Source organism: Oncorhynchus tshawytscha, linkage group LG09 (genome assembly GCF_018296145.1).
Source record: "Oncorhynchus tshawytscha isolate Ot180627B linkage group LG09, Otsh_v2.0, whole genome shotgun sequence".
Lineage (NCBI taxonomy): Eukaryota > Metazoa > Chordata > Actinopteri > Salmoniformes > Salmonidae > Oncorhynchus > Oncorhynchus tshawytscha.
The window spans coordinates 16,527,715-16,597,563 of NC_056437.1; the positions used below are offsets into that span (position 1 = coordinate 16,527,715).

The following is a 69,849-nucleotide window of genomic DNA, read 5'->3' on the forward strand; positions in this document are numbered from 1 at the left end:
GTCATCAGAAGTTTAATTTAGATTAAATTGAAACAATCAAAGCTTTCATTTCGCCTAAATAACATGTCTAATTGGCATAATTGTATCAGAGAAGATCTTGTTGATTGGTGATATTAGACAAAAAGCATGTTTGGTTTCTTATAAAGCCCAGCCCAGGCAGCGTTCCATGGGGATAGTCCCTAAAATCCATTCACCCCACGAGTTTGATGGGAGCTACAGCAGGAAAATAGAAATTGTAAGATTATAGACCTGTTTATGCCGTTTAGGTCCATTCTGTAACGAGGCAGTAGCAAAACGAGAGTGACCATCATTTGCCAATGTCTTCAAAAAAAATCGTGTCCCTCTTAGCAGAATTAAAGTTTATTAGCCTATGTATGCTAGTATGGTTTAAGGTTTAGGTCGACCTGAAGGTAGGCTACCGACCATTATTTAAATGAGTAACCATGACAACTGAGTCCTGATTGGCCACCCAGGCACAGGAATTAAAGGAGAGCGTCACCCAATCTGAATACGGACGTGCCTCGCGCCTGCACAGCCGGGCACAGTGATGCGAAACGTGTCCACGTGAGGTGAGCGAAGGCGAAGAAGTGGAACCTAAAAACAAAAGATGACAGAATAATAAAAGAAAGGGCTATTTACAACAACAACAAAATAATAACTTTGCTACAGCCCCATGCAACGTATTCTCTACAGCGTGGAAGAACAGGCTTTTCAGGTGACCATTTTTACGCAGCCCGTCAATGAAGAGGAATAGGTGCTTTTTAAATTCACCTTTCTATCTTCTGGATTCTGGATTGTGACAAGTGCCAGGACAGGACACGGGCGTCCAGAACCAGAAGTACCGAAAAGGAACTTCGGGGAGTGTTCACCTATAGCCTGCCTTTAAACGGTAGGGGATAGGGTCTTCTCACCGCCCACCCACCTGACGGAACATTCGCGTCTGCTTTGTCCCAAACCCCGGAGCCAAGACGTTGCTGCGCAGAGAGCCGTGTGGCCCCAGACCCAGCACCGGAGCCCGCGTGGGAAGGTCGGTCCTCGGTGTCCTCCAGACAGGCGGGATGATGGTCCACTGCGCCGGGTGCGACAGGCCCATCCTGGACCGGTTCCTGCTTAACGTGTTGGACCAAGCCTGGCACGCCAAATGCGTCCAGTGCTGCGAGTGCAACTGTAATCTGACAGAGAAGTGCTTCTCCCGGGATGGGAAGCTCTATTGTAAAATGGACTTTTTCAGGTAAGGATTCAGATTGGGGATTCAGGCGTAAAAACAGGGCTTGCCAAAAACTCAGTAAGGAGAATTATAATCATCCTGCTTCTGAAGATTGTCATTCTGGATTATGTTTTCTTGTTTTTTGTTCGCCAGTGGATTTGTTTAAAATCAAATGCTGAAATGGGATTTCATGTCACAATGCTAAAAATAGCTCTCGTTTAAGCGTCCCTCACATAATTAACCAGATATTATTATGCAGGCCTACACATTGTTTTGTGGAAATGGATATGGTTTACCAAGGCCTATTTCACATGATATATTTCACCTATAAGCGAGATAGCATACATATAAGTTACTTGAAATGTTTAAGAATGTCACTTCAAAATAATACTATTTATAGTCAATAGAAGTAATATTGCAGTCATGGCACATTGGCATCTTGGCATTTAGTGTCACATTGGTTTTGCAACAAAAATCATATAATTATTAGGCCAATAAATTAATCATAGTTATAGGTTCACTTTGAATACCACAATAATATTTAGCATTTTGACAGAACCATATAATAATGGCCTAATATGGCCACGTTATCACTCTTTGTCCGCATGACGTGTGTGTCCTTAAAGAAACAAAGTGTGTTTTCTGACAATACGAAGCATTAACTTAGTTAATAATTGTTATTATGACACCAATAATATCACTTGTATTTATAAATTCATATTATGGGAATATTCTGAATATTATGTGGGCTTGAATATTCACACTTCTCTTAAAACATTCATGCAGACATGACAGTTTAAATCTATTTCTAAATCAGCTACATTTTCCTCAAACTCGTACTCTCTGCTTCCACTTTTGTTTGTTCCAATATATTTTAAAACCTCCTCATTAGGCCTACCCCATCAGCTCAGTTCTTCAAAGTGTTCCATGTAATTCAGTGATAAGTATAGGCCCTTGTTTGTAGAATCATAGCAATTATTTATGTGTCAGCTTTTTCCCGTCTCCCCAAACAAATTGTTTAATGACATGTAAGGCCCAGTGTTTAAGCCTTTGTGACGGCATTGTTGCTCCCAAACGACCTTGACCATCATATTAGCCAGCTCCCATCAAGCAGTGGATTTAAATGGCCCAACCATTAGCCAGGAGAAACAGTAATCACCCTAACGTGGCCATTTGTTGTGTAAGTAGAGCGGTGGCCTGCACTCGCCGCACCGGAGGAGGCTGGCCCGGGCTGTGCGTGTAAAAGGCTACAGTGGAGCGATACTATTGCAAATTGATCGAGAGAGATTCCGTAGACTACATTAGTGTTCAAATAAAGGGGGCTTGCCTGAACCGCTCGTTCAGTCGTGCCCTCGTGCAACCGCTTCCCCAAATCCAAAACAACAGCCCCCCACTCACACCCTCAAACACACACTATCTCCAATACTCGTATTATAATTGAAATATTTTCAATTCCTGCAATTTTTTTCGTCCTGGAGGCGACTCCATATTGATGACAGAGATTACCAAATCAGCATGAGGCGCATGACGAGGTTTCTGGCTTGTGATGAGTTGGATTAGGCCTATTTATTTCACATCCGAGAGAGAAACACAAAATAAGGCTTCCCATTCTCCATCACTTTATGTAGGCCTACATTAGCATAACTTTTCTTCCAATGCAACACAGGCATGTTCAACCATTTACCTTGTCGAGTTATCCCTGGAAATGTTGAGACGTTGAATTATGCTATTGTATTCGTCTGTCTATCTAAATAATACAAGTCTATCCACCAAGGTTTTTGCATGTGAAGAGGGTGAATGTGGATTAACAGAGATTTTCACGGTAAAAACGTCCTATTCGGTTTAATCCTCGGATATCTCCGTGGTCACATTGTGCTGACTGTCACTAATGCGTTAACGTGGGTTTATTAATATAACAACTCCATAAAAAATGTGAAAATGAATGTTTTTCTATTCAATGTTGAAAGTCTGTCTAGCGCACATTGTAGGCTATTTCGTCTCAAGTAGGATGTTAGATTTGAACGAAAATTAGTTCGAAATAGGCTACCCTTTCTTCAATTATGGCAAAGATGTAATAGCCTGCTATAAAACAAATATATTAAGTATGTTATTTATTATTTATTAAGATGATGTTATTGTTATTACTATTGTTATTATTAGGCATATTATTATTATTATTATTATTAAAGGCTATCTGTTGTCATTGTTGAAACAGGCCTTTTATCTTGTTATGTAAAATATCTTTACGACAGATTTAGTTAGATTTCGTGGTTGCAATTATAAATTCAGGCTACTCACAAAAACATCTGCATTGCCCACAGTTGCATAATTCACTATAGGCCTATAATTTTCCTTTCTTTATTAAGACTCACGCTGGTTGAACGCCGCATACTTATTTCCAGTTAAAACTGTACAATTTCCCGCTCAAATTCAGGATGTTGTTAACTATTTTAGTCTCAGAGTGATTTTACATCAACATGCTTGTTGTCTCTGTCCTCTCGCTTTCTTTTCAGGAGGTTTGGGACGAAGTGCGCAGGATGCCTCCAAGGCATCTCTCCCAGTGATCTGGTGCGCAAGGCGCGCAGCAAGGTGTTCCATCTCAACTGCTTCACGTGCATGGTATGCAACAAGCAGCTGTCCACCGGCGAGGAACTCTATGTTATCGACGAAAATAAATTTGTTTGTAAAGAAGACTACCTGAGCTCAGGGGCGATCAAGGAAGTCAACTTGAATTCAGGTAATTATTGTTAAAGGCCCAGTGCAGTCAAAAACGTGATTTCCTGTGTTCCACACTATAACGTTGGAATACTATGAACTTGTGGAAAAGATTAGAATGCCCATTTAGTGGAAGAGCTGTTTGAAAATACATTTCAGCCTGTTTTGGTGGGATGGAGTTTTGGACTGCCTGGTGACATCACCAGGTGGTAAATGAGTTAATATACAAATAAGAAAGAGAGTTCTAAACCTCTCTGCCACTCAGACCACTCTCAGACATTCCTAGCAAAATTATTGCTTGAGAAGAATAGCTAAGAAGCTATTTTTGTTTCTTTTTTTTGGACCATTTTAATTTAAAATAATCAAAGTAAGATACCAACTTGTTACCCAGAGATGATTTGATTTGGAGATTTTTTTTAAACGGCTGCATTTGACCTTTAAGGGTTTCAAAAGTGAGTCTTCTTATATTACTACATGGATACAAACATATCAGTGTTCTGTTGGTCTTGGAAAATGTCTATAGGCCCACTGATGTCTGAAAATAAGAGACCGTTTTTCTTTGTTGATTTACTGATTGTTTCAACGTGGGATCTCACGTTACCATACACTGGTACACATCCAATCAAACCAAAACCATAGACTGCTTATGGTGGAAAATTAAACGACGTGTTCATGATATGAAATGCCACTACTGCTTGGATGTATTTGTTGGCATCCTGAAATGGGATAGCCTATATCACATATTTACAAATCCCACTGCAAACTAAAATGTATGAATTCGAAAATCTATTATGTTACTCTGCACCTTAAAAAAAGAAAAGTATCCAGAGGCATAACCTATATAGCCTCCGGCCGCGGTAGCCGAGTTGAGTCTACACACCACGGTCAGGAAATTCAGAACCATGGACAGGGTGGGTGTCTGAGCGTTAGCTCTGGCTCTGCATGATTTGGGGTAGGCTGTCGCCTGCGTCCAATCTCACCGCTGTTGAAGTAGTCTTATATATGGATACATATTTTTTATTCTATTCTGTTTGATTCTATTCTCTACTTTCCTATTTTAGCTGCAGTGTCGTATAGCACCTAACGTCACATGGTCAAACATGTGTAGGCCTATATGGAGAATTCGTCTGCAAATTACTTCTCCTCTAATTATCTCAAAACAAATATCTCTAAAATGTAATTATTTAAAGACGTTGCTATTGATAAGAGATTACGCCGATATGTTGGGTGTTTGGAACCAAAATGGATAGGCCTAAATCAACAACAACAACTGTCGGAATAGCGTATTGTGTTCGAGGAGTTGTCAGGCTCCCATCACTGGCACTCGATTTTGTCTTTAGATCAACAAGGTGACGGATAACATGTGTATCGTCGAAAGACGTGACATTGATTTTAACCCCTCGTTGCGTGTCTGTTGCTTCAAATATGAACAACATATGACGACTGACATTCTTGCTGGCTCAATGGGCCGCATATAGAGCATGTGTAGCCTAGTGTTTGATGATGTTCCCCAACAAAGCATCTCCGCGTCGCTGAATGCATCTGACCATATAGCTAAGGCTTATCAATGCTATAATTTCCTGTTTGATACATTTCTCAAACAGCCATCCCCTCGGACAATGACATGCTGTTATCGCGCGACGCAGCGGGTCCTTGGGGATCCGCTGTATAGGCAGCCTAGCTCCATTTTTGTTGTTTCACGTTACATGCATAATTTCTATTTCCATACGTCGATCCGCTTCAGGTCACACGCGGGCACGGTTGAGTTAAGTTGGTTACACCTGTTTTATTCGTGACTAGATTTAAACGGCTAAATCCAGGCATTTACTTGGTAAAGTGTATTTTTTGATGTAAAAGGCACTCAAATGGCTTCCATAGGCTATTTGTATTTTGTGAGGCGTCATTGTTCCACGTATTCTGGTTTATTTCTGATTAGACATACTACATAATTAATCTAGCAGCACACAGAAGGCCTTGTGATATCTCCGATTGAGACCTTTCCATTCTCTCTCGTTCCCCAGTGTCATCATGCACAGACAGAAGTTTATCGCCGGACCTCCAGGACCCGATGCAGGACGACACAAAAGAGACGGACAATTCCACATGCTCAGATAAGGACACGAACAATAACGAGAATGAGGAGCAGAGTTCGGGTACGAAGCGGCGAGGTCCGCGAACCACCATCAAAGCCAAGCAGCTGGAAACGCTGAAGGCTGCCTTCGTGGCCACGCCGAAACCCACCCGACACATCCGAGAACAGTTGGCCCAGGAGACGGGACTCAACATGCGGGTTATACAGGTAGAATGGTATTATATACTTCACTTGAGACTATACATTTTTGGTTAATAAAGAGCCTGGTTTTTATTTGGCCAAGTTAGAATTTCTACTCCTATATGGAATATGGGTGGATCTGTTGATTTCCCAGGTCCAGTGGAAAAAACGTTGTGTTTTTTTCTATTTGTGTTTGATGAGCACCGCTAGGTTTTGATAGACTACTGGTGTTGTAAGCAACGTGGGCCTGTCTGCTGTCTTCGACATTCTTGATGAATTAGAATAGATTGGATTTTAATTTTCCCTGAAATTAGAGCGAGATTTAATTGAAGACATAATTGACAAAGTGAGAGTGAGAAGAAGAAATGTCACAACAGGTTACTATGAGGTTATTATCTAGTCCAGACCCCCATAACTATGTGTAAAATTAAATAGGCCTACAACTGACCTACCTTTCTATGGAGTGAAAACACATTTGGAATAAAATATGAGAAAAATACATTTGAATGAAAACGTTGAAAACAAGACACATTCAAATGAAAGGCTGATTGACAAATCCATAGGATCGTCATAAGATCAACTCGAGAGTTATTGAACATCCCTCCCCGGGAAATAGGAATGGGGTCTAGAAACCACAATATTAATTCGAGATGTTTATAGCTTTTGTGATATTTTTGTAATATTTAGCTACACTATCATGCGATAAAATAACATAATTGAGATTGCTATTTCTTTCAAATAAGTTTTTAGTAATCACACATGGACAATTGGCTAGGCTATTTATCTTCTATTGTATATTGACTCCTGTTTGATAGTTTGGGTTCTTTAAAACAACACAGCAATTATGATTTGATTAATATGAATGAAAGATGGAAGACGTTTGTTTTTTAATAATATGACAGGAATATTATATTTTCTGTTGATTTCTTATTTATTCTTAAAGAAAGTATAATAACCAGATGGCATGCACTGTCAAAAGTGGGACAAGAGGCTTTGTATAAAAGACATAGGCAATCCAATATGTACATATTTAAATATGTATCTGTAGCCATAGGCATTTAAATGTTGGAAATATCATGCACTGTTAATGGTTTTAACAGCCAATAATTTAACAACAGTGTCATTACAAAAAAAGCCCACAGCACTGCACAGAAATACTGTGAACAGGTGATGCAGGAAGGTGTTATAGAGATATAGTAAAACAGTTTATTAACATCCCAACCAAGACAATGGAGACGTTTTAGGGAGCAGTAGTTCAGTTCAGTCAAGGAAGTGAAAATACTCCTTTATTTTCAATGAGGATTTTTCACTTCCTGAATTGACTGAAATGAAAACTGAATTGACCTCTGTTAGGGAGAGCTGATGTGAGATCATGATCACTGTGAGTGAGAGGGACATAACATTACTGTTTACGTCCTGGAAGTGGAAATGTGGAATTTATCATCTCTGCTGCCCAACACACTCAGGTCTCCAGGATTTTAGTCTTAACCTCTATAATTCTCCGTTCTTTTTGACACACATACGCACACGCATGAACAAACTCATGCACAGGCACACTGTCAAGCATGCACGCACACACACACGCACGGTCACACACTCACACTCACACACACATTCACACACACTCACACACACACACTCTCTCTCTCTCTCGCTCTCTCTCTCTCTCTCGCTCTCTCTCTCTCTCTCTCTCTCTCTCTGTCGGTGTCTGGGTTCAGACTGTGTTAGGGTGATTAGCACCGTCTCTGCCAGCTGAGATGTGGCTTTTTGTGCGCTTACAGTAATTATCACTGATTTCCCAGATTTACATATCGTACACCCCCCTCGCTCCTCTCTGTCCTCACTCATTTACTGCCAGACAGTCTCCTCTCTTCTCCTCTCCTCTTAGACCAGGCCATGCGTAGTGTAGTTTAGCACCTTCCCACTTTCATGTCTCCACAACACTGAATCCATCCCATTCATCTCTGATTAGCAACAACATAATGCACTGTGATATATAAAACCAAGATGGTGGCCAGTTTCATGGCCATCATCTTCCCCCTCATTTGCTGTGTAGTAACTGCCGATGCACCCTGAGCAGGGAGCCCTCTGGTGTGTGTGTGTGTGTGTGTGTGGTAATCCCTAAGAAATGCACTCTCAAGGGGAGTGAAAGCATTTCCATAAAAATGTACCCTACAGTTAGACAATTGTTCTCTGTAGGCAGGTGTCGTCTTTGCTGGGAAAAACATGGAGAGGAATGCCTAAGTGGTTTTAGGTGTTTTTGTGTGTGTTTTATTTGTTAATCTCCAACGCAGTGGGATTGTGCCTTTGGTGTAGCCTAGCTGGTGTTAACATGCATTATTATGCCGTGCCGATGCAGAGGCACAACAAGAAATGGGTTATGTTTTTAGAATGTGAAGCTCCATATGTTGGACATTTTTACATTTTTCTCTTCTCCATTGTTCCTGTACAAATACTTTATTTGACTCCATTCATGACTGTTTTTCATTTCTCTGCTTCCAAGTTGTGTTGGGTTGAGGCCTGCTGAGTTGTGTTGTATTGAGGCCTGCTGAGTTGTGTTGGGTTGAGGCCTGCGGAGTTGTGTTGTAAAAGGCCTGCTGAGTTGTGTTGTAATAAGGCCTGCTGAGTTGTGTTGTATTGAGGCCTGCTGAGTTGTGTTGTAATAAGGCCTGCTGAGTTGTGTTGTTGTAATGAGGCCTGCTGAGTTGTGTTGTAATAAGGCCTGCTGAGTTGTGTTGTAATAAGGCCTGCTGAGTTGTGTTGTAATAAGGCCTGCTGAGTTGTGTTGTAATAAGGCCTACTGAGTTGTGTTGTAATGGGGTCTGCTGAGTTGTGTTGTAATAAGGCCTGCTGAGTTGTGTTGTAATAAGGCCTGCTGAGTTGTGTTGTAATGAGGCCTGCTGAGTTGTGTTGTAATAAGGCCTGCTGAGTTGTGTTGTTGTAATGAGGCCTGCTGAGTTGTGTTGTAATAAGCCCTGCTGAGTTGTGTTGTTGTAATGAGGCCTGCTGAGTTGTGTTGTAATAAGGCCTGCTGAGTTGTGTTGTAATAAGGCCTGCTGAGTTGTGTTGTAATAAGGCCTGCTGAGTTGTGTTGTTGTAATGAGGCCTGCTGAGTTGTGTTGTAATAAGGCCTGCTGAGTTGTGTTGTAATAAGGCCTGCTGAGTTGTGTTGTAATAAGGCCTGCTGAGTTGTGTTTTAATAAGGCCTGCTGAGTTGTGTTGTAATAAGGCCTGCTGAGTTGTGTTGTAATGAGGTCTGCTGAGTTGTGTTGTTGTAATGAGGCCTGCTGAGTTGTGTTGTTGCAATGAGGCCTGCTGAGTTGTGTTGTTGTATTGAGGCCTGCTGAGTTGTGTTGTATTTAGGCCTGCTAAGTTGTGTTGTTGTATTTTGGCCTGCTGAGTTGTGTTGTTGTATTGAAGCCTGCTGAGTTGTGTTGTTGTATTGAGGCCTGCTGAGTTGTGTTGTTGCAATGAGGCCTGCTGAGTTGTGTTGTTGTATTGAGGCCTGCTGAGTTGTGTTGTATTTAGGCCTGCTAAGTTGTGTTGTTGTATTTTGGCCTGCTGAGTTGTGTTGTTGTATTGAAGCCGGTGGAGTTGTGTTGTTGCATTGAGGCCGGCTGAGTTGTGTTGTTGTACTGAGGCCTGCTGAGTTGTGTTGTATTTAGGCCTGCTGAGTTGTGTTGTTGTATTGAAGCCGGTGGAGTTGTGTTGTTGTATTGAGGTCTGCTGAGTTGTTTTGTTGCATTGAGGCCTGCTGAGTTGTGTTGTATTTAGGCCTGCTAAGTTGTGTTGTTGTATTTTGGCCTGCTGAGTTGTGTTGTTGTATTGAAGCCGGTGGAGTTGTGTTGTTGCATTGAGGCCGGCTGAGTTGTGTTGTTGTACTGAGGCCTGCTGAGTTGTGTTGTATTTAGGCCTGCTGAGTTGTGTTGTTGTATTGAAGCCGGTGGAGTTGTGTTGTTGTATTGAGGTCTGCTGAGTTGTGTTGTTGTATTGAGGTCTGCTGAGTTGTTTTGTTGTATTGAGGCCTGCTGAGTTGTGTTGTATTTAGGCCTGCTAAGTTGTGTTGTTGTATTTTGGCCTGCTGAGTTGTGTTGTTGTATTGAAGCCGGTGGAGTTGTGTTGTTGCATTGAGGCCGGCTGAGTTGTGTTGTTGTACTGAGGCCTGCTGAGTTGTGTTGTATTTAGGCCTGCTGAGTTGTGTTGTTGTATTGAAGCCGGTGGAGTTGTGTTGTTGTATTGAGGTCTGCTGAGTTGTTTTGTTGCATTGAGGCCTGCTGAGTTTTGTTGTTGTATTGAAGCCTGCTGAGTTGTGTTGTTGTATTGAGGTCTGCTGAGTTGTGTTGTTGCATTGAGGCCTGCTGAGTTGTGTTGTTGTATTGAGGCCTTCTGAGTTGTGTTGTTGTATTGAGGCCTGCTGAGTTGTGTTGTTTGATTGAGGACTGCTGTGTTGTGTTGCATTGAGGCCTGCTGAGTTGGGTTTTTGTATTGAGACCTGCTGAATTGTGTTGTATTGAGGCCTGCTGAGTTGTGTTGTTGTATTGAAGCTGGTAGAGTTGTGTTGTTGCATTGAGGCCTGCTGAGTTGTGTTGTTGTATTGATGCCTGCTGAGATGTGTTGTATTGAGGCCTGCTGAGTTGTGTTGTATTTAGGCCTGCTAAATTGTGTTGTTGTATTGAAGCTGGTGGAGTTGTGTTGTTGTATTGAGGCCTGCTGAGTTGTGTTGTTGCAGTGAGGCCTGCTGAGTTGTGTTGTATTTAGGCCTGCTAAGTTGTGTTGTTGTATTTAGGCCTGCTAAATTGTGTTGTTGTATTGAAGCCGGTGGAGTTGTGTTGTTGTATTGAGGCCTGCTGAGTTGTGTTGTTGTACTGAGGCCTGCTGAGTTGTGTTGTATTTAGGCCTGCTGAGTTGTGTTGTTGTATTGAAGCCGGTGGAGTTGTGTTGTTGTATTGAGGCATGCTGAGTTGTGTTGTTGTATTGAGGCCTGCTGAGTTGTGTTGTTGTATTGAAGCCGGTGGAGTTGTGTTGTTGTATTGAGGTCTGCTGAGTTGTGTTGTTGCATTGAGGCCTGCTGAGTTGTGTTGTTGTATTGATGCCTGCTGAGATGTGTTGTATTGAGGCCTGCTGAGTTGTGTTGTATTTAGGCCTGCTAAATCGTGTTGTTGTATTGAAGCTGGTGGAGTTGTGTTGTTGTATTGAGGCCTGCTGAGTTGTGTTGTTGCAGTGAGGCCTGCTGAGTTGTGTTGTATTTAGGCCTGCTAAGTTGTGTTGTTGTATTTAGGCCTGCTAAATTGTGTTGTTGTATTGAAGCCGGTGGAGTTGTGTTGTTGTATTGAGGCCTGCTGAGTTGTGTTGTTGTGCTGAGGCCTGCTGAGTTGTGTTGTATTTAGGCCTGCTGAGTTGTGTTGTTGTATTGAAGCCGGTGGAGTTGTGTTGTTGTATTGAGGTCTGCTGAGTTGTGTTGTTGCATTTGAGGCTTGCTGAGTTGTGTTGTTGTATTGAGGCCTTCTGAGTTGTGTTGTTGTATTGAGGCCCGCTGAGTTGTGTTGTTTGATTGAGGGCTGCTGTGTTGTGTTGCATTGAGGCCTGCTGAGTTGTGTTTTTGTATTGAGGCCTGCTGAATTGTGTTGTATTGAGGCCTAGTGAGTTGTGTTGTTGTACAGTGACCTGCTGAGGCACATGGAGAGAACCTATAGAAAATAGTGTGTGTGTTGTGTTTCTTTGTGTTATTGACTGATTCATTGATTTCATTGCATGATTAAAAAATATACTGACCGCCATATCACTGATTACTAAACAGCTCCAGTGTGATTTCTGGGTGTTGTGGGTGTGTGGCTGTGGCTCTTTAACACCTGCATCCTTGTTGGAACTGAACCTGCACTCTGCTTCTCACTCATATCCATATTCCCTAACGAGGAGAGGCTGAACATTTTTCTTTTAGGCACTTTTTAAAATTGTATTTATTTATTTCACCTTATTTAATCAGGTAGGCCAGTTGAGAACAAGTTCTCATTTACAACTGTGACCTGGCCAAGACAAAGCAAAGCAGTGCGACACAAACAACAACACAGAGTTACACATGGGATAAACAAAGTCAATACAGTCAATAACACAATAGAAAAATCTGTATACAGTGTGTGCAGATGAAGTAAGGAGGTAAGTCAATAAATGAGCCATAGTGGTGAAGTAATTACAATTTAGCAATTTACACTGGAGTGATAGATGTGCAGATGAGGTTGTGCAAGAAGAAATACTGGTGTGCAAAAGAGCAGAAAAACAAAAACAAATATGGGGATGAGGTAGGTAGCTGGTTGGATGGGCTATTTACTAGATGGGCTGTGTACAGCTGCAGCGATCGGTAAGCTGCTTTGAGAGCTGATGCTTAAAGATAGTGAGGGAGATATAAGTCTCCAACTTCAGTGATTTTTGCAATTCGTTCCAGTCATTGGCATCAGAGAACTGGAAGTGAAGGCGACCAAAGCAGGTGTTGGATTTGGGGATGACCAGTGAAATATACCTGCTGGAGCGCATGCTACAGGTGGGTGTTGCTCTGGTGACCAGTGAGCTGAGATAAGGCAGAGCTTTACCTAGCAAAGACTTATTTATAGATGACCTGGAGCCAGTGGGTTTGGCGACGAGTATGAAGCGAGGACCAGCCTACGAGAGCTTACAGGTCGCAGTGATGGGTAGTATATGGGGCTTTGGTGACAAAACGGATGGCACTGTGATAGACTGCATCTGATTTGCTGAGTAGTGTGTTTGAGGCTATTTTGTAAATGACATCGCCGAAGTCAAGGATCGGTAGGAAAGTCAGTTTTACAAGGGTATGTTTGGCAGCATGAGTGAAGGATGCTTTGTTGCGAAATGGGAAGCCGATTCTAGATTTAATTTTGGATTGGAGATGCTTAATATGACTCTGCAAGGAGAGTTTACAGTCTAACCAGACACCTAGGTATTTATAGTTGTCCACATATTCTAACACAGAACCGTCCAAAGTAGTGATGCTAGACGGGTGGGTGCGGGCAGCGATGGGTTGAAGAGCATGCATTTCATTTTACTAGCATTTAAGAGCAGTTGGAGGCCACGGAAGGAGTGTTGGAGACTACACATTTTCATCATGTGTCTGGGTTGGACAGTGTCCATGTTTGTTAGTTTACCTCCACCGCCTCCATCCCACTTTGTCCCTATTCCTCCCATTTCTCCAGTAATCTAACTTATATCTAAGTGGAGCCCTTTATTTCTATAGGTGATGTGCCTGAGAAAAGCTATTTTCTGGATTTGAATCTATTTGCTGTGTTGACACTGGTCTCAAGACAGCAAACAAAACAAAAAACTATCATTGCAGAATGTACATAAAATGAGCAATGCTACAGAATTAGAATTCCTGTATGAGAATAGCAAGCATAATTAAATAGCACTCCAAGTCTGTGGAAGGGACCATGTACAAATGGGCAAAACAACAAAAGTCTGAAATTAAGGTGGATTTAATTTGATGGTGATTTGATTTGATGATGATAGGAGTGGGCCTTGTCATTTTAACTTCCTTGTCATTTAGCTTCCTTGTCATTTTAACTACCTTGTCATTTTAACTACCTTGTCATTTAACTACCTTGTCATTTAACTACCTTGTCATTTTAACTTCCTTGTCATTTTAACTACCTTGTCATTTTAACTACCTTGTCATTTTAACTACCTTGTTATTTGAACTTCCTTGTCATTTTAACTACCTTGTCATTTTAACTTCCTTGTCATTTAACTACCTTGTCATTTTAACTACCTTGTCATTTAACTACCTTGTCATTTAACTACCTTGTCATTTTAACTTCCTTGTCATTTAACTACCTTGTCATTTTAACTACCTTGTCATTTTAACTACCTTGTCATTTAACTACCTTGTCATTTTAACTACCTTGTCATTTGAACTTCCTTGTCATTTTAACTACCTTGTCATTTTAACTTCCTTGTCATTTAACTACCTTGTCATTTTAACTACCTTGTCATTTTAACTTCCTTGTCATTTAATTACCTTGTCATTTTAACTTCCTTGTCATTTAACTACCTTGTATTTTTAACTACCTTGTCATTTTAACTTCCTTGTCATTTAATTACCTTGTCATTTTAACTTCCTTGTCATTTAAGTACCTTGTCATTTAAGTACCTTGTATGTCGTTTTTAATTTGTTTTTAATTCTCTGCAAAGTATATTGTAACGCTAATGTGAAATGGATTATGAATACATCTGGTGAAGCAATGGACTAGAAATAAAGTTAGATTTGATTCAACTTTGATTACGACATTCTGTGTGCTTGACACGCTTGTCTAAAATGCAGTATAAATAAAGTTTGTTCATTCCATGAAAATGATCTAAACTCAAAGAAAAATAGGTTAACTTAATTTGATCTGATAACAATCTTTGATATTTTTCTTGGTCCTAGTTGTGTAACTCTTTCCTCTCCGTCCTCATAGTTGTGCTGTCATTGGATAACTCACTGTCTCTTCCTCTTCGTCCTCATAGTTGTGCTGTCATTGGATAACTCACTGTCTCTTCCTCTTCGTCCTCATAGTTGTGCTGTCATTTGATAACTCACTGTCTCTTCCTCTTCGTCCTCATAGTTGTGCTGTCATTTGATAACTCACTGTCTCTTCCTCTTCGTCCTCATAGTTGTGCTGTCATTTGATAACTCACTGTCTCTTCCTCTTCGTCCTCATAGTTGTGCTGTCATTTGATAACTCACTGTCTCTTCCTCTTCGTCCTCATAGTTGTGCTGTCATTTGATAACTCACTGTCTCTTCCTCTTCGTCCTCATAGTTGTGCTGTCATTTGATAACTCACTGTCTCTTCCTCTTCGTCCTCATAGTTGTGCTGTCATTTGATAACTCACTGTCTCTTCCTCTTCGTCCTCATAGTTGTGTTGTCATTTGATAACTCACTGTCTCTTCCTCTTCGTCCTCATAGTTGTGCTGTCATTTGATAACTCACTGTCTCTTCCTCTTCGTCCTCATAGTTGTGCTGTCATTTGATAACTCACTGTCTCTTCCTCTTCGTCCTCATAGTTGTGCTGTCATTTGATAACTCACTGTCTCTTCCTCTTCGTCCTCATAGTTGTGCTGTCATTTGATAACTCACTGTCTCTTCCTCTTCGTCCTCATAGTTGTGCTGTCATTTGATAACTCACTGTCTCTTCCTCTTCGTCCTCATAGTTGTGCTGTCATTTGATAACTCACTGTCTCTTCCTCTTCGTCCTCATAGTTGTGCTGTCATTGGATAACTCACTGTCTCTTCCTCTTCGTCCTCATAGTTGTGATGTCATTTGATAACTCACTACCTTTTCCACTCCATACTCTAGGTGTGGTTCCAGAACCGTCGGTCTAAGGAGCGGAGGATGAAGCAGCTGAGTGCTCTGGGGGCCCGGCGGCATGCCTTCTTCAGAGGGCCCAGGAGGATGAGGTCCATGGGGGGACGACTGGAGGACCCAGACATACTGGGGCCTGGGGCCTACGGATACTACACAGGTAAAATACACTCCCTGTTTGAGTGGTAAAAACACTCACTGTTCATTGAATTACATCAGACATTACGATTCTGTCGGTTTGGTCTTCGTGTTGAGTAAGAATGGCACCACCTGTTGGAAGACAATGCTCACTGTTAGCTTACAAGTGATCCTTGGTGAAGATTTTAGTGATACACAACACACATTACCCCCAACATGGTTTTCGTCAGGAATGCCATTGCCCACCTCTGTGCTGTCCAGCTCTGGCTAAACTGTGGGGTGACAAGTGTGTTGAATGCTCATCAAGTGACCTACTGGAACAATGTAGAGGATTCTGAAATCTAGAAGTGAAAAAGAATGTTAAAATTAAGGCAGAACATTCTGGAATGGGCTGAAGTGAACAACCATAGAATGATTAAAAACAAGAGCATTTGTTAGTTAATTGTCAGTACAATGCTGAATTATTAGATTTTTTAATTGAATCTTTATTTAACTAGACGAGTCAGTTAAGAACAAATTCTTATTTAAAATGATAGCCTACCGGGGCACAGTGGGTTAACTGCCTAGTTCAGAACGACAGAGTTTTGCCTTGTCGGCACTGGGATTAAATCCAGCAACCTTTCAGGTACTGGTCCAATGCTCTAACCACTAAGCTACCTGCCTGCTGAAGAGAAATGAAGAAATGAGTCCTATACTGCAGGGGTTCCCAAACTCTTTCACTCAGGCCCCCCTTCCAGCATTGGGGAACATCCTGCGCCCCTCCTGCGCATGAGAGCACCATGTATATTTCTCTGGGCACAAGCACTGTTCATGACACAAACGGTTCACACCCCTCTTCTTGGCAAAGAGAAGATGTTGCAGGTTTAAAACTTCTTTCCTGCAATTCTACAAATCTTGTCATGGGGTGCAGATACACGTTTTCAGTTTTAAAGCAAATGTTCATGCAATTCTATACATTTTGCCATGTCTAATGTGTATTCATGTGACATTTGAGTGACTGAAACATTACAACAACATCTATGGGTTAAAAAAAACCTAGCTAAACAATGTTAGCTGACATGGCTGACGTAAATAGCTCTCTAAGGTCTGCAATGACTGACATGACAAGAGGAACTGATGATGCACTACCCAATTTAGAAATTGCACCTTGTAAAAAGCTGGACTGAGTTCCTTAAAAAAATATATAGAGAGAGTATATATATAGTATATATAAATATCTATATATACTGTATATAATAATAATAATAATTGGGGGGAAACCCGCACTCCCCCTGCTGACCTCTCACGCCCCCCACAGTTTGGGAACCACTGCTAAACTGGAACAGAGCAGCGTCCGTCCACTGTAATTACAAGGGAACCTTGAAGGATGGAACATGGAGGGAGGGAAGGGAGATGGGAGGAAGGGAAGGAGACAAAACCTTTATCCCCCTCTCCTAGCTCCCTCCATTCTCAGCATTCCTCTTTTCACGCCCTTTTGTGCCTTGGTGGAGCAGTGGCATCTGTATTAGTAGCACTACTCCCTCCATCCCCCAGTCTTCTACTGCTGCTGCTGTGTGTGTGTGTGTGTGTGTGTGTGTGTGTGTGTGTGTGTGTGTGTGTGTGTGTGTGTGTGTGTGTGTGTGTGTGTGTGTGTGTGTGTGTGTGTGTGTGTGTGTGTGTGTGTGTGTGTGTGTGTGTGTGTGCGTGCGTGTGTGTGCGTGCGTGTGTGTGTGCATGCATGCGTCCGTATGTGTGTGTTATTCTAACACCTCTCTCTCTCTCTGCCCCCCTTCTTCCCACGGCTGCTCCAGGTTCAGGTTGATTCTCAAGGTCTGACGTAGCTAGCAGGGTTCTGTTTGTGGGACTCAATAATTAGCTTGTTTATTCAGTTTGGAGCAAAAAAACAGGGTCATCATTGCATTGCTAGTGGATTTATTCTTTCCCTCATTATCACAGTTTGTAACATAAGGTGTGTTGCTGATGTCGTAATGTAAAGGAGAAACATTTCTCTGTCTTGTTAGAAACAAAGCATAATGAAATGCTGACTACATTTAACTGATCTTGACATAACGTGTGTGTGTATGCTAGATTGATGATTTAAGTTGGATTAGGTAGTAAAATCAACATCATATACTATACAGTACATTAAACAAGACGTTCATATATTTGATGTGTTTTGGTTCATTATTTGAGCTCCTTCCCTCTGTAATACTGACATAAAGAATACCCACTAAAAGATAAAGAGTATGGTGCCTAACTGAAATGTAGAGCGTGTGATTTTAATTTCCTTTTTAAAGTTTAGTCGCTTTGAATAATAAAGTAAGAAAAATTCTAAAGTCAACTCACAAAAGAATGAGTGGAAGCACTCAAAATTTTGGAAATATAGGAGATTAAAAAATACATTTTTTAAGTGCGTTTTCACTTTAACAGAAAGAGTGAACCAAACCATTCCCTAACCCATTTCGTCCCTTCACCTAGTACCAGGGTGAATTTAAGAAGTTTAGGCATGTTTTGCACTTTTACTTTTCAGCTATACCAGTGAACTAAACTGCTCCCTTCCCCTCCTTGAAATTTTATAATGTAACTTAGGCTACTAAATAATGCAATTATTTACAAAATCTTGAATCTTGATGTAGGTCCATTTTTAGAAGGCTGTTAGATTCAATGTCAGTGATTTTGAATGTTGCTATATCAATTGCTTCATCTGTGTGCTGCACAATTAATTTACTCTTTAGATTATTTGTTTTCTAATCAAATCGTCTCTCCCCTTACAGAGTACCAGGGCGACTACTACGGAGGGGGAAACTATGAATTCTTCCCCCACGGCCCTCCCTCCTCTCAGGCTCAGTCTCCAGCAGAATCCCCCTACATCCATGGAGGGGCCATGGAAGGCTCTGTGTCAGCCCACCACCCCTCTGACGACCAGAGGTTCACGGACATGATCTCCCACGCAGATACCCCCAGCCCAGAGCCCGGCCTGCCCAGCTCCCTGCATCCTGTCCCTGGTGAGGCATACGGAGGGGGACCCAGCCCACCATTCTCCCTGGCTAGTAACTCCAGCTACAGCGCCCCCATGTCCCACCCTGGACAGGAGATGGGAGAGACCACCGTCTGGTAGACTAGAGCCTGGGTCTGGGTCTGGGAAAGGGATGAGGGTTTCGTTGGGGGGAGGGTGAACTTCCCATTTTCGATTCAATCTACACGGGAGATGAATTTGAAGACATTATGAATAAGTAGTTATGAATTAAAAATGGTGTTTATGTATTTGTTAATGGGGATTTTTCTATTCACGGATTGGTATTTTTGAATTGACTTGCTGAATTGATGGAGTTGAAATGGAATTGTTCCCCCTGACTCTTATCCTTCACATGAAGGACTGAGGATGGAAGATGGGGTGGCTTTGCTGGACATATCTGAAGTTTGTTGTACTATTCGCTGCCCTATTCGGCCCCCGTTAGTAGAAATACACTCCCACCCACCTCTGGGAAAAATGAACTGGGATTGGAGAAAGAAAGACATTCAGCGGTTCCTCTTGCCCCAGTATCACCCCCCTTCCCCCTCCCACTAAGGACACGTGATATTGCAGAGAGAGATAAAGAAAGAATACAAGCCAAAAGGGACGCTTTATGTATTTTATTTTTTGGTTTCAAAACTGTCTTGGTTTTTTATTCTAGCCTACTGTTTCTTAAAGGCACAGTGTTGTAGGCCTAACTGGTCAGTTCCTCTTCTGCATAACAGATGTTTTACTGGTACATCAGTCTCCTATTGTAATATTGCTTCCAATACAAAGTTCAAATACAGACAAATACACTTGTTCAGTGTTTTAACTGTTTCTAAGCACAACCACCTTTAATTTTAGCTTCAACACCAACGAGATAAACGCTTCAGGGGGCTGTAGTGCAGAGCAGATATCTGCTTGATGACAGAGATGACAACAGTCAGTTTAGTGTGAAGGCAGGAGAGTCATTTGCGGTAGCCAGATAAACATGTTAGATACCAAAGACATTCTCATTGACAACACTTATGTGAACAACTCTACTGCAGCTTTCATAAAGGCCCATAGTGACATACATGAATTATTCTGGCATTCTATATAATATACACGCACATACATTCCTCACCATTTTGGTCATCAATTCTAGTGATGTGTTCCTGTTAGATGGTCTCACTGTTCTCGTATAGGATCTCTATATGGTTATTCAGAACACACACATGCATAAGCCGCGCATACACACACGCACACACCCACCCCTCTCTAATCAAGGTCCCCTCCACACACATATCCCTCATGCCCATCCAGGCACCCCTGTCAGTCCCTCTCTTTTCCTCTCCTTCTCCACTTCTCCTGATCTTCCCTTTGTTAGTGTCCCTTTAAAAAAAGCATGTTTTAATGGAAATGATTTTCAAAAGAACATTGAAGCCATAATGGAGAACGTCCTTCAGCAGCTGAGGTCTCCTTCTTCAATAGACAGAAAACTAAAGGAGGAGCCAGACAACATCTGTGACTTGCTGCCCGTCTGTCTGCCTGGCAGCCTGGTAACCATCGCCACCTAGTGGTTAGATAAGACAACTAAAGTGAAGGCTTTCCATCAGCCGAGTGTCAAATCAAATCAAATTGTATTTGTCACATGCACCGAATACAACAGGTACACCTTACAGGGAAATGCTTGCTTACAAGCACTTACCTAACATTGCAGTTTTAAGAAAATAGAGTTAAGAAAATATTTTCGAAATAAACTAAAGTAAAACATAAAAAATAAAGAAAGCACTACAATAAAATATCAATAATGAGGGTATATACAGGGGGTACCGGTATTGATTCAATGTGCGGGGGTACAGGTTAGTCAAGGAGTGTGTGTGATGTGTATGTGCCTTAGGACTAGGCTTCGGGATGAATATTTAGGCATGCAGGGACACACACAGTCACACACAGACAACACACACACACACATCCAAAATGAAGGATGACAAATTAGCCACAAAATGACAAGTACACTGTCTGGGCAAGCGACAAAGAAAATACCAACTGCATACACAGCATTTGAATTTTAAACAATGTCATGCATACTATCTGTTCCCTATGAGTTATTATTTCTATCCTATTATTGAAATAATAATATCGTTGGTCTCTGTGTGGGATCAAAACGAGGAGTACAGTGTTCACATTTATTGAGGTATATCTCCACAATGTAAATGAGAGAGAAAGAGAACGAGAAAGAGAGAGAGAGAGAGTGTGTGTGTGTGTGTGTGTGTGTGTGTGTGTGTGTGTGTGTGTGTGTGTGTGTGTGTGTGTGTGTGTGTGTGTGTGTGTGTGTGTGTGTGTGTGTGTGTGTGTGTGTGTGTGTGTGTGTGTGTGTGTGTGTGTGTGCAATCGAGCAGCTGAAGGAGAATGGGGGGTATTGTTTCAGTGTAAATAGTACTGATAACAAAACATCTCCTCTTGTACTACATTGGCTCTGGCTTTCTCAAACCTCTGTTTTATACAAGGAATGGAGTCCCCCAACCCATACTCAATGGTAGGAAGAAGACATTTGGGTAAGCAATAATAAAAGCTCAACCTTTTCCTTTATTACTACCACCTAGCCAATCATTTCAGATCAACACTAGTGCCTAGGGGGTAGGGGCTAGGGGGTAGTTTGTGGACGGGGCCTACTTCTCTTCCACCTGCTCAGGGTAAAATTTGTCCCTAAGGTACAGGTCTTGGATCAGCTTACCCTAACCTGAACCATTACAGGGAAAACCAGAAACTTGACTTTAGATCAACATCTAGAGGCTATTCCATCCCACTCCTAGTGGGGCACCAGCCTTATCCTCCTCCCTCTCTTTCACCCCTTCATCCCCTCCTCTGGCTGCATCCTTCTCTCCGTGGGCCCAGGTGGACTCAGGGTGGCTTAGGTCTGCAGTCATTTTCCCCCCGACTGGTTTTAATGTAAGGGGTAATGCGAGAGGAGACCGGCTCCGCACACACGCAGACGCACACCTCCCCCCTGCGGGAGTCTGGAGCAAGCCACTGTCTGCACACACGCACACACACACCACAGCGGGGGACGTGGTCCTCACCCACCGCTGGGTCATTACCAGCATCCCTCCGTCCCCTTTATTTATTCCTCCTTCACTCCTGTTTACTCCCCTGAGCTTCTCCTCTCCTCCGCCCAGAACAGAGGCCTGTATCACTCTATCTCTCGGAGAGAGTCAGGGAGAGAAAGAGTGAGAGAGCAAGAGAGAACTAGAGAAGAGAGGGAGAGAGAGAGCGAGAGAGAGAGAGAGAGAGAGAGGGAGGGAGCAAGAAGAGAAGGAAGCAGCTGATACTATAGGAGCAACAACACAAACAGTGCTGTATATAAACACACACAGGCCGGGGGCTCAGCGACTGACCTGCAGCTGCGTGGCAAGAAACACCTCAAATAATTTTCCACTTCTTTTCACCAAAACATCCCTTGTTTACCATGTGCGCTGTGCAAAAAACAACAACACTGGATCTTTTGTGATTTATTTCCTTGCTGTTGTGGGAGAGAGCAGAGTAGAGGAGGAGCCCTCGTGGAACTGCAATAAATCACCTGCTTGTTCCCCCCCAACTTTCCATCCCACCCATCCCCATTCTAGTGGAGGCTGGTGGGAGGAGCTACATGAGGACAGGCTCATTGTAATGGCTGGAATGGAATAGATGGAAATGAGTCAAACATGTGGTTTCCATATTTCTGATGTGTTTGATAACTTTCCAAATATTCCATTCCAGCCATTACAATGAGCCCCTCCTCCTACAGCTCCTCCCACAAGCCTCCTCTGCACCAGCCTCTTGTTGGTTCCCAGGCCCTAACCCCCCTCCCTTCCTCACATACTGATGGATGTACCCCTATCCTACTCCCCCTCGTCATTGCTGGCTGGGGCGGGGAAATCGTTTCAACCTATGAAGAAGACACATTAAGAGTCTAAGCCTGGTGGGGGGGTATTTGATTTGGAATTTTAAGGCCCATTTTAGGTATATTTAAAAAAATACATCTAAAAAATTATTTGTTTAAACATTTAATTTGGCCTTACTATTATTAGCCCATAGAAACACATTGAATAACAGATTCATACATGGAGCACTAAACTACTTCCATATATACTTCAATTAACCGTTTTAACTGTACCTGCTACCTACAGATGCTGCAACATCTCAGAGCATTTCCTATTATTCTGTACATTGCATAGATCTGAGACATGCCAAAGAGCCACACAGTGGAGGTGCCATAATACCCATAAAACCTAGCGGTCAAACAAGGAAATGGTTCCAATAGTTTTTCCACAATTAATTTTTCCAATGGGGGATTTTTAGAAACACTTCAAATAAGGTCTGTGTTTCGTACAGGCTCAGCCTGGCATGGCATTTTCATAACCATGTAAATAAAGTAGACATGCAAAACTAGAAATTCCTGCAAACTCCTGCACGTCATCTCTAGCTGACACCTTTGATAACAGTTATTGTGGCAATATAAAACTTGCACAAGACAGTTCACAGAATGTAGCCGATTTATTAATTTCTACATTTAGCTAACATTAGATAGTTAATCCAGAGATTCTTACCTTTGCCTCAATTCGTCAGTCTGGTCCAGATCATCATGGCATTTGTAGTCCTTTATGATAGCCACATTATCAGCTAATTAGTATGCGAATATATTGATAAAAGTCACCTTGTCCTAAAGAGATTTACAGTTATCAGAAAAGGGTAAGCCTACAAGAAACACAGCCCTTATTTTAAATGTTTCTTAAATTCCCTATGGGGTCAAATGTATGGTGGAAAAAAGATTGGAACCATTTCCCTGTTTGATCTCTAGGTTTTATGACTGTATGCGGTGAATTAACACCAGATATCTATCTCTAGTTTAAACAAACAGATTGTTATGGGGATTTTTAATTATGATAATTAGATTTCCGCAGGTGCGCGGACATCGACTCTAGGGGTCTTACACACACACACACTCTTATAAGAACTTGCACACAAGTGTCCCTGAAACACAAATACGTGTAAACAAACAAACACTACTTCCTTATACACAGACAAAATGTAGATTCAAAGCAATGGTCACTATAAAGTTGGATAAAAGGCAAATGCTACAGAACGTAGAATATAATTGTCATGTAAAATATGGAATCGTGTTGGCCACACATTGGGCCACATCATGTGCAATGTTCTGAATGTTTCATCTCATTGAATACATCCGAGAGCTACATAATATGCTTAGTGTGTGTGTGTGTAGGGGGTGTTTACATTTTGGATTATATTTTTTAAACCTTTATTTAATTAGGCAAGTCAATTAACAACAAATTCTTATTTACAATGAATGCCTAACCCGGCCAAACCCTAACCGAGATGACACTGGGCCAAATGTGCATCGCCCTGTGGGACTTCCAGTCACGGACGGTTGTGAATCAGCCTAGGATCAAACCAGGGTCTGTAGTGATGCCTCTAGCACTGAGCTGCTGTGCCGTAGACCGCTGCGCCACTCGGGATTTGGTGTAAGATTGCTGGCAGGCACACCCCATGTGCCTTCAGTTCCCCCTATAGGCCAAAGAAACATCTCAGTAAATGTTTGAGTCTGTCCCTGAGAGAAGACAATACATTGTCACATCACACCAGCCATTTAGGGAGAGACCATGTCACCACATACCTTACAAGCCCAACTCATTGAACAGACAATGTTGCACTGGCGAAAAGTCTTTATTGGAGTCAAATAGACAATGAACAGTACACATTTCAAACAGTAATAATCTTTGTCCTGTATACAAGATTCAAATGGAGAATGTCGGAACCAGGAACCTGAATAGATATATAAAGTGCATATAACATATCTATTCAGTATTTACAGATAGGGAGAGACAAAGGAAGAGGACAACTTTAGAATATCAGTGGTATGAATACGAAAATGATTGAATTTGAACCAATGCTATACGATGAGGCATTGTCCCAGAGAGGTGACCTGTACAGTGCTTCGTTCTGTCTCTTCCCAGCTGTAGCATCACAGTAGACCGAACATCACAAAGCCCACCACATTTTACTCACCATCTCCTGACACAGTAGACTGGTGGACAGAGAAAAGAACACGCAGTAGCTTGTAGAAGTGTTATTTGTATTTTGACAACATTTTGGGACAAGCATGTGCAGCATTAACAGCTGCCTCTTCACTCACTTTCTCCTCGTGGGTATCAGGCAGAATACAACCGCAGTCTGTTGTGTTGGACAAGAGAGGCAACAGAATTGGCTGTACTCTAGTAACTCCCGCTAAGCCAAAGGAAATTACAACAAAAGACCCAGTATTGTGTTGGATTTCAGCATGGTAGACAAAGAGGACCTCTATACAAGGTGTCCCCAAAAGTGGTATTTTTTTATGGTACTGTACTAAGAACTGTTTCTGTCAACCCTTATCCTCAACCCAACCATGATACACTAACATATCCCAATGGACTCTGGACCCAAAGAGGCACATCTCCCAGCCTTTTGGCAGGTTGAAAATCAGCACTGGTGACCTAGAGGTATGCATTAGAGGTCACACTGATTCTGACTTTCAGAAACAAGGTTCATCCTCTACTGATCTGACGTGGAAGCATATGAAAGGTGAAAGCAACATGGGGGACTAGGTTCATACCTTCACTAAAACAACTGTCGTATATTAATTTATCTTAATTCAACCGAGGAGGAGAGGAGATTAATTAGCCGTTAATGTAGATGAAGGAAAGAAGACGAGGAGAGGAAGCAACTTAAGACTTGTGAGGTGCCCCATCAGTCATCCCTCCTTCCTGTGGGGTCTAGTTGGTGGTAGTTGGGGTGACCTGTGAGGAGGAGCTGCTGCTTCCAGAGCTCTTGGTGGTCTTCTGCCCCCTGGTGGCGCTGGGCTGGCGTGGCACCCTCTGGCTGGAACCCTCTCTGCTCTTCTCCCCGTGGCCAGCACCCGTTTTACTACGCACTGCAAAAACAAAGAGACGGGTGAGAGGGATGGTTTGCAGTGTGTGTGTGTGTGTGTGTAGCTGTCATGCAAGGCAAAATGGCTGTGTTTGGGGTGGGATAAGAACATGCAGATGAGCATGTTCAGATGAGAGACCAATGAGACACTTATGAGAGCATGACAGACAGCAATGAAGATGGAACACTTTATTCAGTCTAGACTCTTCCTAAATCGCCCTATGGGGAAAATGTCCACCCCCTCAAGCAGGTGTATCAAATTCAAAACCATGCAGTCAAAAATGTTTTGTTAAATATAGCGCTGCATTCTACATGAGTAGAGAAAACACAAAAACAGCAAGATGAGGTTAACGAACAAACGCACATACACTCAGAGTCCAGTTTATTAGGTACACCTATTTAGTACCGGGTCGGACCCCTCTTTGTCTCCAGAACAGCCAGAATTCTTTGGGCCATGGAAATGTTGCTCAATTGGTATCAAGGGACCTAACATGTGCCAGGAAAAAATTCCCCACACCATTACACCACCGCCACCAGCCTGTACTGTTGACACCAGGCAGGATGGGGCCATGGACTCATGTTGCTTACGCCAAATCCTGACTCTGCCATCAGCATGACGCAACAGGAGCCAGGATTCGTCGGTCCAGGCAATGCTTTTCCACTCCTCAATTGTCCAGTGTTGGGGATCATATTCCCACTGGAGCCACTTTTTGTTTTAGCTGATAGGAGTGGAACCCAGTGTGGTCGTCTGCTGCAATAGCTCATCCGTGAAAGGACAGACATGTTTTGTGTTCCAAGATACCGTTCTGCACACCACTGTTGTACTGCTCTGTTATTTTCCTGTTTGTGGCCCACCTGTTAACTTGCACAACTCTTGACATTCTCCTTCGACTTCTCATTAACAAGCTGTTTTCACCCACAGGACTGCTGCTGATTGGATGTTTTTTGTTTGTTGCACTATTCTCAGTAAACCCTAGACTGTTGTGTGTGATACTTGAAACGGTGTGTCTGGCACTGACGATCATGCCACGCTCAAAGTCGCTGAGGTCACTCGTTTTAGCCATTTTAACATTCAATCGAACAGTAACTTTATATAGCAATCCACGGCCACGTGACTCCCTGTCTGTAGGAGCAACCCATTTTCATGAACAGGGCGGTGTACCTAATACACTGAGTATACCTGAGTCCACACGCACACACACTGTGAAGCTCCTACACACTCTACAAGTAAACTCAGTGCACAAGGTGAAGACATTGAAGTACTGCAGCCAGACGGGCAAAAAAAACAGAGAGGTTCAAGAGTTTCTGGAGAGAGATGGAGGGATAGAGGGAAGAAAATGAGTGAGTGAAAAGGGGACCTTGAGAGTGAGGAGAGGAGGTGTCGTAGACCATCTTAGAGTTGACCCTGGTGGGCCTGAGGCCAGCAGAGGAGGAGGTGGTAGAGGAGGTGAGGGGAGGTGCAGGGGGCTTAAAGCTTTTAGTGCCAGACACAACAGAGTCCTCTTCTTCAGCAGCGAGATAGATACGCACATAGAGTGTTTGTGCATATACACCACAAGTACACAGACACACACATAGAGAAGAATTGGAGAGGAGTTAGAGTGCAAACTGAAATATACAGGTAACATTGTAAAGTTAGTTTTTGACTGGAGGCCAATGTATCCTATTCTCTTCTCCATTCATTTATATTCAGCTGGCTGGCCAAGGCCACAGTGGAGTGAAGTGGAGAAGACAATAGCAGCAATGTGTTAGTTAGTGAGGGGAATAGGAGACATTGGAAGATTAGGTGTAGAGACTCTGGGGAAGTGAAAGGGGGGAATATCCTGTCTGAGCAGGATACAAGGGTTTAAGCAGAAGGCTGCAAAGCAAGCAAAGCAACAGAAAGATATTTATATTTTCTATTCCACCTAAATAATAAAAACAATAATTATCTGTCCTTACCCGACAGAAAGACACACAGGTATGGTTATGGTACGGTAAAGTCTCCCGTGGCTCTCCTTCCAAATCTTGTTGACTAAACTAGCGGAAGTCTGGAGAACTTTAGTATTGGTTTTTGCATTACAATGGGAGCGCTGGCATTCAACGCTCACATGTGATTGGCTTTGAGTAGAAATGACATTTCCCCTCAGGAGAGGTATTTCGCTGTGTCTCGCTTTTCCTACTTCGTCAGACAACGTTTTAGTAAGCTATACAACGTTAGTTTTGAATCTAGGTTGCAAGTCTGAACATTTTTCAGAAACACAACTTCTGTTTGGAACACCATCCACGCTAAAATATTTAATTGGTTTGATAAGTGGAAAACGTAACATTAGTTTCTATCTTGACTCCACCACATTCCACCCTTTTTTTTATCATCTTCATAAAGGGAGATTCCCAAGGATTTCTAACATAACTTCTGAGGCTATAGAAACATTAACGCTCTTCCCTGTCTGTCCCTACCCGAGAGACATGTACTGTTATGTAGAGGAAACAATGAGCTATATAGTCTGGCTGGGCTACCAATGAGAAAGCAGTATTGTTTTGCGGAACAGAAAACCACAACCCCTCTTTAGCTCTCTCACCACCTGATCCAGACCCTACTGACCTCTGGGTTCTGTAGGGGCTGTGGTGGTAGTGGTGGTGTTGGGGTAGGAGGCGGTGGAGGAGTCTCCCATGGAGGTGTCAGCTATCCTCTGGCCAGCACACATTGCCTTCAGGGTCTGGAACACAGCCAGTGGAGCCACGTTCATCTTCAACAGGTCCACAATGATCCTACAGGAGAAGACAAGTATTAAACTAAGAATACAGTGTACATGCTCTCTCTCTCTCTCTCACACACACACACACACACACACACACACACAAAATCAGTCAGTGTACTGGCCTGATCAATGCATTAGTCCGAGTCTAGGTCTGTCGTATAAAATGGGTTAAAAATACCAGATTAGAATAACACAGGGGATTGTGTGTTCAGATCAGAGGAAAAGGAGAGGATTGATGAGGAAAGGAAGCCAAGTTAGACTATTGAGATGCCCCCTCTCAGACGTACTTGAAGACCTCCTGGTCCATGGCGATGCCTGCGGCCTGCGTCAACTCAAATAGCTCACTCTCCTCGGCGTTGAGGATCTTCTTCTTCTTCATGGCATACTTGGTGACGTTGCCGCTGACCGTCACGCCCATGGCAGGGGAGTCTGGGGCCGTGGGGAGGGGCCCGGGGGCGGACTGCTGCTGAGAGTGAGACATGACGGGTCACTTCAGTCACCTGGGGGCCAAGAGAGAGGGATGAGATCAGTATGAAGGCATCTTATTAGCAATTCAATCAACAACAACAAAAATGTAATGCATTTTCTCCATTGTTTATATTTTTTTGATGAGTCCACTCATTGGTGGTATGTACATCTCTAGTACCATACAACATTTCAATGTAATTTTAGCAACTTCGTCAGCTAGCTAGCAATCTATGTTCGTTTAGCAAGAATTGTGAATGTGGCTACGAAACGTAGCTAACGTCGCTATCTAACTAACTTAGCCCTATACGGCGCCGTGCATCCACTCGTGGGAATGCGCGGCGTCCGCTTGCCAATACCTCAAATCTGATAACATTATTGCACATGAAAAAGCTTCTTACCTCAGCACTAAGTGTCGGTCGAGGTTATTGAATTAGTGTGGTACTTATTTAGGGGGAATGATCAGGCTGTTTGCCTGATGACGGTTGTCATTCGTGTTGTTCAAAACATAGGCGCGGAATAATTACGTCACAGTTTTAAAAAAAAGGAAAGTGCTTAAGTGTTGCAGAAAAACGCAAGAGGGCGTTAAATCTAAAAACCTCAGAACCGACGCGAACAGCTAACGGACTCTTCCATGTCCATATAAGGGGTCATGGATAGTGGCCAGTTTCATTGTAGCTTATATTTTTTGTATATATATATATAACTGAAACGTATTTTCGAATTCTTATTGATCCAACACAAAATAAGCACCAAAGTTACATTGTATAGTTCTATTTTGTCAAATTAAATTTATGGCCTACAGATTTTCGGCATATGCATTTTCGAATCCACACTAACTGTGTAAATGGTTTAGTCTTAGGTCTAGGATGGCTGCTGCTGTGGGTGTAAACAAGCAGGGGACCGCAGCAACGATGGATGTCTGTGTTCGGCACGTCAGGGGGGCCACAAGCAGCACCGTGAAGGTTGGTTGAATACTTGCACGTCTAAATAAACATATAAACAACGTTTGAAGACGATACGCCGTTTGCTCAAATTACCGACCAGGGCGCTCGGATCGGGGGAACTCTCAATTCTGCTGTTTTGCGGCCGGGCCGTAAACCCATTGTCAAACGATCGGCCTGAATTTTTTTGTGTGTGTCTGCGTAGACAATAGACATGCAATCCACAAGATTACAGCTAGAATCACCATCTGGGTTAAGTGCCGTGATCACAGCTTTTTGTATCAACCATGCAACTGCATCAGCTAACTCCACATAGCATGCTAACGTTAAGGCGCTAATCCGCTAGCTATAGCTGATACACAGTCTAACATTTGTTAACTTGCTACTTCTTTGGGTAGAACATTGTGTGCCATCTGAAAAGTCACTAGCTGGGTGCAGTTGATTCAGGAATCACCCTCAAAACAAATTTAACACCTTCATACAATTGTGCGGTTTTGCACGACAACTTCAATGAAATGGAGATTTCGCAGGCAGGCTAGTGTTGTCGCACTAGCTAGCTACGCACTTTAATAACAACCACCATGTGTAGTTCGCTGTGTGACTTTTCGTCAACACTACACTAACCAAATGAGTTCCATGAGTAGCCAGATGAATTTGCCTACAGGAAACATGACACAGACACCATCTCAGTCCATGCAGAAATAAGTCAATTTTGAATTGATATGCAATGACAAGGGGTCCATCTAAGTTAACTCAACCTATGTGTGTGGTTGAGCGACCTGTATGTGTGTTGTTGTCCCCAGGTGTTGGAGTGTGGGGTGTGTGAAGATGTCTTCTCTCTCCAGGGGGACAAGGTCCCCCGGCTGCTGCTCTGTGGTCACACAGTCTGTCATGACTGTCTGACCCGGCTGCCCTTGCATGGTAGAGCCATCCGCTGCCCCTTCGACAGACAGGTCACAGAGCTGGGTGAGTTCCTTAGGATTTAGTTTCTATACAGGCCTTTTGTGTTCCTGTGTCAGTGAGCGTGATGTAACATCCATCACAATATAAGGTCTAACGTCTCACTTGTTTACTTGTAAGCTTTTAGTCCATCGCCTCTGGGAAATGTGTGAATGATTTGATGATGAATGAATGCTTTTTATTGACTTTGTCTCCCAGGGGACTCTGGTGTGTGGGGTCTGAAGAAGAACTTTGCCCTGCTGGAGCTTCTGGAGAGGCTGCAGAATGGAGCGTCCAGCCAGTTGAGCATGGCAGAGGATGCCCTAACAGGCATGGGAGAGGTAGGCAGTAGTTATCCCCACCCTGGGTTCCCATCTGGAGGTAGGCAGTGGTTACCTCCTCCCTGGGTCCCCATCTGGAGGTAGGCAGTAGTTACCCCCACCCTGGGTGCCCATCTGGAGGTAGGCAGTAGTTACCCCCACCCTGGGTTCCCATCTGGAGGTAGGCAGTAGTTATCCCCACCATGGGACCCATCTGGAGGTAGGCAGTAGTTACCCCCACCCTGGGTTCCCATCTTTCATCTGCAATTATCTGAAAACACGGAAAGGATAGGTTAAAGCTATATGGGAATTGGCTTTGATCTGCCTAGTTCTTTAATATCCATCCATCCAATTCTAAAGGACACTTACTTAATGACAACGACACATGAAATGTAACACTATCGTATGTTCTCCCCTCCAGTCAATAATCCGCTGTGACGAGGACGAGAGCCACACGGCGTCTATGTACTGCACGGTGTGTGCCACCCACCTGTGTGCCGACTGCTCCCAGCTCACCCACTCCACCCGCACCCTGGCCAAGCACCGGCAGGTACCCCTGGCAGACAAGCCCCACGAGAAGACACTATGCCCGCAGCACCAGGTCCACGCCATCGAGTTCGTCTGTCAGGAGGAGCTCTGCCAGCCTGGGCCGCTCATGTGCTGCGTGTGCAAAGAGTACGGCAAGCACCAGGGACACAAGGTACGGAAGGCGGAGGAGGACGAGTCAGCTGGGAGTAGCCTCACTGGTTGCTGTATTTGTTTATTGAATGACTGACAGGCCAATCACTGAAGCAACGTTCCTAGCCGCACTAGAGACAACAAGCAAATCAGAATAGCTAAATGAATGGTCACTTGTCATTGTACTGGTTGGTTGTTCAGCTGGTGTGATTTAGAGCTGTGACGATCCCAGTATCGCAATATTTTGTCCATGGCAAAAATAGAAAGCAGACCAAACTCTTTGGTCCTTTAAAAACCTGCTGGATGTAAAATATTGTGTGCTATACTGTAGCTAAATAAATAAACGTGACTCTGGATGACAACATAATTATGTTTGTTTTCAACATTAGGGCTGTTTTCATAAAGAAGTTGAATACGCTTCGTGTTTTGTTTCCTTGCCACAATACTAATGAGGATTGTGTTAATTTCTCCTTGCTGATTGCTTCCTTCCTGTAGCATGCAGTTCTGGAGGCAGAAGCCAATCTGATCCGTGCGTCTATCCTGGACATGGCCCACTGTATCCGGACGTTCACAGAGGAGGTGTCGGAATATTCCAGGAAGCTGGTTGGGATCGTACAGCAGATTGAGGGAGGAGAACGGATAGTGGAGGATGGCATCGGCATGGCACACACCGAGCATGTAAGAACAGCTGGCTGTGGATAACAACTTTTTGCATACTAAACAACAGATTGACTTTAGATTTCAAAGTGGATAGATAGGCTATTCAAATGTAATTGAGGTATAATCGTTATGAAGCAGTTACTGTATTTACAAATTACGGTAGCTACATCTCAAAGTCCTGGGAAACATCATTGTATTTCCTTCCAAAAAGTCATAACATTGCTTATGGTTTATCATAGTGTATATTTCATGATGCGGTGTGTAATCTGCGTATTCCTGATGGACTGTCGTCTGTGTGTATTCCCCAGGTCCCAGGCACGGCAGAAAGCGCGCGGTCCTGCGTACGGGCCTACTTCGCCGACCTCCACGAGACGCTGTGCAGACAGGAGGAGATGGCGCTCAGTGTAGTGGACGCACATGTCAGGGAAAGGCTCATTTGGCTCCGGCAACAGCAGGAAGACATGACCATCCTACTGTCCCAGGTCTCCACAGCCTGCCTGCACTGCGAGAAGACACTGCAGCAGGTAGGAGCCAAATGGGCCACTGGTGGGGATAACCTCTCTAGAGCACACTGTAGGAATGTCATCTCTGCTTGCACTGGATGGTGCCCTCTTTTTCAATAAGAACCACTAAGGTCTTCCTAAGGACTTTTGTATGGTCTGAAATCAGATACTAAGTGATGTCTTCCCTGTCTCTCTGTAGGATGACTGCAGAGTGGTCCTGGCTAAGCAGGAGATCAACAGACTTTTGGAGACTCTGCAGAAACAGCAGCAGCAGTTCACTGAGCTGGCCGACCACATCCAGCTTGACGCCGGTATCCCCGTCACCTTCACCAAGGTACAGCACTCTGCTCTACTCTGTAGGACTACAGAACATCATACACTCCATTGAAAAACAATTAGTAACTTCATTTAGACTACATTGTTTTCTCTGTTCCAGGACAACCGGGTCCACATCGGCCCTAAGATGGAGATCCGGGTGGTGACCCTGGGACTGGATAGTGCAGGGAAAACCACCATCCTCTTCAAGCTGAAACAGGACGAGTTTATGCAGCCCATCCCTACCATAGGTAAACCCACAACAGTGTCAGTCATTAAAATTTACCTGAATTGAATAGCCACTAGCCACTCCTCCTTGTCATCTGTAGGCTTTAATGTGGAGACAGTGGAGTATAAGAATCTCAAGTTCACCATCTGGGACGTTGGTGGGAAACATAAGCTACGGCCTCTATGGAAGCACTATTACCTGAACACACAAGGTATCTGTTTACCTCTTTTTTTCATATTACCTGCTTCCCTAACATGTACTGTATACTAAACATTAGGAACACCTTCCTACTATTGAGTTGCCCTCAGAATTCAGAACAGCCTCAATTTGTCGGGGCATGGGCTCTACAAGGTGTCAACTGTTCCACAGGGATGCTGGCCCAGGTTGACTACGATGCTTCCCACAGTTGTTTCAAGTTGGCTGGGTGTCTTTTGGGTGACAGACAATTGATACACATGGGAAACCGTTGAGTGTGAAAAACCCAGCAGCGTTGCAGTTCTTACCACATTCAAAGGCACTTCCATTTTTTTGTTTTGCCCATTCACCCTCTGAATGACACATACAAACAATCCATGTCTCAATTCTCTCAAGGCTTAAAAATCCTTCTTTAACCTGTCTCCTCCCCTTCATCTAGACTGATTTAAAAGGTTACACCAGTAATCGATCACAGCTTTCACCTGGATTCACCTGGTCAGTCTCTCATGGAAAGAGCAGGTGTTCCTAATGTTTTGTACACTCATTGTATATCAATAACTATAACAAATGTACTGATTTTGAAAAGAGAATTGTAAAGTGTTATAAGGATGATTTGGGTGAAGAGACTTATTTTTTCTGTCTCCTTTCGCTCTTCAGCGGTGGTGTTTGTGATTGACAGCTGTCACAGGGATAGGCTGATGGAGGCCCACAGTGAACTGGCCAAACTTCTGACAGAGAAGGAGCTGAGAGACGCCCTGCTGCTCATCTTCGCCAACAAACAGGTACACACACACACACGACCCCTTGGTCCAAGAAACAGGTATACACACGCACATTGATTAATTAGCCCAGGGGGTTAGTGTCCGAGACTACTAGGTGAAAAATCTGTGTCTGAGCAAGGCACTTTTATACCTTTATTTAACTAGGCAAGTCAGTTAAGAACAAATTCTTATTTTCAATGACGGCCTAGGAACAGTGGGTTAACTGCCTTGTTCAGGGGCAGAACGACAGATTTTTACCTTGTCAGCTCGGGGATTCGATCTTGCAACCTTTTGGTTAGCAGTCCAACGCTCTAACCACTAGGCTACCTGCCGCCCCTGTAAGTAGCTCTGGATAAGTGTCTGTTAAATGACTCAAATGTTGATTGGCTGACGTGACCATTGACTCGTTTATCCTCACCTGCAGGATGTCCCTGGGGCTGTGTCGGTGGAGGAGATGACGGAGCTGCTGAGTCTCCATAAGCTGTGCTGTGGGAGGAGCTGGCACATCCAGGGATGTGACGCCCGCAGTGGCATGGGGCTCCACGAGGGCCTGGACTGGCTGTCCCGACAGCTGGTGGCTGCAGGTGTACTGGACGTGGCCTAGACCTCCCCTTGCTGCAGGTGTACTGGACGTGGCCTAGACCTCCCCTTGCTGCAGGTGTACTGGATGTGGCCTAGACCTCCCCTTGCTGCAGGTGTACTGGACGTGGCCTAGACCTCCCCTTGCTGCAGGTGTACTGGACGTGGCCTAGACCTCCCCTGATGACTGACTTCTGTTACCAAGTAAAACCCCTTACCATAGATCCAAGAACGATCTTCTTAAACCATCCACACCATAAAGACCTGTCCACCATAGACCTGCACCAGTCACATCTACCTAAACCTTTTACCTGATGATTGGCTTATGGTAGACCCAGTCCAACCCATACCCTAAAGACCAGTCCTACCAAAGTCTCATCCCATACCTTTCAGTTCTACCCTACATCCCATACCTTTCACCCCATACTAAGGCCCTAGCCCTACATCCCATACCTTTCACCCCATACTAAGGCCCTAGCCCTACATTTCACCCCATACTAAGGCCCTAATCTTTCACCCCATACCAAGGCCCTAGTCTAAGGCCTTAGCCCTACATCCTATAGCTGTTCTACCCTTCTCACCCCTAACCTGCAGATAAGCTTCTTACCCACAGCCAGTGAATCCATCATTAGTCGTAATGCTTTGTACTCTGCTCTATCCTGGGTATGCTAACAGGGCCAGGTTATAGGGATTCCCTCAAGCTTACTAAACTAACCTGCTTATAAGACTACACATTCCCATACTGCCTCAATGCAGATCAGATGAGATTCAGTTCATGGCGAAACTCCATGTTGTAGATTTTCTTCATTGGTACCAATGCACTTGACTTGTGATGATTTCATGTAATGCAGCATCAGGTCTTGAAATGACACCGGTAGTGGGCTGATTTCAGCTATTATTGACATTGGTTAAATAGTGCAGTTGAGTGGGTAGGGGATATTGTAGTAGCTGTGGTGGGAAATATCTGAAGTGTTATATGAATTTCGTGGAGTGTCTTGCATGCAGAATTCATTGGATGCACTTTTCTGCCGCTTCAATACATCTGGGTTGTGCTCATGAGGGTGCAACGATTGACTCATGTTGCAGATGTATAGACTAGACATGATTCCTTCATCTAATTGACAGAGGATGATCTACACACTATTTCTGAACGTTCCAGAATGTTGTGCCCTACAGAGTGTGATACTGGCTTCTTTTGAAACAAGGACCCCTGGTTTGAATTTTTTCATCACAACCTGTGATGGTCTTCTATTTTAGCCCATCTGTCTGGAGTGCTGATTGTTACATTCTACATTAATGTTACCCACATGTAGATGTGAAACCTAGTCGAAACATTAACCAAACACCTTTCAACTCCTGTTATTGTATGGAGGAACCATCCTTTGGTTTGAATTCACTTTCCTTATTGCTATGTAATGTTACAAATTCTATGTAGAAATAAAATGCATGTGTGAAGAGCCCTCTGTTAAAGCATCTCAGATTCTGACAGGAGTTTTTGAAACATTTAGAAGCACAGTGGACATCCACACGTTACTCGTGGATTTGATCATGGCTTTTGTAAATCATTGTGACGCTATTAAATAAACTGTCTGGATGTTGCTTTTTTAAAATGTAACCTTAACTGACTTGCCTAGTTAAGAACAAATTCTTATTTACAATGGACGGCCAAACCCGGATGACGCTGGGCCAATTGTGCGCCACCCTATGGGACTCCCAATCATGTCCGGATGTGATACAGCCTGGATTCGAACCAGGGACCGTAGTGAAGCCTCTTGCACTGAGATGCTGCGCCACTCAGGAGCTTATATGGTCCAACCCATTCAGAAAAGTTGCAGCTGGATAATAACTAAAATGATTCTATATGTTGCCAGTAACATGGACATTTCTATCTGAATGTTCTGTAATGAATGTTAAGACACTGGTTTATTCAAAGTACAGCTCTGTTGACAAACATGTTACTAAGCAACCAACAAATTCTTAATTTCTCACGTCCAAGATAGAAAAATGCAACAGGCGGCAAGATGCATTCTTGAATAATCCAACACTTTACTTTAAAAATGGAACGTAATAGTACACAACATATTGGTGAGATGGAAACATGATTACTTGATGGTGATGTTAATGATGCTGATGTCTTCGTAAGGTTTGTCTGTTTTAGGGTTGACTTTGAGGTTGGAGATCCGCTGAACCACCTCCATTCCTTTGGCACTCCTTCCAAACACGGTGTGTTTGTTGTCTAGCCAGGGCTGTAAAGACAAGTAGGGAGAGATGTTCACTTAGGTTTATTTGAACATCTTTGTACATAATGCAGAAATGTACAATACTTGACAAAACAGGGATAAAACGAGAAAGTAAAAGATCAGACTTCAGAGAGTGAAGAGTTACCGTGGGCACGACGGTGATGAAGAACTGTGATCCGTTGGTGCCGGGGCCTCCGTTGGCCATACTGAGTGTGTAGGGCCGGTCGTGTCTCAGCGTGGCATGGAACTCATCCTCAAACTCCCCTCCCCAGATACTCTCCCCTCCCATGCCCGTCCCTGTAGGGTCCCCTGTCTGGATCATGAAGCCCTGGGTGGAGAGGAAAGAGAACAGTCAAAACATAGTCTGTCACATCTTGTGATTCAGTTCCTACTACAAAGTCAAAACAATGAGCAGTGATTGAAATGTCCTACCTTGATGACGCGGTGGAATATGTGGCCATTGAAATAACCATTTCTGCTGTGAACACAGAAGTTCTCCACTGTTTTGGGACACCTGAGATACATAAAGTAGTCTATAAACATAAGTAAAATTGTCCAATAAAATATATCATAATTGCAAAACTGTATAGGTTCTGAGGAAAGTTAACAGACAGAACCCATGGCATTGTAAATGGAAAGGAAGCCCACTAAAACAACAGAGGGTGACCTACTCGACAGGGAACAGTTTGATGTGGATGTCTCCCATGGTGGTGTGGATGATAGCGCTGTCTGACACCCTCTTGGGCCCCTCTGCCTGGGTAGCAGCCATCACCTCCTCCTTAGACGGCTTCTCGTTGAACACGTCTCTGTCCGACTCGGCACTTTTAGTGTCCTCCGGCTCCCTCTTGGAGAACTACCAAGACAAAAGAAGGAATAGTTACAAAAATCCTGAGGAAATTATGTAATGCGGGTGAAAATATGGCAAAGAATGAAGCAATAAGGCACGAGGGGGTGTGGTATATGGCTGGTATAAGGGCTGTACTTATGCACAACGCATCGCAGAGTGCCTGGACACAGCCCGTGACCATATACCACAAACCCACGAGGAGCCGTATTGCTATTATAAACTGGTTACCAACGTAATTAAAGCAGTAAAAATAAATGTTTTGTCATACCCGTGGTATACAGTCTGATATACCACAGCTTTCAACCAATCAGCATTCAGGGCTTGAACCACCCAGTTTATAATAACAAATAAATAGCAGTACTTCAAGGGAGCAAAATGTAATAGACCATTTCTCTTTTGGACGGGCTACAATTGCCCTGCAGGGACAAATAAAGTTGATTACCATGTAGAAGCGGTTCTTCTTGAAAGCAGTACAGAAGATGGTGGGGTCTGGCATTGTGCTCTGCAGGGCCGGGTTGTCTGATGCCTTCATCTCGATGGTGGGAGCTGTATTGCATGCCTTGGCAACCCCCTGGAACAGGCTCAGCTTCACCACACGAATGTTCTCTAGCTTCCCCAGGATACGTACACACCTGAACACACATGGGTGGGAAATAAAAACATGTTAGACTAATGCTCTCGTCACTTTCACAAGACAAAGGGGTTTCATGAAAACATTGTTGGGGCAAGGGTTAGAGACAGTCCACAACCCTGGCCCTGGAGAGCAACAGTGTGTGCAAAATGTTGTTTCCATCCAGCCTTAAAACATCTGATTCAACTAATTAACTTATCATCAAGAGCTTGATAAGTTGAATGAGTGTTTTTTTTTGGTGCAAAAAGCCTGCTCTCCCTGTAGCTCTCCGTGGCTGACACCCACTGTGTTTTTAGAGGATATTACTGTCTTAAGTCCATTTTGACCATTTAAATGCTACCTGTTGGTCTCCACATTGATGACCTTGATGCCCAGCATGGTTCCGTAGAGGACAAAGTGACCCGTCTCATCAAAGATGATGTTGGTCAGCCTGATGCCATCCACTTTCTCCAGTTCCCTCTCCACCGCCATCCTCCGACCAAACTCCATGTCTGGCAGCTGTTGCTTCATTTGCTGCAGCTCTGTGAACTTCTACAGGATCAGGTCAGAGATGGGCCATGATGAGAGAAATTAGCACAGTTCAGATAAATGCACTGGGGAAATGTGGGAAACGGTGATAAATTATAACAAGATGTAGCACAGTTTATTAATAGCAATATGAAATAAAGTCCTGACTCTGAAAGTTGGAAACTTACCGATAACGACTCATCAAACACCCTCATCAGTTTTCCCGTCAGGAAGCGGAAGATCCTGACTTTCCTGTCGGTTGCGATGGTAGCCATCTTCTTCCCGTCGTGGGAGAAGGCCAGGCTGGTGGGGTAGGTTTTGTTTTTGGCAAACTCATAAAGGTCTGTGTCAGTCTTATACTGCCAGTCCACGTGCCTGGGGAATTTGAACTCGCTGGGGAGGCCGGTCCAATACTCCAGCATTCCAGCCTTGTCTGCGGAGACGATAACCCTGTATCTAGGGTTGAGGCGGATCTGGGACAGCGGAGAGGAGTGCATCTTGTCGAAGGTGTGGAGCTTCTCATTGCTTCCTCGTCCATCATAGACGAAGATCTTCCCAGTGGATTTCTCTGAGCAGGCCACGCAGCAGATGGCATCGCCTGGGTTGTAGATCCACTCACACTGGCCAGGGTGGAAACTACACAACACACAGAGCAGAGGAATGGCAGATCAACTAGGAATAAAATATGTGCTGTAGCTTTATAACTCGTATGGTGTTTTTGAAGTGGGAGAAGGGATATATTTTGGCTTTAAGAAAACAAGCTAAATTGCTAAACGTTTCACCTTTAAAAACAATAAGCAAAAGATGCAAACTCACCCCAGCTTCAGCATGTTGATCATGTCAAAGTTGACCACATCAAAGACTTTCATGGCCTGGTCGTCCCCAACAGAACAGAATAGAGCTCCATCAGCACTGACAGAAATACACTCTATAACTCCTGTAACACATAGAACAAGAATAACAGTGAATTTTAGCCTTGAAATTACATTTCAGTCTATCTAAAGCCCAGTCTGAGGTTGCATAAAGATACATGTTAATTCATACAGAGGCATTATTCGTACCAAGATGACTGCGGAAGTGTTTGACAAACTCTACCCCCTCATCTTCTTTCTTTTTCCAGAACTTCACATGGCCGTCCTGACTGGCTGTGATGATGAAATCTGTCCTGGAAATGAAAATAATACAAGAGTTTATGAGGCAGACTGATCACCATTGGTGTGTGTGTAACATTTGGCATCCAGGAAAACACAAATCAATGTACCAGGAAGTAAACAAATCAGCAAGTGAAAGTGTCTCATGCGGGACCAAGACCTGAACCACAGCCGCAGTCAAAATTGGCAATATCGTAAATATGAATGAAAACCCTAATTCAGGGTTATGCATAAGGTTACCAGTGTAGTTAAGGTTACTGCTAAGGTTAGGTTCAAAATCCGATGTTAAGAAGATCAATTGTAGACATAGGCAGGGTTTATGGCTTTGTGGCTGTGGTAATTAGTGATGACCGACAAAAGAACCATATACCTGTAGCTAGAAAACTGCAACAGCTAGTTATCGAACGTTTACAATACTTACTTGGAACAGACAATGTGCGTTATAACATCCCTATGCATGTAGCTCCTCTCGTACATGGCTGCCGATGGCAAGTTGTCCAAATACACACGTTCATACTCCAGCACTGTACGAAAACAAAACCACTATTGTTAGAAGCAATCACAATGAGAGCAACACGATTTCAGCTTTGTTCTGGGAAATTGTTTGAGCGCTAGGCACTCAGGCTAGCTTAATAGCGAGGAGCACAGAAGTTAGCACACATCCAGCAATGCAACATAGCTCGCTAGCTCAAATTGCTTTAACTCGCTGGTTAGCTTTTCCATCATAAACCTTTTCTCTTCTTGGTCTGTGTCGCTTCGCTTGGCATGGGTCCAACCCACTCCTCCTCTTCTCCAGCTTCTCCATCATCCTGATTTTCGTTTAGTTTTCGTTTCAGATCTGCGTTCTCTGTGGTGGCCGCCATATTTGCCGAATTCACTGTTTTCCCCTCGGTTTCCGTATCCGTTCACCGCGGGCTTGGAGAACAACTCAATAGCTTAATACCGCTCCCTGCAGTACAAACGTGGAATTAAAGTGCATGGCTCTGCATCTATCCTTTCTTTCATCTGCCTTTTCCATTCTGATAATTTACTTGAAAGATCAACACTTGGAAAATAAAAAGTTCAAACGGTTTGCTAATAAATCAGATAATCTACAAGCTTTCTATGTATAGAATACCTTTAATAACAAATTCCGTCAATAACAACAAAAATACTTTCAGCATTCACCAAAGTCAAACAAGTAACAGTAAATGTGGGTCCATTGTTTCATTTGTAGCAGAGGCTATATTGACCAGACCTTGAATCTGTGAAACGCGAGGGCCAGATACACTCAGTGTCTGCACCTATTACTTTCCATAGGACATAAATCATAGAACAAAATTTAAAATTAAAGTAAAAAAAAAAAACTCTAGAATATTTTATGGTAAAGTGTGTCTAAATACATTTCCATGTCTTAGTTTGATTCCTCTGTTAAATGACAGGTGCAAATACTCAGCAAATCTGTCCCTAAATGTTCCATCTTCTCAATCAGTGTCAGAGGACCTGCTAGAGCTGTCAGATGAGGAAGAATCATGTTTCTTCTTCTGCTTCTTCTTGTGACGTTCCTTCTTTTCCTTCTTGCCCTTTTTCTTGTGGCTTTTGTGTTTCTTTCTCTTCTTGCTCTCTTCTTCGTCACTTGATGAAAAGGACCTGCAAAAAATGACAACTTCCACAGTTATTAAACATACAACACCACTAATAATAGGCATAATTATTTATCACAGATACTGGAATTAGAAGACAATGTGACGTACCTCTTCCTTTCAGACTTTCTGTCTTTACTTTTCCTCCTCTTGTGTTTAATTTTCCTGGTGTCCTCCTGGGAACCTACAGCAATCAGGACAAATACACAAAACCATTCAGACAAAAAAAAAAACACTTGAATAAAAGTGAACGTAACACAGGTGATGAAGCCAAGACTAGGTCATATAACTGTGTATGTTATAACAGAGTAATACAGCAGTGCTAAGTCTTATAACATAACTATTGTTCTGTTGTTTGTGGAACAAGCTTCAAAATGTTCTTAAATGTGATGTTTTGGTGCCTCTAAGACAATTCAGAAAGCTGATTGAGGAGCTTATTACTGATGAATGTGTTTGTTTTTTTATGGCCGTGTTTTTCTTTCTGCTGGCATTTTGATGTGTGTATTTTCTGTAATTCAGGGCTTATCTGCAAAAGAGACCGTGGTCTCAGTACTGAGAAAATAAAGGTTAAATTAAAAATATATATTTTAAAAATTGTCTGTTGTACTGTATTGACCTTTTGAGTCTTTTCCTCCCCGGCCCAGCTTGTCATTAGGCAGATCCTCCTGCTCGTCCTCCGTACTCTCTTCGCTGCTTGTACTGCTCACGTCCAGGACAATGTCTTTCCGGGGGTCCACACGCACAAAGTTACGGCACTCGAACGTCAGGTGGCCCGCTGATGAAATGACAAGGGTAGAGAAGAGAGTAATGAAGGGAAGTACTTTAGAGAGCAGCTGTATCTAGCACAGTATGCTTATGACAAACAACATCTCCACTTCGCTGATCCTCAACACTGGGGCCCCACAAGGGTGTGTGCTCAGCCCCCGCCTGTACTCCCTGTTCACCCATGACTGCGTGGCCATGCACGCCTCCAACTCAATCATCAAGTTTGCGGACGACACAACAGTAGTGGGCTTGATTACCAACAACGACGAGACAGCCTACAGGGAGGAGGTGAGGACACTCAGAGTGTGGTGTCAGGAAAACAACCTCTCACTCAAGGTCAACAAAACAAAGGAGATGATCGTGGACTTCAGGAAACAGCAGAGGGAGCACCCCCCTATCCACATCGATGAGACAGCAGTGAAGAAGGTGGAAAGTTTTAAGTTCCTTGGCGTACACATCACAGACAAACTGAAATGGTCCACCCACACAGACAGCGTGGTGAAGGTGCAATAGCGCCTCGTCAAATTTGGCTTGTCACAAACCCTAAAACAAACCCTAAAACTTTTACAGATGCACAATTGAGAGCATCCTGTTAAGCTGTATCACCGCCTGGTACGGCAACTGCACCACCCACAACAGAAAGGCTCTCCAGAGGGTGGTGCGGTCTGCACAACGCATCACCGGGGGCAAACTACCTGCCTTCCTGGACACCTACAGCACCCGATGTTACAGGAAGGCCAAAAGGATCATCAAGGACAACAACCTACCAAGCCACTGCCTGTTCACCCCTCTACCATCCAGAAGGCGAGGTCAGTACAGGTGCATCAAAGCTGAGACCGCAAGACTGAAAAACAGCTTCTATCTCAAGGCCATCAGACTGTTAAACAGCCATCACTAACACAAAGAGACTGCTGCCTACATACAGACTTGAAATCATTGGCCACTTTAATAAATGGATCACTAGTCACTTTAATAATGCCACTTTAATAATCTTTACATATATTGCATTACTCATCTCATATGTATATACTGTATTTTATACCATCTATTGCATCTTGCCTATGCCGCTCGGTCATCGCTCATCCATAAATGTATATATTCTTATTCCATCCCTTTACTTAGATTTGTGTGTATAAATTAGTTGTTGTGGAATTGTTAGATTAGATAACTTGTTAGACATTACTGCACTGTCGGGACTAGAACACAAGCATTTCGCTTCACTCGCAATAACATCTGCTAACCATGTGTATGTGACCAATAAAATGTGATCTGACACACTCAGGGGTCAGGGGTCAGCAAAGACCATGTTGTAACTGTATTCACAAGGCTTGAATATGTAGAGTTAGAGACATGATATAAGCAATGAAGATTACTTACGATAACCACATTTCTTACACCCAGCTCTGATGTCCTTATTGGGACCTGCAAATTAAGTGAGAAATCAAATCATTTAGAAATGTAACAACTTCTTGCTTTGTTGTTGTGTAGCAAAAACGTAGGCCTGTAACGTTATATTCCACGCCTAAAATAATTGGATTCCTTCTATGATTTACATTGAGACTAGCTATAGCATAACACAACTATTATCAAATGAATAGGGAAGCTAAACTGCCATACACAAACTATTATCGAAATAACTTTAGCTAGCTATCTAAACATTGAGCACAATCATGCTAGCTAATCAGAGGCTAGCTAACCTAGCCGTCCATAAATTCCATAAAAAAGGCAACTATTCGATAGTTAGGCTATAGCTAGCTAACTCCAATTGCCATTCTAATATGACATCCGATTAGTTTTAAGTTGGATCAAACATACCTGATGCAGCCATTATCACACTTGATTGACAAAAACCTTGTTGCGTTCATAAACTTCAAACCATAAAGTTCCCAGTGGGTCCTCTACAAAATAGCTCCTGTAGGAAATATCAACGGGTTAGTTCCCTGTAACGTCTTTGGTAAAACCGCATTTTGAGCGGATTTCACTCACTACTTGAGAAATAATTATAATTTACTAGTATTTGTGACTCTCTTCTTTTTCATATATATTTCATAATGAGGGGTTTCTTGATATAAATGTGCAAGCCTCCTTCAAGCTCATTTATGTTCTGTGCGATGTTTTAGTGGGATTGTTTACAATGTAACACACGGACCACATTTTTTTTGAAGAATATGAAAATAATGATTCATCTATATTTTAACAGATTTGTGTAATTACGTGATTTTCCTACAAATATGTAATAATAGTTCGTTACTATTTGAAAAATATCACCCACGAACTAATATTAGGGAAAAACGCTTCCAAGCATTGACTTGGCAAATATCCTTCACCCCCATTGACTCGAGGTAAATAAAACACCCATGATTAAATAACATGGCGGTTGACAGTAATCTGGGTTAGCAAGAAATGTAGACATTCATCTCTACATCTTTGCAAACCACTTAGTGCTGAATTCTCGAAAAAAAAAGTAAATTAGCTATCTATTCTACTGCTGAAAAAACAACGGATTCCCGGTTTCTAGTTGTTCATTGATCTCAACGACAGAATGAGCAACATCTACATTCAAGAGCCTCCATCAAATGGAAAGGTGAGCGCGAGCATTTGTTCCCCTGGTGACACTTATTAATATCTCACTGTCACGACAATGGCTTGCATGATAAAGTGATCATTCAGAACAAATTATCTTTGTCTAGAAACCCGACATTGAATTGCATTGAATCGTACGTTGGGCAGATATGAGCGTTTGTATCAGGAAAGTTTACTCTTACGATCTCTACAAGCCAGATTGTTAAATACCCGTTGTCTGTGCAGTTCGGACTTTTGGCGGTAGGGGATTTGAGACAATATATCACAGGAAGGAATAATTACATCAAATGTTCAAAGCGCTGGTAGTACGTTCAGATTTCTATCACCTGAATTATATGCACAATATAAAATGCACGAGATGCATGCGTACTTGCCTAGCTCGTGCACCTGTTTACATGGTTCTGCTAGAAATCTGAACCAGCACTTTGAAAAGTTGATGTAATTATACTTTCCTGTGATTTATTGTCTCACATCCCTACCAAAAGGACCAACTGTATGGACAACAGGTAAACTAAGTTAAAATATCATTCCATAGAGTGGTGCCAGAGTTCATTGTCCAAGGAGGAGATCCCACAGGCACCTGGACGGTGGAGAGTCCCATCTATGGACGGCAGTTCAAGGTTAACCTTCACTGTCTCATCACCTCATTATCTCGGATCATGTTCAATCCCCCCAAAAGATAAGACTAGACATAAACAGAACTCTTCTACTTGGAACCTTTGCCAACTCACCCAAACTACTGCTACTAATGATGAAACTGTTTTTGTTTTTCTGTTGGTTCTGTCCCACATTCTCAGGATGAGTTCCACTCCAGACTGCACTTCAACAGATGAGGCCTGGTTGCCATGGCCAATGCAGGGCCCCATGACAACGGCAGCCAGTTCTTCTTCACCCTTGGCCGGGCAGATGAGCTCAACAACAAACACACCATCTTTGGAAAGGTAAAACGCCAAAAGAAGAAGATCCATGCATGTTGTAAATCTTTTAGTATGCAGCATTTGTAATCTGAGCCAACTCAGTTGTAATTGCAGCAAACAGATTCTAGAAGCCATCTTTTCCTGTAAATGAATCTTCCTTTCCTCAATACAGGTGATACAATGTACAACATGCTCAGGTTAGCAGAAGTGGAATGTGATCAGGAGGAAAGACATTTAAATCCACACAAGTTACGAACCACTGACGTACGGGTTGGGTTTACATCACACTATAGTATTTTAGCACTTTGACCATTCATTTGTTCCAATTCCGCCAGACTTTGTTTCCTTAAATCTTCTCTGCAGGTGTTACATTCTCCTTTTGATGACATCATTCCACGTGAAACAAAAAAATCCCAAAAGGATGAAGACAAAAAATAGGGCAAGAAATCTGTCCAAAGCAACAGTGTTTAATTTACTATTATACACACTTTCTCTGCTCCTCACTCTCAATCTGTTGCTGACTTGGAAGCGTGGCACTGTAGTTATGAACGGTCGACCATACTTGTTTTGTCAGGAACTTTAGTCTGTTGTCATTCGGAGAGGAAGCTGAGGAGGAAGAGGAGATGGTAACTCAAGTCAGCCAGGTAATTATAACATGACCTGTGTTATTCTTATTCTGCACTTCAAATCAAGCGCGCCATCTTATGTATTGTGTCACCCATTCTTTGTCTGTCAGATATATACACACACCTTGTTTCTTTTCATCCAGACACTGAAGGGGAAAAGCAAAAGCAGTCATGACCTGCTGAAGGATGATCCACTGCTTAGCTCTGTCCCCACAGTCAACAAGTCAGTACACTAAGATCTAGTACAGACACCATGTTCTGCTGCCTCAACTTATCTTGTTTTGACAATGAATTAAATTCATGCGTTAATATATTATTTATTTGAATCTATTTGTCTTGTTATTGAAGGAGAAAAGCCAAGGTGCAGCTGGAGAAGCAGCAGAGTTATGCTCTTATTCCTTCATGTTATCTGCTCAATCAAGACCAAATGCATCACATTATATTGCATTCCATTCAACTTGTTGGAAAACACATTTTCTCTGAGTGTTCTCCATTCTTTCTCTCATCTCTCTCTCACATTCTCTTGTGTTCAGGGAGAGGATGATGAGGCTGCGGAGGGAGATGCGGATGGCGATGAAAAGGAGTATGACTCTGAGAGGGAGGAAATGAGTGAGAGGATCTCTAAGAAGATGGAGGAGAAGAAGAGTACAGACCCCAGTGAGGAGGACAGAGGGAAGAGGACCAACCGCAGGTTGATTACACAAAAATGATATACCATCCACAGCATAGCCTAAATGCCTTTTACACACCTCTTTTTAATTTGGGGAATGTTTTCTCACATGTTACGCTATAATAGCATTGTTTACGTTACTTGTTCATCAGAGTTTATGCCACTTTTTCTTAAAGGCCCAATGCAGCTGTTTTTATATTATTATCAAATAATTTCTGGATAACAGTTAAGTACCTTACTAGCTAGGTTTCCATCCAATTGTCGACAGATTTTTATGCATAAAAACAATATTTTCCCACCAGAGATGTGTTTCTGTCAAATTGACTTGTTGCAGATTAAAGGCTGTATGTGATGATATAGTGCACATAAAAATACCTTTTGCGGTTAAATTTCCATTTACCCAAGATTTTTTAAAATTCTATTGCATTTTCAACTCTACTGATGGGTTTTCTCAAAATATGCTCTGTTATATAGTGAGTATGCCCACTCTGGTATTGGCATGTAAACTCTAGCCAAAAGCTCACAAATACTCTACCTGTATAGCCTGCATGGGATTATTATGGACAAAGGAGCAAGATTATTTTTATTTGTCAAACGACAGCCAAGCATCGACGGTCATGTCACCAGAATAAGACCCTCAATATTTATTGGAAAGGTGCATCAAGCTCATCACCTTGCACTTTCACCACCTTGTGACGTTCATTACTGACTTCATCTGTAGCCTAATAAACTGCAGGCTTTCCTGAGTCGTGGTGGGAGGACCACACATGTCATTGCGTGACTCCAAGTTTACTTCGAAATTTATGGTTATTATATCAATATTTGCGCATAAAAGCGTTTCAACTGACATTTCTTGCATATTAATTTTACAGACGCAAAAAGATCCCACCTTGTCTAGCGTGTTTTGTCGACATTTGGAAAGTTTACCGAAACATTGTCTGTTTCTATTAGGCCTGTCGTAAAAAATATATATATTCGACATGTACTTTTATTTGTAAAAAAAAATAATTGCCCATTCACCACCACCCCTCTTCTGAGGACAAATTTAATTGATCTTTTGCTCGACATGCAATTTGCTCGTATTAAAAGGTTGTATGGAAACCTGGTTTGTGTAATAGATTTCCATTAAAATGGGCAAAAATGTTTTTTTAGCAAATAACTATTTCTCAGGCAAGAATTTTGCTAGGACTGTCAGAGTTTTCTGTGGGAAAAAGAAAATGGAAAACTAGCTGTCATGGGCAAACGTTTTGACCTTTTTTATTATTGGTCAGCAACAAGAAATAACACTGATCACATTTTTTTCACACTTTTCCAGTGTTAGTTTCATCAGCTCTTACACAATATGACACTGAATTTTGAGTGCATTGGGCCTTTAACTGCTACATTTCTTATAAGACAGCTGACTAGGTAACCAACAAGTGGCGCTATTGTACAAGAGAAAGTGATGTCAAATCAGTGGTACAGAGGCAGTTGTAATTCTGTAGACTAGCCAGGCTGAGGTGCTGTTGTACTGCGTAGACCTATGGCGTAGACATGGGAGCCCAGTCTGACAGGTTGGTTCAGTTCACAAGGAAATCAGCCATGAAAGACAGATCGTTTCATTTGATCTTTTCTAACAAAAATAGGTGTTCTTCAAAGGAATCTTGTGATAAATGTTATGATGCAGTATTACTGAACACACAGAAATAGATTGAATAGAACTAATAATAGACTTGAATGGGGAAGCCTGTTCTATTCATTCTATGACTGAAAATACCAGCGGTCCTCTTCATAGAAATACAACAGTGTAGTTCAGCAGCTTTGCAGTAATGGCATTGGGCATCATTAATCCGATGGACAGGCTGTACTGTAGGCTGCATGCCGACACTGATAACTCAACAATGACTCCTCACTCTCCACATTTAACATTTTAACTTATGCAGAGCGACTCAGGGTTCAGACACTCCAGTAGCGTTTGCTGGCCGAGAGTACTGAGCACCTCTGAACAGAGTGCGTCTGTCATTTTGCCCCCATTTTTAAATAGAGAATCTGTCAAACATGTTGGCTGTAAGACGTCTACAGCGGGTGATTCCTAAAACGCTGTGCTGAACGATCGGCAGACAATCTCTAGATCCACATTTGGTGCGATGTGTGCGATCCTTTACAGTTAGCTACACTACTGTAGTAGTGTCCAAGATAATCCAAGATAATAGTCCAAGATAGTCCAAGATGATTACAATGACAAACACCATATCTGATTGATTGAACACTATCTGTTGTAAAAGTACACACTAACATTTTAAATACAGTGACTTTTTGGTGACCATGAATGAATCAGAGGGTTGGCGGTACTGATGCTAGGGTGTTGATGAGGACTAGTGACACCCTGTCAGCCAAGCAGAACCCCCACCTCCCCTGCTGTTGCTGCTAACACACACACCTCGGGCCACTGGCCCCACATCAATGAACCCGGCCTGTCCACTGCAGCCAGTTCCTGCTAGGTGAAAGAGAAATGCTGGCACCCACACTACATGACTTACCCTGCTGTAGTCGAGAGGATGGGAGGGGGGCACGAGACCGAGAGAAGGGAGGGAGAGTCGGGTAGAGAACCATTGTGACAGTTTTTGTAACCTAGATTGAAAAGATGCATCACAGACCTCGAGTCCATTGTCCAAAATCAGTTGCTGAGAGAATCCTGTAATCCGTGTCGTAATCTCACAATACCACTGTGCAGATTTCCATACAACAGCAGCTTTATCAGAAACTCTTATCTAGCTGCGAGTTGTTTTGCCTCTTAACCCCAATGGGATAAGGATTCGGCCCTGCCAGTCAGCTGTACGTGTGACTGACAGGTAGGCCAACCCTAACAGACTAGGGTATATTAAACACAAGTGTAGATTGTTTGACTGTAGACCTGTACCCCAGCACTGTGGTTTGTGTTGGCACAGAATCAAAGAGGAGGCTGGTCGGTACAGTACAGTGTTGGGCCTGGGACAAAGGGGCAATTGTTGTAGAGCAGATCTCCTCTCCTGTCTCTCTCGCTCTCTGAGATATTGTTTTAGACCACAAAGGTGTATTTTATTGTTTGGTCCACCGAGTTATTCCTTTATGCTCAATTGCAGGGGGTAAAACTGAAGGACAGTTGTGTGTGTGTGGTGTGAAAATTAGGAATCTCACTGAAAAACAAAAATATATTTCACATCTACACAAAACGTCTTTACCGTATTGCCAGGCAATTGTTTCCCATAGTTGCCAAGTGACCAGACAACATTTCATTTACCTCATCAAGTGACGTAATCAGTCTGAGGTGTGTGCTATTTTCACAAGAGAGGCCATCATAATACAGTATATATTTACTATGACCAAATTGAAATTGAAGAGGGAACCCCAATTTGGTCCTGTATGTTACAGGAGAGATGAATAAACCTCTCTAGATACTCACACTGCTGGTGGGGTGCAAACAGTATTTAATGTGAATTTAAAAAGCCTTTATCAAACTTACAACACAGATAGTGCCAGACGTGTCCCCCTGCTTAAGCCAGTACATGTCCAGGCCAGTCTGAAGTTTGCTAGAGAGCATTTGGATGATCCAGAAGAAGATTGGGAGAATGTCATATGGTCAGATGAAACCAAAATATAACTTTTTGGTAAAAACTCAACTTGTTGTGTTTGGAGGACAAAGAATGCTGAGTTGCATCCAAAGAACACCATACCTACTGTGAAGCATGGGGGTGGAAACATCCTGCTTTGGGGCTGTTCTTCTGCAAAGGGACCAGGACGACTGATCCGTGTAAAGGAAAGAAAGAATGGGGCCATGTATCGTGAGATTTTGAGTGAAAAGGGCATTGAAGATGAAACGTGGCTGGGTCTTTCAGCATGACAATGATCCCAAACACACTGCCCGGGCAATGAAGGAGTGGCTTCGTAAGAAGCATTTCAAGGTCCTGGAGTGGCCTAGCCAGTCTCCAGATCTCAACCCCATAGAAAATCTTTGTGTTGCCCAGCAACAGCCCCAAAACATCACTGCTCTAGAGGAGATCTGCATGGAGGAATGTGTGGAGGAAGGTGTGTGAAAACCTTGTGAAGACTTACAGAAAACGTTTGACCTCTGTCATTGCCAACAAAGGGTATATAACAAAGTATTGAGATAAACTTTTGTTATTGACCAAATACTTATTTTCCACCATAATTTGCAAATAAATTCATAAAAAATCCTACAATGTGATTTTCTGGATTTTTTTTTCTCATTTTGTCTGTCATAGTTGAAGTGTACCTATGATGAAAATTACAGGCCTCTCTCATCTTTTTAAGTGAGAGAACTTGCACAATTGGTGGCTGACTAAATACTTTTTTGCCCCACTGTATATACTTATCACATCATTATCCATTATTATAAACTGGGTGGTTTGAGCCCTGATTGCTGATTGGCTGGCAGCTGTGGTATATCAGACCGTATACCACAGGTATGACACAACATTTTACTGCTTTAATTACATTGGTAACCAGTTTTTAATAGCAATAAGGCACCTCGTGGGTTTGTCCTATATGGCCAATATACCATGGCTAAGGGCTGTATCCAGGCACTCCGCAATGCGTTCTGCATAAGAACAGCCCTTAGCCATGGTATATTGGCCATATACCACACCCCCTCGTGCCTTTTATTGTTTAATTGTATATCAACCTCATGATACAGCTATATACAGAACATTTGGAAAACATCAACCACTTGATATTTTGTTACATTACAGCATTATTATAAAATCTATTAAATATTTTAGCTTTTATTTATTTATTACTCATAATACTGCATCATGACGAAGCAAAAACAGGTTTTTGGAAGTTTTTGCAAATGTATTACAAATAAAAAATGGAAATATCACATTTACATAAGTATTCAGACCCTGCACTCAGTACTTTGTTGAAGCACCTTTGGCAGCGATTACAGCCTCGTTTTCTTGGGTATGACTCTACAAGCTGAAAATAGCTGTGCAGCAATGCTCCCCATCCAACTGGACAGAGCTATAGAGGATCTGCAGAGAAGAATGGGAGAAACTCACCAAATACATGTGTGCCAAGCTTGTAGAGTCATACCCAAGAAGACTGGAGGCTGTAATCACTGTCAAATGTGCTTCAACAAAGTACTGAGTGCAGGGTCTGAATACTTATGTAATTGTCATATCAGTTTTTTCTAACCTTCTGTAACCTGTTTTTGCTTTGTCATTATGGGGTATTGTATGTGTGTGTGTGTGTGTGTGTGTGTGTGTGTGTGTGTGTGTGTATGTATGTGTATATATTGATGAGTGGAAAAACAATTGAATACATTTTAGAATAAGACTATAAAGTAACAAAATGTGGAAAAAGTAAAGGGGTCTGAATACTTTCCAAATGCTCTGTACATCAATCCCACTCACCTCCACAGCATTCACCAGAGAGAGATCTGAGCTCAACACCTCATCACCATTCCTATTGATTAAGTCAGGTCTCAGTCTGTATGAAGTGCCTGGGGCCTCTGCAGTAGTTTGTTTAAAAAATATATATATATTGAAGTGAATCCTAAAAGCAGGGCATGTGGTAGCCGCCACTTTTGTTAAACCCGACGGGGCATGACTGGGGAAGCAAAACGCTTCCATATGGGTCTATGTACACTATGTTGCTAACGGATAACCATGACCAGTCTTTTCCAATCTTAGTCATGGTTTAACTGAAAAATGTCTTGGTTAGGGGGTTTAAGGTGCATAGCCTGTTGAGCCAGTCCAGGGGGTGGTTTATCTCGTGTGGTGGATTGTAATCCCCCCCCCCATCAACATATTGATCACATCTTTACTAATGCTGCAGAAATTTGCTTTAAAGTAGTATCCAAATCATCGTATGTAGTGATCACAGTATAATAGCCATGTCTAGGAAAACCAAAGCTCCAAAGGCTGGGCCTAATATACTGTATAAGAGCTCATTCAATAAGTTTTGTAGTGATTCATGTGTTGATGATGTAAAGAATATTTGCTGGTGTGTAATGAGGAGCAACCAGACGCTGCTGGTCTGTGGTGTGTAATGAGGAGCAACCAGACGCTGCTGGTCTGTGGTGTGTAATGAGGAGCAACCAGACGCTGCTGGTCTGTGGTGTGTAATGAGGAGCAACCAGACGCTGCTGGTCTGTGGTGTGTAATGAGGAGCAACCAGACGCTGCTGGTCTGTGGTGTGTAATGAGGAGCAACCAGACGCTGCTGGTCTGTGGTGTGTAATGAGGAGCAACCAGACGCTGCTGGTCTGTGGTGTGTAATGAGGAGCAACCAGACGCTGCTGGTCTGTGGTGTGTAATGAGGCGCAACCAGACGCTGCTGGTCTGTGGTGTGTAATGAGGAGCAACCAGACGCTGCTGGTCTGTGGTGTGTAATGAGGCGCAACCAGACGCTGCTGGTCTGTGGTGTGTAATGAGGAGCAACCAGATGCTGCTGGTCTGTGGTGTGTAATGAGGAGCAACCAGACCCTGCACTTGACACATTTATGAAATTGCTTATTCCAGTTACAAAAAAGGACGCACCCATTTAAGAAAATGACTGTAAAAACAGTTAAATCTCCTTGGATTGATGAGGAATTTAAAAATGTTATGGTTGAGAGGGATGAGGCAAAAGGAATGGCAAATAACCGATTGGCAAACATTACTGCAAATTAAGAAATCATGTGACTAAATAAAAATAAACTATAGTATGAAACAAAGATAAAGAATGATTGTAAAAGGCTTTGGGCATCTTAAATAAAAAAAATTTGGGGGGGGAGCCAACTCGGCTCCATCGTTCATTGAATCCGATGGCTCATTCATCATAAAGCCCACTGATATTGCCAACTACTTCAATTACTTTTTCATTGGCAAGATAAGAAAGCTTAGGGATGACATGCCAGCAACAAACGCTGACACTACACATCCAAGTATATCGAACCAAATTATGAAAAACAAGCATTGTACTTTGAATTCCGTAAAGTCAGTGTGGATGAGTTTATTGTTGTCTATCAACAATGACAAACCACCGGGGTCAGACAACTTGGATGTTAAATTACTGACGATAATAGTGGACAATATTGCCACTCCTATTTACCATATCTTCAAATTAAGCCTACTAGAAAGTGTGTGACCTCAGGCCTGGAGGGAAGCAAAAGTCATTCAGCTACCTAAGAATAGTAAAGCCCCATTTACTGGCTCAAATATCTGACCAATCAGCTGGCTCAAAAAGCTGACCAATCAGCCTGTTACCAACCCTTAGTAAACTTCTGATAAAAATTGTGTTTGACCAGATACAATGCTATTTCACAGTAAACAAATTGACTACGGACTTTCAGCACGCTTATAGGGAAGGACATTCAACAAGCACAGCACCTACGCAAATGACTGATGATTGGCTGAGAGAAATTAATGATAAAATTATTGTGGGGGCTGTTAAACTTCAGTGAAGCTTTTGACATTATCGATCATAGTCTGCTGCTGGAAAAACGTATGTGTAATGGCTTTACACCCCCTGCTATAATGTGGATAAAGAGTTACTGGTCTAACAGAACACAGAGGGTGTTGTTTAATGGAAGCCTCTCCAACATAATCCAGGTAGAATCAGGAATTCCACAGGTTAGCTGTTTAGGCCCCTTTTTTAAAAACATTTTTACTAATGACATGCCACTGACTGAGTTTAAAAAATATATATATATATATATTTTTTTAAACATTTTATTTCATCTTTTATTTATTTAACCAGGTAAGTTAGTTGAGAACAAGTTCTCAAGTACAACTGCGACCTGGCCATGATAAAGCAAAGCAGTGCGACACAAACAACAACACAGAGTTACACATGGAATAAACAAGCGTACAGCCAATAACACAATAGAAAAAAACGAAGTCTATATAAAGTGTGTACAAATGGCGTGAGGTGGTAAGGCAATAAATAGGCCATAGTAGCGAAGTAATTACAATTTAGCAGATTAACAAGAGTGATAGATGAGCAGATGATGATGTGCAAGTAGTGATACTGGTGTGCAAAAGAGCAGCAAAGTAAATCAAAACAATATGGGGATGAGGTAGGTAGATTAGGTGGACTATTTACAGATGGACTATGTACAGCAGCAGCGATCGGTTAGCCGCTCAGATAGCTGATGTTTAAAGTTAGTGAGGGAAATGTAAGTCTCCAGCTTCAGTGATTTTTGTAATTCTTTCCAGTCACTGGCAGCAGAGAACTGGAAGGAAAGGCAACAAAAGGAGGTGTTGGCTTTGGGGATGACCAGTGAGATATACCTGCTGGAGCGTGTGCTACGGGTGGGTGTTGTTATTGTGACCAGTGAGCTGAGGTAAGGCGGAGCTTTACCTAGCATAGAGAGCTAATATTGATAATATGCATGTCAATCTCCTGGCTTAAAGTGGGGGAGAGATTGACTTCATCACTACTTGTATTTATGAGAGGTATTGACATGTTGAAAGCACTGAGCTGTCTGTCTAAGCTACGGGCACACAGCTCGGACACCCATGCATACCTCACAAGACATGCCACATGTCTCTTCACGGTCCCCATGTCCAAAACAGACTGTGGGAGGCACACAGTTCTACATAGAGCCATGACTACAAGGAACTCTATTTCACATTAAGTAACATATGCAAGCAGTAAAATTTGATTAAAAAAAAAATATATATATGGCCTCCCGGGTGGCGCAGTTGTGCCACCAGAGAATCTGGGTTCTGGCCCAGGCTCTGTTGCAACCGGCCGCGACCAGGAGGTCCGTGGGGCAACGCACAATTGGCCTAGCGTCGTCCCTGTTAGGGAGGGTTTGGCCGGTAGGGATATCCTTGTCTCATCGCGCACCAGCGACTCCTGTGGCGGGCCGGGCGCAGTGCATGCTAACCAAGGTCGCCAGGTGCACAGTGTTTCCTCCGACACATTGGTGTGGCTGGCTTCCGGGTTGGATGCGCGCTGTGTTAAGAAGCAGTTCGGCTTGGTTGGGTTGTGTATCGGAGGACGCATGACTTTCGACCTTCGTCTCTCCCGAACCCGTACAGGAGTTGTAGCGATGAGGCAAGATAGTAGCTACTAACAATTGGATACCATGAAATTGGGGAGAAAAAGGTGGGTAAAAATTCAACAAAAAAATAAATATATATTTAACACCTTATGGAACAGCAGGGGCTGTGAAGCAACACAAACATAGACAGACACCCACACGATAACATACGCACTATACATACACATGGAATTAGTACTGTAGATATGTGGTGGAGTAGGGGCCTGAGGGCACACAGTGTGTTGTGAATGTATTGTAATGTTTTTAAAATTGTATAACCTGCCATAGTTTTGCTGGACCCCAGGAAGCAGCTAATGGGGATCCATAATAAATACAGTACCAGCCAAAAGTTTGGACAGATCTACTCATTCCAGGGTTTTTCTTTATTTTTACTATTTTCTACATTGAAGAATAATAGTGAAGACATCAAAACTATGAATTAACACATGGAATCATGTCGTAACCAAAAAAGTGTAAACAAATCAATATATGAGATTCTTGAAAGTAGCCACCCTTTGCCTTGATGACAGCTTTGCACACTCTTGGCATTCTCTCAACCAGCTTCACCTGGAATGCTTTTCCAACAGCCCCATATGCTAAACACTTGTTGGATGCTTTTAGTTCATTCTGCCGTCCAAATCATCCCAAACCAATTGGGTTGAGGTCGGGTGATTGTGGAGGCCAGGTCATCTGATGCAGCGCTCCATCACTCTCCTTCTTGGTCAAATAGCCCTTACACAGTCTGTATATGTGTTGGGTCATTGTCCTGTTGATAAACAAGTGATAGTCCCACTAAGCGCAAACCAGATGGGATGGCGTCTCGCTGCAGAATGCTGTGGTAGCCATGCTGATGAAGTGTGCCTTGAATTCTAAATAAATCACAGACGGTGTCACCAGCTTATTTGAGCTGTTCTTGCCATAATATGGACTTGGTCTTTTACCAACTCTGGCTATCTTCTGTATACCACCCCTACCTTTTCACAACACAACTGATTGTCTCAAACACATTAAGAAGGAAACACATTCCACAAATGAACTTTTAACAAGGCACACCTGTTAGCTGACAAGGTAAAAATCTGTCGTTCTGCCCCTGAGTAAGGCAGTCAACCCACTGTTCCGAGGCCATCATTGAAAATAAGAATTTGTACTTAACTGACTTGCCCAGTTAAATAAAGGTTAAAACATGTTTTAAAATGCATTTCAGGTGACAACCTCATGAAGCTGGTTGAGAGAATGCCAAGATTGTACACAACTGTCATCAAGGCAAAGAGGGGCTACTTTGAAGAATCTCAGATATATTTGTTTCACACTTTTTGTGTTACTACATAATTCCATATGTGTTATTTCATACTTTTGATGTCTTCACTATTATTCTATAACGTAGAAAATAGTAAAAATAAAGAAAAACCCTGTTATGAGCAGGTGTGTCCAAACTTTTGACTGGTATTATTTATTTATACATACATACATACATGCATACATACACAGTTGAAGTCGGAAGTTTACATACACTTAGGTTGGAGTCATTAAAACTCGTTTTTCAACCACTCCACAAATTTCTTGCTAACAAACTATAGTTTTAGCAAGTTGGTTAGGACATCTACTTTGTGCATGACACAAGTAATTTTTTCAACAATTGTTTACAGACAGATGATTTCACTTATTCACTGTACCACAATTCCAGTGGTTCAGAAGTTTACATACAGTTTACATACACTAAGTCGACTGTGCCTTTAAACAGCTTGGAAAAGTACAGAAAAGGATGTCATGGATTTAGAAGCTTCTGATAGGCTAATTGATGTGATTTGAGTGAATTGGAGGTGTACCTGTGGATGTATTTCAAGGCCTACTTTTAAACTCTGTGCCTCTTTGCTTGACATCATGGGGAAATCAGCCAAGACCTCAGAAAATAAATTGTGGACCTCCACAAGCCTGGTCCATGGGACCACGCAGGCATCATACCGCTCAGGAAGGAGACGTGTTCTCCCTCCTAGAGGTGAACCTATTTCAGTGCGAAAAGTGAAAATCAATCCCGGAACAGCAGCAAAGGACCTTGTGAAGATGCTGGAGGAAACCGGTACAAAAGTATCTATATCCACAGTAAAGCGAGTCCTATATTGACATAACCTGAAAGGCCGCTCAGCATTGTCTGGCTTTTTTATGGTGGTTTGCTCCAAAACCACCATAAAAAAGCCAGACTACGGTTTGCAACTGCACATAGGTACAAAGATCGTACTTTTTTGGAGAAATGTCCTCTGGTCTGATGAAACAAAAATAGAACTGTTTGGCCATAATGACCATCGTTATGTTCGGAGGAAAAAGGGGGAGGCTTGCAAGCCGAAGAACATCATCCCAACCATGAAGCACGGGGGTGGCAGCATCATGTTGCGGGGGTGCTTTGCTGCAGGAGGGACTGGTGCACTTCACAAAAACTGTCAGCTTCATTAAATAGCACCCGTAAAACACCAGTCTCAACGTCAACAGTGAAGAGGCGACTCCAGGATGCTGGCCTTCTAGGCAGAGTTGCAAAGAAAAAGACCTATCTCAGACTGGCCAATAAAAAGAAAATATTAAGATGGACAAAAGAACACAGACACTGGACAGAGGAACTCTGTCTAGAAGGCCAGCATCCCGGAGTCGCCTCTTCACTGTTGATGTTGAGACTGGTGTTTTGCGGGTACTATTTAATGAAGCTGCCAGTTGAGGACTTGTGAGGCGTCTGTTTCTCAAACTAGACACTAATGTACTTGTCCTCTTGCTCAGTTGTGCACCGGGGCCTCCCACTCCTCTTTCTATTCTGGTTAGGGCCAGTTTAAGATGTTCTGTGAAGGCAGTAGTACACAGCGTTGTACGAGATCTTCAGTTTCTTGGCAATTTCTCGCCTTCATTTCTCAGAACAAGAATAGACTGACGAGTTTCAGAAGAAAGTTCATTGTTTCTGGCCATTTTGAGCCTGCAATCAAACCCACAAATGTTGATGCTCCAGATACTCAACTATTCTAAAGAAGGACAGTTGTATTAATTCTTTAATCAGCACAGCCGTTTTCAGCTGTACTAACATAATTGCAAAAGGGTTTTCTAATGATCAATGATGATTGGCTAGCACAACATCCCGTTGAAACACAGGAGTGATGGTTGCTGATAATGGGCCTCTGCATGCCTATGAAGATATTCCATTAAAAAATCTGCTGTTCCAGCTACAATAGTCATTTACAACATTAGCAATGTCTACATTCTATTTCTGATCAATTTGACGTTATTTTAATGGACAAAAAATGGCTTTTAAAAAAAAGGGCATTTCTAAGTGACAGCAAACTTTTGAATGGTAGTGTGTGATACATACATACATACATACATACATACATACATACATACATACATACATACATACATACATACATACATACATACACACAACTTAAGACACAACACAATGTACACCTTTTTATTTTTAGGGGAGCTACTGGGTCGTCCTGGTGACCACTTTACAGTCAGTCAGGCAGTAAAATGCCACATCTAAATCAAGCTCCAGGGTTAAAGAATAACAGTCATTAGACTTTTATTCACACAGAAAGATAGTCTACCGTTGTTATTTCAGTAGACATTCCTTCAGCCCTGCAGACAATGGAACTCGCGCTTAAAGGGCAATTCCACCACTTTTCACCGTAAATTTCATTATCTCCAGCACATTACCAGTGTCTACATACTTTTGTGTATATATAAGTGTATGTGGACACCCCTTCAAATCAGTGGATTTGCCTATTTCAGTCACACCCGTTGTTGACATACACATAAAATTGAGCACACAGCCATGCAATCTCTATAGACAAATATTGGCAATAGAATGGCCTTACTGAAGAGCTCAGTGACTTTCAACGTGGCACTATCATAGGATGCCACCTTTCCAACAAGGCAGTTTGTCAAATTTCTACCCCAGTCAACTAAGTGCTGTCTTTGTGAAGTGGAAACGTCTAGGAGAAACAACGGCTCCGCTGAGAAGTGGTAGGCTACACAAGCTCACAGAAAGGGACCGCCAAGTGATGTAGCACGTAAAAATCGTCTGTCCTGCAACACTCACTACCGAGTTCCAAACTGCCTATGGAAGCATCATCAGCACAAGAACTGTTCGTTGGGAGCTTCATGAAATGGGTCTCCATGCCATAGCAGCCTCACATAAGCCTAAGATCACCATGTGCAATGCCAAGCGTCGGCTGAAGTGGTGTAAAGCTTGCCGCCATTGGACTCTGGAGCAGTGGAAACGCATTCTCTGGAGTGATGAATCACACCTCCCTCACCATCTGGCAGTCCAACGGATGAATCTGGGTTTCGCGGATGCCAGGAGAACGCTACCTGCCCCAATGTATAGTGTCAACTGTCAAGTTTGGTGGAGGAATAATGGTCTGGTGCTGTTTTTCATGGTTCGAGCTTGGCCCCTTAGCTCCAGTGAAGGGAATTCTTAATGCTACAATGACATTCTAGATGATTTTGTCCTTCCAACTTTGCGGCAACAGTTTTCCCTTTCCTGTTTCTGCATGACAATGCCCCCATGCACAAAGCGAGGTCCATTCTGCTAGCCCCGGCCTGCTAGCTCCCTGAACGCCGTGTCTCCCGCTCGCCTAGCGTAGTAATCTACTACCGAGTGGCTTCCTGTTTCATCTATTACTACTCATTGGACCTATGATCACTCGGCTACACAACCAATGCCTGTTGGACTGTTCATTAACACGGTACTTCATTTTGTTTATCTGTCTGCCCCAGCCTCGAACTCAGGCCTTGTGTGTAGCTAACTAACCCTCTTTCATCGCCATTTACCCGTTATTGTTGTCCTAGCTGTTTACCCGTTGTTGTCTCATCCGTTGTTGTCTTAGGCCTCCTAATCAACACCTGTGATTTCTTTATGCCTTTCTCTAATGTCAATCTAATGTCAATATGCCTTGTATACTGTTGGGTAGGGCAGCTCTCATTGTTTTATTTTACTGTGAAGCCCCTAGTCCTGCTCAACATGCCTCAGATAGCCCCCGTGTTCCACCCCCCACACATGCGGAGACCGCACCTAGCTTAACTGGCGCCTCCAGAGAGCACTAGACGACCAGTTCTTATAGCCCTAGCCGTACCCTCATCCTACTCCTCTTCTGTTCCTCTGGTAATGTAGCAGTTAACCCAGGCCCTGTGTGTCCCCAGGCACTGTCATTTGTTTACTTCCGCAACCGTAAAAGCCTTGGGTTCATGCAATGTTAACATCAGAAGCCTCCTCCCTAAGTTTGCTTTATTCACTGCTTTAGCACACTCCGTCAACTTTGATGTCCTAGCCGTGTCTGAATCCTGGCTTAGGAAGGCCACCAAAAATTCTGAAATTTCCAACCCCAATTACAACATTTTCCATCAAGTGCTAAAGGGGGCGGAATTGCAATCTACTGTAGAGATAGCTTGCAGAGTTCTGTCATACTATCCAGTACTATGCCCAAAAAGTTCGAGCTTCTACTTCTAAAGATCCACCTCTCCAGAAATAAGTCCCTCACTGTTGCTGCTTATTATAGACACCCCTCAGCTCCCAGCTGTGCCCTGGACACCATATGTGAATTGATTGCCCCCCATCTATCGTCAGAGTTCGTACTGCTAGGTGACATAAATTGGGATATGCTTAACACCCTGGTCGTCCTACAATTTAAGATAGCTGCCCTCAATCTCACACAAATTATCAAGGAACCTACCAGGTATAACCCCAAATCCGTAAACATGGGCACCCTCATCCTGACCAACTTGCCCTCTAAATACACCTCTGCTCTTTTCAACCAGGATCTTAGCGATCACTGCCTCATTGCCTGCGTCCGTTATGGGTCCGCGGTCAAACGACCACCCCTCATCACTGTCAAACACTCCCTAAAACACTTCTGCGAGCAGGCCTTTCTAATCGACCTGGCCCGGGTATCCTGGAAGGATATTGACCTCATCCTGTCAGTAGAGGATGCCTGGTTGTTCTTTAAAAGTTCTTTCCTCACCATCTTAAATAAGCATGCCCCTTTCAAAAAATGTAGAACTATGAACAGATACAGCCCTTGGTTCAATCCAGACTTTGACCAGCACAAAAACACCCTATGGCGTACTGCATTAGCTTCGAATAGTCACCGCAATATGCAACTTTTCAGGGAAGTCAGGAACCAATACACACACAGTCAGTTAGGAAAGCAAAGGCTAGCTTTTTCAAACAGCCATTTGCATGCTGCAGTATGCAAATGCAGAATAAGAGAATAAGAGTACGTCCTCCCAGCTGCCCACTGCACTGAGGCTAGGAAACACTGTCACCACTGACAAATCCACGATAATTGAGAAATTCAATAAGCATTTCTTTACGGCTGGCCATGCTTTCCACCTGGCTACCCCTACCCGGGCCAACAGCTCTGCACCCCCCCAGCATCTGGTTTCCGAGCTGGTCACGGGTGCACCTCAGCCACGCTCAAGGTCCTAAACGATATCATAACCGCATCGATAAAAGACAGTACTGTGCAGCCATCTTCGTTGACTTGGCCAAGGCTTTCGACTCTGTCCATCACCGTATTCTTATTGGCAGACTCAACAGCATTGGTTTCAATAATGACTGCCTCGCCTGGTTCACTAACTACTCCTCAGACAGAGTTCAGTGTGTCAAATCGGAGTCTCTATGAGGGTGCCACAGGGTTCAATTTTTGGGCCGACTCTTTTCTCTGTATATATCAATGATGTCGCTGCGGGTGATTCTTTGATCCACCTCTATGTAGACGACACCATTCTGTATACATCTGGCCCTTCTTTGGACACTGTGTTAACTAACCTCCAAACGAGCTTCAACGCCATACAACACTCCTTCTGTGGCCTCCAACTGCTCTTGAATGCTAGTAAAATTAAATGCATGCTCTTCAACCGATCGCTGTCCGCACCCGCCCGCTCGATTAGCCTCACTACTCTGGACGGTTCCAACTTCCGACTATGTGGACAATAACAAATACCTAGGTGTCTGGTTAGACTGTAAACTATCCTTCCAGACTTACATTAAGCATCTCCAATCCAAATTTAAATCTAGAATCAGCTTCCTATTTCGCAAACAAAGCCTCCTTCACTCATGCTGCCAAACATACCCTCGTAAAACGGACTATCCTACCAATCCTTGACTCAGGCGATGTCATTTACAAAATAGCCTCCATCACTCTACTCAGCAAATTGGATGCAGTCTATCACAGTGCCATCCGTTTTGTCACCAAAATCCCATATACTACCCACCACTGCGACCTGTATGCTCTCGTTGGCTGGTCCTCGCTACATATTCGTTGCCAAGCCCACTGGCTCCAGGTCATCTATTAGTCTTTGCTCGGTAAAGCTCCGCCTTATCTCAGCTCACTGGTCACCAAAGCAACACCCACCCGTAGCATGCGCTCCAGCAGGTATATTTCACTGGGTATCACCAAAGCCAACACCTGCTTTGGCCGCCTTTCCTTCCAGTTCTCTGCTGCCAATGACTGAAACGAATTGCAAAAATCACTGAAGTTGGAGACTTATATCTCCCTCACTAACTTTAAGCATCAGATGTCAGAGCAGCTTACCGATCGCTGCAGCTGTACACAGCCCATCTGTAAATAGCCCATCCAACCAACTACCTATCTCATCCCCATATTTGTTTTTGTTTTTCTGCTCTTTTGCACACCAGTATTTCTTCTTGCACATCCTCATCTGCACATCTATCACTCCAGTGTAAATTGCTAAATTGTAGTTACTTCGCCGCTATTGGCCTATTTATTGCCTTACCTCCTTACTTCATCTGCACACACTGTATACTGATTTTTCTATTGTGTTATTGACTGTACTTTTGTTTATCCCATGTGTAACTCAGTGTTGTTTTTGTCGCACTGCTTTGCTTTATCTTGGCCAGGTCGCAGTTGTAAATGAGAACTTGTTCTCAACTGGCCTACCTGGTGAAATTAGTTTTAAAAAATACAGAGATGGCTTGTCCAGGGTGGTGTGGAAGAACTTAACTGGCATGCACAGAGCCATGACCTCAACCCCATTGAACACCTTTGGGATGAATTTGAATTCCGACTGCGATCCAGGCTTAATCACCCATCAACAGTGCCAGACCTCACTAATCCTCTTGTGGCTGAATGGAACCAAGTTTCTGCAGTAATATTCCAACATCTAGTGGAAAGCCTTCCCATAAGAGTGGAGGCTGTTATAGCAGTAATATTCCAACATCTAGTGGAAAGCCTTCCCAGAAGAGTGGAGGCTGTTATAGCAGTAATATTCCAACATCTAATGGAAAGCCTTCCCAGAAGAGTGGAGGCTGTTATAGCAGTAATATTCCAACATCTAGTGGAAAGCCTTCCCAGAAGGGTGGAGGCTGTTATAGCAGCAAAGGGGGTGACCAACTCCATAATAATCCCCTTAAAAAATATATAAAGTTAAAACATTCCTGACAACATCAAGTTAAAATATATTTCAAACAGTGATTTTCAAACACTCTGAGATTCATAGTGACGTAGGGAGCAAGGAAAACCCCTCCCATCTGGCTAGAAACTCGTTGTACCCTGTGATGTCACAGATAAACATTTTTTAGGACCTTAGCTTTTTAACCACAGATCATAGAAATGTGATGTTTTCACATGTCGACACTGGTATAGTGCTGGAGATGATGAAAATGAGGTTGAAAAGTGGTGGAGTTGCCCTTTAACTGGGACACGACACCAATTATCCAAGCCCAAGTGGCCTTACCCTCGACACACACACACCGGTGACACAGTGTGGCTAATTGGCTGCACCTGTCTGTTGTGATTGGTCATAACCCAGCGGACTCTCAGCGAAAGGTCATGGGGTCAGGAAGCACTGGACTCTGTTCTCTAGTTGAGAACCACTAGAGGTAATCCAGTTCCTGACCCCCTCCTGACAGTCTGTCTGTCTACACATCTCTGCTGGCCTGACCTAGCATGTCTACCCAGCATGGGTCTCTCTCTCTCTCTCTCTGGAAACAGATGTGCGTGTTTAGCACTCTTTGTGTTTGATGGGCTGAATGGAATGAAGAACCTGTGGGGAATTTAGCCTACTTGGTAGCAGAGAGATCCACATTGCTTATTTCCTTCTCTGCACAGTCATGCAGATTCCTGCCTGTGCTGGTGCTGCGGTAAGATCCCCCCTCTCTGTCTCACTGTACTGCTTGGCTGTGAACCAAGCCATGAAGCGTCCCCCTCAAACCCCCCTGAGGGGAGTCAGTCAGTCCACCCAGACACCTTGTTATTCCAGCACATTCATCCAAATCTCTATGGCAGTCATAGTAGTGGGTTTTCATTTGGCTAGATTCCAGCCCTGGCCTGGTGCTTCAGTCTTGTCCAGAGATAGACACAAAAGGTTTAGATGTTGTTGTCATCCCACTCTCTATGGTATACCAGAGACCTGGCTTAGACTGCTGCTCTGAGGCAGGGGAATCACTCACTCCCTCCCTCTGTCTGTCTAAGCTGAGGGTTCCTTCTGGCCACTGGAGGGTTAAACGCTGCCGGCTGAGCCCTCTGATGCAGCAGAGACAGCGAGAGCAGCTGGCTGGGCCATAGCCAGTCACTTTGTGTGCTTTCTTTATGAAAAGTAAATCATCCACAGCACCCTAGGTTTCGCTTATTTGAATTGTCTGAATGAGCGACAATCGCTGGCAGCCCCTGAGAGGCTGAGAGCCGCCCGACCCAGCGGAGAGGAGTGACAAGGACCTGTTCCTACTTCACTCTGCTCAGAAAAGGAGAGGAAAGGGAGGAAGTTTAATGTATATAGGTTGGTCCTAGCCAAACGTCTAACTGGCTGTCTCTGTCTTGCCTGTCTGTCTGACCACATCTGATCTCCTCACTCACTCTTCCTCCTTCTCCTCACTACTCCTCCTTATGGTGTTGTGGGAGGACAGTCCCAGTTCCAGGAAAGGTGCTGCTGAATGGCTGGCATTGTGCTCTGGTTGGGATGGTGGGAAGAAGGAGGGGTGGAGGGGAGTAGGAGAGGATGGATGGGTGTCTGTCTCTCGACTCTCCCCCCCCGGCTGATGGAGGGAGGGGTAGGCAGTCGGCGAGAGTCAGTGCACTCTGGCGTCTCTTCAAAGCCTGGTCTCATTAAGTGTGTGTGGGAGAGAGAGGCTGGGATGGTCCTGCTAACACAAGGCCACTGTATTCACTAATATGTTATTCAATGAAGTGTTATTCTTCATCTGGCTGAATGAATACCCACTGAGACCTCACATTGGGCAGGCTGAAACTAGGGCACACCTTGTGGTGTTTCTGCTATTTTTAACTGTACACCTCCACTCAGGCTCACTCTCAGTCATTAGCTGAGGGGTATACTACAAAGCAGTATCAATGAGTTAGCCAGCTAACTTTGATTAACATTCAGAAATAATAGTTTCTGGTTCATTCATAAACTTAGACATGAATCAATCATGCCCATTTTAAGCATATTTTCAGCTGTCTAACACATTGATGCTGCTTTGTAGTACACCTCTCTGGTCAATATTTTAGGCTGTTCGTGACAGTTTACCACTTCTTGAAATAAGATTATGTGTAATTACTGCGCTATACACTTTATATGTAGCTAGTCTATATATGAGGCTATAGGTTACATGTCTATTTCTTGTAAAGTAATATAGAATTAACCATTTCCTCTCACACACCCTGTCATCCCATATATATGGCAGATTGTGTCATTGATAAGCGCCTAAATTGGAATGCAGTGTCCGTATTGTAACATGCTATAGCCTAAGGTTCTCATTTTCACAGCCTGTAGAAGTTTTAACTGACAGTCGTTATAAACATGTCCCCATCCCTCCCACTAATTGTGTTGTCACTAGTTACCACAGCCACAAAGTCATAACCCCCACCTAATTCTATGCGATTTTGTGTTTTTACCTTAACCACACTACTAACCTTATGCCTAACCTTAGCCAATTTTGACTTCTTGCTGTGCTATCAAGTAGAAGCCCTCTGATTGGGCTACTTTTGCACATTTGGTGTTCTTGGAGTGAGTACAATGCTTTAAATCAAGAGGATGTGTTCTGAAAGATGAGATGTTGAGGATTATAATAAATATTGTTTTGATATTGTACAAGCAAACCACACCCATAAGTCTAAACGTGCACTTCACATTTCCATATTTGAAAACTCCTGTAATTTACAATATCAATGATTATGACCTCCATGTTTGATCCAAAGTTACAAGATGGCATGAGTTATACCCTGGGTTGTCCTGAACACAATGAGTTTCTGTTTGTCGTATTGTGAAGAAAAGTAGACGCGGAACACGCACTTGAATGCATTCGTGACCATTCTATGTGCACCAAAATTACACTCTGTCTTAAGTGCCTTTTGAAAGCCTAACACTGTAAGATTGTATTTTATAACTTAGCTAGCCATGTTGGCAGTAGAATAAGCTTTAAAATGTGCCTGCCTGACCCAGATGGCGATTTATAATGGAATGTTTTTGGATTGCTACAGTAGTGCTTGCTTCAGTTCCTCAATGGCAAATGTTCTAAAATTAATACACATGTAAAAACTATTTTGGTCCCCACACCTTGCTATTGGTTTTAAGGTGATCTAGGGTTTCTTTTCCTCTAGTTGCACGTGTGACATGCTGGTAGAAATTCGGTAAACCGGATTTCAGTTTTCCTGCATTAAAATCACCAGCCACTAGGAGCGCTGCCTCTGGGTGAGCATTTTCTTGTTTTTATTATGGCCTTATACAGCTCGTTGAGTGCGGTCTTGGTGCCAGCATCAGTTGGTGCCAGCATCAGTTGGTGCCAGCATGGTCTACAGCTTTTCATGAGGTATTCTAACTCGGGTGAGCAGAACCTCGAGACTTCCTTAATATTAGAGATCGCGCAGCAGCTGTTGTTAACAGAGACACTCCCCCACCCTTGAGTTTACGAGGCGCTGATGATCTGTCCAGCTGATGCCTAGAGAAAAGAACTGCATTTACATTAACCATGTCCTCATTCAGCCACCACTCCGTTATGCATAGGATTTGACAGTTCTTCAGGTCACGTTGATATGATAGTCTCGAACGGAACTTGTCTAGTTTGTTCTGCAATAGAATGGAGGAGGTTTATCTACACATCGTCGTAGTTACATCAGGCTCAGCCCACATCAGCCTCTATAGCGGCGTTTTTTCCTGTACCGAGTGTCTTGGATTAGGCCCTAGTTCCGGGTGAGCAGTATGTCCTGCGCGGCAGAGTCATGGAAGTAGAATTCTTAATCCAAATCAAGGTTAGTGATTGCGCTTCTGATCATAGTGATTGCTCTTTTCAATCATAGGGAACAATGGCGGAAACATTGTGTCCAAAAAAAGTTCAGATCAATGCGAAACACCACAAAAAAGTGTGATTGGTCAGGAGCCCGTAAACCGGCCACGTAGAATCATGAGTGTTTTCAAGTGCGTGTTCCACACCGTTCTCAAACAACTGTTGGTGGAGGGTACCCCTCTATCATTGAAGAATTAGTGCATTTTGCTGCTGAAGAGTGGTCCACATTGCCAGAAAGGTGCAGCAAGCTCATTGATGGCTACAAGAAGAATTTGTTGGCAGTTATCTTGGTCAAAGGTTGTGCAAGCACGTACTGGCTCAGGGGTGCCAATCATTTTATCCATTCCATTTGTTGTTTTATTTTTTTATTGTAAACTTAAGTTTCCAAAAATATAATTGTTTCTGCAATGTTAAAAATTCAATAACAAGGAGTAGAGACCAAAACTTTGTTTAAATTTCAACTTATTTTACGAGAAATAAGGTTTTTTTTTTGTCACAACTGTAGTGCTTCTGTTAGGAACATTTTAAATTGGCCCTATCCATATAGGCCAATTTCCACGATTCTAAGGGTTAAAATGTTTTCACATTTGTCTACTTTTATCTTATGACTATCAATGCAGGTGGCTGCCAATCAACCAGTCTGGTCAAGAATAGTGTTTTTCGACTTCATTGATACTGTCATCTCTACAGGCAGGCAGATGGAGGCAGGCAGAATAGGTAGTTTACCTATGTGTTAGTGAGGGGAAACAAACAAATGTGTCAGTGTAGCAATATTGTAGGCCTTTGTGTGGAATGTGCTGAGTCCCCAGGATTGAATGAGCAGGTGATGCTGGCTGGGTGTCTTCCCTCCCTTCGTTCCCCTCCTCTTTGGCCCCAATCCTTTATCTGGCCCCTCTCCCACCATCGTTCCCCGTCTCCTTTATTGGCACGGGGAGCTGCCAGCCACGCCATGGTTTGGCTGTTGCCTTGGAGATGTCTCTCTTGTTTTTCAAATGGTAGCGTGTCAAGACAAGCAGCAAATGATCACTCCGTCAGAAGTGTCTCCCTCCCAGTAGAATATATAGCCTATGGT

General features: G+C 43.0%; 5 protein-coding genes and 1 non-coding gene across 13 annotated transcripts; 3 read left to right on the forward strand and 3 right to left on the reverse strand.

Annotated features, from left to right (window-relative positions):
* Positions 1-533: 533 nt before the first annotated feature.
* LOC112259308 (LIM/homeobox protein Lhx5) lies at positions 534-19,479 on the forward strand. The gene is made up of 5 exons (XM_024434025.2): positions 534-1,231; positions 3,721-3,944; positions 5,944-6,221; positions 15,538-15,703; positions 18,435-19,479. The coding sequence occupies exons 1-5, from the start codon at positions 1,059-1,061 to the stop codon at positions 18,776-18,778; spliced, it is 1,185 nt and encodes a 394-aa protein (XP_024289793.1). The 5' UTR covers positions 534-1,058; the 3' UTR covers positions 18,779-19,479.
* A 4,866-nt stretch (positions 19,480-24,345) lies between these two features.
* On the reverse strand, positions 24,346-29,359 carry mzt2b (mitotic spindle organizing protein 2B). 2 transcript variants are annotated; one of them, XM_024431003.2, is made up of 5 exons: positions 29,208-29,359; positions 28,629-28,841; positions 28,185-28,351; positions 26,959-27,105; positions 24,346-25,604 (listed from the first exon to the last, which is right to left on the reverse strand). In XM_024431003.2, exons 2-5 carry the CDS (start codon positions 28,820-28,822, stop codon positions 25,447-25,449), a joined length of 666 nt encoding a protein of 221 aa, XP_024286771.1. In that variant the 5' UTR covers positions 28,823-28,841; positions 29,208-29,359; the 3' UTR covers positions 24,346-25,446. The 2 variants fall into 2 exon arrangements, with proteins under 2 accessions (XP_024286771.1, XP_024286772.1); XM_024431004.2 differs by lacking the exon at positions 26,959-27,105.
* A 55-nt stretch (positions 29,360-29,414) lies between these two features.
* trim23 (tripartite motif containing 23) lies at positions 29,415-36,386 on the forward strand. 3 transcript variants are annotated; one of them, XR_002954574.2, is made up of 13 exons: positions 29,415-29,480; positions 29,663-29,771; positions 30,554-30,716; positions 30,909-31,030; positions 31,431-31,709; positions 32,183-32,365; positions 32,656-32,871; positions 33,050-33,184; positions 33,263-33,416; positions 33,495-33,605; positions 34,247-34,371; positions 34,775-35,008; positions 35,083-36,386. XR_002954574.2 is itself a non-coding variant. In XM_024430999.2 (12 exons), exons 2-12 carry the CDS (start codon positions 29,676-29,678, stop codon positions 34,952-34,954), a joined length of 1,764 nt encoding a protein of 587 aa, XP_024286767.1. In that variant the 5' UTR covers positions 29,415-29,480; positions 29,663-29,675; the 3' UTR covers positions 34,955-36,386. The 3 variants fall into 3 exon arrangements, 2 of the variants coding, with proteins under 2 accessions (XP_024286767.1, XP_024286769.1); XM_024430999.2 differs by having other exon boundaries at positions 34,775-36,386; XM_024431001.2 differs by having other exon boundaries at positions 29,416-29,480; positions 33,287-33,416; positions 34,775-36,386.
* A 565-nt stretch (positions 36,387-36,951) lies between these two features.
* LOC112257448 (peptidylprolyl isomerase domain and WD repeat-containing protein 1) lies at positions 36,952-41,215 on the reverse strand. The gene is made up of 11 exons (XM_024431005.2): positions 41,036-41,215; positions 40,727-40,829; positions 40,216-40,319; positions 39,971-40,091; positions 39,343-39,790; positions 38,988-39,178; positions 38,459-38,648; positions 37,841-38,022; positions 37,602-37,683; positions 37,315-37,497; positions 36,952-37,175 (listed from the first exon to the last, which is right to left on the reverse strand). Exons 1-11 carry the CDS (start codon positions 41,166-41,168, stop codon positions 37,032-37,034), a joined length of 1,881 nt encoding a protein of 626 aa, XP_024286773.1. The 5' UTR covers positions 41,169-41,215; the 3' UTR covers positions 36,952-37,031.
* Positions 41,216-41,404: 189 nt separating this feature from the next.
* LOC112257449 (SREK1-interacting protein 1) lies at positions 41,405-44,771 on the reverse strand. The gene is made up of 5 exons (XM_024431006.2): positions 44,508-44,771; positions 44,070-44,114; positions 42,544-42,702; positions 42,039-42,111; positions 41,405-41,934 (listed from the first exon to the last, which is right to left on the reverse strand). Exons 1-5 carry the CDS (start codon positions 44,518-44,520, stop codon positions 41,769-41,771), a joined length of 456 nt encoding a protein of 151 aa, XP_024286774.1. The 5' UTR covers positions 44,521-44,771; the 3' UTR covers positions 41,405-41,768.
* Positions 44,772-44,830: 59 nt separating this feature from the next.
* LOC112257450 lies at positions 44,831-47,881 on the forward strand. Of its 5 annotated transcripts, XR_006084039.1 has the most exons (8): positions 44,832-45,276; positions 45,811-45,895; positions 46,073-46,216; positions 46,365-46,456; positions 46,556-46,836; positions 46,962-47,041; positions 47,167-47,201; positions 47,352-47,881. It is a non-coding gene; the product is annotated as a CWC27 spliceosome associated cyclophilin (transcript). The 5 variants fall into 5 exon arrangements; XR_006084038.1 differs by having other exon boundaries at positions 44,831-45,276; positions 46,962-47,201; XR_002954576.2 differs by having other exon boundaries at positions 44,833-45,276; positions 47,167-47,881.
* Positions 47,882-69,849: the final 21,968 nt, after the last annotated feature.

Bases quoted from the DNA above. Each gene is read 5' to 3' on its own strand.
- trim23 (XM_024430999.2), top strand. From the start codon at position 29,676: ATGGCTGCTGCTGTGGGTGTAAACAAGCAGGGGACCGCAGCAACGATG. The intron at 29,772-30,553 runs GTTGGTTGAATA...TGTTGTCCCCAG, and splicing joins CCACAAGCAGCACCGTGAAG to GTGTTGGAGTGTGGGGTGTG. The intron at 32,366-32,655 runs GTAAGAACAGCT...TGTATTCCCCAG, and splicing joins GCATGGCACACACCGAGCAT to GTCCCAGGCACGGCAGAAAG.
- LOC112257448 (XM_024431005.2), bottom strand. From the start codon at position 41,168: ATGGCGGCCACCACAGAGAACGCAGATCTGAAACGAAAACTAAACGAA. The intron at 38,023-38,458 runs GTAATCAACTTT...TTGTCTTGGTAG, and splicing joins AGAAGAACCGCTTCTACATG to TTCTCCAAGAGGGAGCCGGA. The intron at 37,498-37,601 runs GTAGGACATTTC...CTCTCCACCCAG, and splicing joins TATTCCACCGCGTCATCAAG to GGCTTCATGATCCAGACAGG.
- LOC112257449 (XM_024431006.2), bottom strand. The intron at 42,112-42,543 runs GTCAATACAGTA...TGATTGCTGTAG, and splicing joins GGGAGGAAAAGACTCAAAAG to GTTCCCAGGAGGACACCAGG. The intron at 41,935-42,038 runs GTACGTCACATT...CATTTTTTGCAG, and splicing joins AGAAAGTCTGAAAGGAAGAG to GTCCTTTTCATCAAGTGACG.
- mzt2b (XM_024431003.2), bottom strand. From the start codon at position 28,822: ATGTCTCACTCTCAGCAGCAGTCCGCCCCCGGGCCCCTCCCCACGGCC. The intron at 27,106-28,184 runs GTCAGTAGGGTC...TCGCTGCTGAAG, and splicing joins AGCCCCTACAGAACCCAGAG to AAGAGGACTCTGTTGTGTCT. The intron at 25,605-26,958 runs GTCCCCTTTTCA...TTGTTTTTGCAG, and splicing joins CTCCTCTCCTCACTCTCAAG to TGCGTAGTAAAACGGGTGCT.
- LOC112259308 (XM_024434025.2), top strand. From the start codon at position 1,059: ATGATGGTCCACTGCGCCGGGTGCGACAGGCCCATCCTGGACCGGTTC. The intron at 6,222-15,537 runs GTAGAATGGTAT...TCCATACTCTAG, and splicing joins TCAACATGCGGGTTATACAG to GTGTGGTTCCAGAACCGTCG. The intron at 15,704-18,434 runs GTAAAATACACT...CTCCCCTTACAG, and splicing joins GGCCTACGGATACTACACAG to AGTACCAGGGCGACTACTAC.